The following is a 70496-nucleotide window of genomic DNA, read 5'->3' as shown; positions in this document are numbered from 1 at the left end:
CCAATGTACTTCTGCTTGTCTTTCGGCCAGTCCTACAGCCCTTCTGTGGTGGGGGAAATGCTTGTAGGTCCATATATTTTGTGCGGTAGGAGCAGAAACGAAATTGCACAGAAGTCTGGAACATCCAATATCGTCTTTCCATTTTTGCCATTTAGATGTGCCTTTGCTCCAACTGCAAGTGCTTGGGATGTGTTGGCGACTCCCAGTTCTTTTGATCTTTAGCAATTTGACAGCTGTCTGCACTCTGTACCAAATGCCTCTGCAGGTCCCCTGTCAGGGAATAAATGCCACCAAATCTTTCACTTCACCTCACTACTTAATCCTTTTAACTGGAGATGCTGGGGATTGAACCTGGGACCTCCTGCATGCCAAGCAGAGGCTCCACCACTGAGCCATGGCACCTCCCCATATCCTTCAGGGTCTCAGGCCAAGCAAGGTCTTTCCCATCACCTCTTGCCTGGTCCTTTTAACTGGAGAGGCCAGGGATTGAACCTGAGACCTTCTGCATGCCAAGCAGGTGCTCTTCCACTGAGCCACGGCCCCTCTTGACAGCTCTCCAGGGTCTCAGGGTGAGGTCTTTCACATCCCCTCCTGCCTGGTCTTTTTTAACTGGAGATGCCAGGGATTGAACCTGAGACCTTCTGCATGCCAAGCAGGTGCTCTTCCAGGGTCTCAGGCGGAGGTCTTTCCCATCACCTCCTGCCTGGTCCTTTTAACTGGGATCCTGGGGACTGAACCTGGGACCTTCTGCATGCCAAGCAGATGCTCCACCAATGAGCTTATGGCCACCCTTAGATTTGCTTTTTCACATCTGTTATTTTTAATGTTTTGTCAAATGGTTTTTTCTACGGTCCTGAGATGCTCCAGAAAAAAGTGGGCATGTTAAATTTTTTGAATAAATCAACCACGAGAGCTAGAAGGATGGATTTTTAAAATGAGAAGTTCGGTCAGGCGACCAAACAGGCACTTGCTCCTTCCCCCAAAAAATAGTACCCAACTGTGCAAACTGGAACAGCAAGTTTGACTCCTCCCTGGAACAATCTTCACGCAGGAGGAAGGAAAGGGAGTGGGATTAATCATCCATAAGGACAAAAAGGGATGATAAGATACGAGTTCCCTGTTGCTTCTGTTATCGTAGAGGTAATCATGTGCCTGGTACCACCTGCCACCAGTCTGCGATGTGGGGGGCACCAGAGAAAAACCTCAAATGGATGGAAAAGAGCAAGCAGAGGCGTTTGGGTCCCTTGTAAATCAATCACTGGCGATGAGAAAGAGAGCTGGTAGTTTGATGGAGCGGTTAAGAGCGGCAGACTCTAATCTGGAGAACTGGGTTTGATTCCCCACTGCTCCACATGCAGCTGCTGGCATGACCTTGGGTCAGTCACAAGTTCTCTCAGAGCTGTTCTCTCAAGGGCAGTCCTCGAGAGAGCTCTCTCAGCCCCACCCTACCTCACAGGGTGTCTGTTGTGGGGACGGGAAGGGAAAGGAGATTGAAACAGGGTTGCCAGGTATGGGTTGGAAAATACCTGGAGATTTGGGGGTGGATCCAGGAAAGGGCAGGGTTTGTGGAGGGCCATAGAGTTTTCCAGCAGTTGGCAAGTTTGGTGTAGTGGTTAGGAGCGTGGACTCTAATCTGGGAGAACCGGGTTTGATTCCCCACTGCTCCACATGCAGCTGCTGGCATGACCTTGGGTCAGTTACAAGTTCTGTCAGAGCTGTTCTCTCAAGGGCAGTCCTCGAGAGAGCTCTCTCAGCCCCGCCTACCTCACAGGGTGCCTGTTGTGGGGAGGGGAGGGGAAAGGAGAGTGTAAGCTGCTCTGAAACTCCAAGTGATAGGCGGGGTAGAAATACAATCTTTTAGATCTGTTTGATTTGTGCTATTTTTGTGGCCAAGTATTTATAAGGTTTAACATATTGTAATCTCTGATCAAGCTATATGTTACTGTCGTTTGTTATCTGTTAACCTCTAGTCTTATATTTTAATAAAGTATATAATTTTTTTAAAAAATCCAATCCTCCTTCTTCAAAAGGAAGTCCTTCTCCCCCCGGACTGGCAGGATGGAAGTTGAAAGGAAGCAAAACAACCGTGATGTTATTATGCCAGAAAAAAAGTTCTTCACAGACTTGTAAGTTCTTTTCCAATATCCAATTTACTAGGAGCAATTCAAAGGCCATCAACACCACAACGAACCACGCATATCACGTCTCGTTTCATATACAAACTTTATCTGAGTGGGGAGCGTTGAAATTCCTATATAATGTTCTGCATCAGACTAATGGATTTGATGAATGTTACTATGAGATGAGATATGGCTATAGTGTTTGCCAAATGGATTTAAATTATATAGGAATTTCAACACTGCCCGCTCTGATAAAGTTTGTGGACAAAACGAGACGGGAAATGCATGGGTCATTGTGGTGTTGACGGTGTTTTAATTGCTCCTAGTAAATTGGATATTGGAAAATAACTTATAAGTCTGTGAAGAACTTTTTTCCTGGCATAATACATCACGGTTGTTTGGCTTCTTTTCAATCCACCTGGAGTCTTGCATCCCTACAGAATAGGAACGCAATGGGGTGCAATGCCATAGAGCCCACCAACGCTCCCTCTAAGCTGTGGAGTCATGTGAGCAAAAATTCTACATTGTGAGGTACTGGCATTAAAGTGGTGAGCAAGTGATTTGGCTACTGGGTACATTAGCTTGCCCTGGAGCCCTCCCTCCTGAGCTAAGACAAAAATGTGTGAGCTGGAGGCGAAAAAAATGTGAGCTAGCTCGCACTAACTCAGCTTACAGGGAACATTGGCACCCACCCTTCGAAGCATCCCCTTTCTCCAGGGGAACTACTCTCTGTGGCCTGGAGACATAGCTGCAATCCCAGGGGATCCCCAGGCCCCACCTGGAGGCTGGCATCCCTGCAGGACAGGGACCTCAATGGGGCGCAATGCCAATGGGGCGCAATCCCCTTCGAAGCATCCCTTCTCTCCAGGGGAGACAAAGCTGCAATCCCGGGGGATCCCCAGGCCCCACCTGGAGAATTGGCATCTTCTTCAGGGCCGCCCTCCCCAGCCTCAATCACTCGCTGCTAATTTTAGCCGGTCCCTCCCCACAGAGTGGCTGCTGGGAGCCCGGCCGGGCCCGGGCCTTCCCCCGCAGGTGCCGTTCCGCGCGCGCACACACCTGCGCCAGGTGCGGCCGGCCGGCGGGTGGGGGAACCGGTTCGGGGGCGTTTTCGGGCCATCTCCAGGGCGACCGGGCAACAAAAGCAGGAGGCGGCCGCCCGCCGGAGCTGGGCCGTCTGGAGGAGGAGGAGGAGGAGGAGTCTCTGGGGAAGGCGGCCAGGTGGTGCTCGGGCCGAGGGAGGGCTCTCTCGGGGCGGCTGGGAAAGGAGGCGGCGGCGGGCGGCGCCAGGCCCAGCGTTGCGCGTCCGAGGAGGTGCGCTCGCCGTGCGCCCCAGCCCCTGCGCGCCTCCGACGGCTCCAAAGCGGGGTAAGTTACTCCGGGATGACCCCGCGGGTGGGGCTGGGAGGGAAGGAGCCCTGGCGAAGTTCCTCCGGGGCGCCGCCTCCCGGGCTGGCGCTCCGGGGCCACTTGGGGGGAAGTTTGGCTACTTCCAATTGCTAAACTTGGGCGGGGGGGGAGAGTTTGGCAACTTCCAAATGAAAATCAAGATTTGTTTTTTTTTTCCACTGAGGGAGCAAGCCTGCCCCCTTTCGAGACTTGCCACGGCCCCGTAGCGGGCTCCCCGCCTCCCCATTTCTGTTCCTGGCACCCCCTTCTAACCCCTCGTGCGCCCCTTTGTTCGGTCTCCTGGCACAACCAGTTTCTGGACCGGCTCCATAGGATGGTTGCCAGGTGCCCCCTGGCAGCCGAGGGGAGACGGGGGTGGGGGAAGGGTGCCAACTCCGTTTGGGAAATTCCTGGATACTTGGGGGTGGAGCCTGGGGAGGACAGGGATAACCTCAGAGGAGTCCCGTGCAAGGCTCCCTCGAAGCTGTGGGGTCTTGTGAGCAAAAATTCCACTCTGTGCGCTATGGGCATTGAAGTTGTGAGCAAGCGATTTGGCTGCTGCATAAATTAGTTTGCTCTGGAGCCATCCCTTCCTGAGCTAAGACAAAAATGTGTGCGCCAGAGGCTAAAAAAACTCTGAGCTAGCTCACACTAACTCAGCTTAGAGGGAACACTGGCCCAGTGCCGTGGAGTCCACCCTCCAAAGCATCCATTTTTCTCCAGGGGAACTGATCTTTGGAGTCTGGAAATGAGCTCTAATTCCAGGGGATCCCCAGGTCCCCACTGGAGTCTGGCATCCCTGAACCTCAGTGGGGTACAATTCCATAAAGCCCACCCTTCAAAGCATCCATTTTTCTCCAGGGGAACAGATCTCTGGAGTCTGGGGATGAGCTGTAATTCCAGGAGATCCCCAGGCCCCACCTGGAGGCTGGCATCCCTGCTCTGTAACCCAGTCTTTACCAGTTGGATATACAGTGAGGGGACCGCATTCCAGAAAGAAATGCAGTTGGCTTCCCTGCTCCGGAATATTACCACCTCCATGTCCAGCTGGTTTTTAAAGGGTAGGAGCATTCTGGGCCAGTTGGCAACCCAAACGAAAGCCTTGAATTTTTGCACACTTGGGTTGCAGCGGCAGACAGCCGGATCGCTTTGTCCGCACTGGAAAATCCAGTTGCTAATGACAGCTGTGGTGACTGTACCGGATGCTGTGAAGATGCAATATTGCCCTCTCTGGCAGCAAAAGGGTTAACTTGGGGGGAGGGAGGGAGTTTGGGTGCCCCAAGAGCGAGACCCAGAGCTCTGCCTGGAAGCTCAAATGACTCAACTGAGGCTATCGTACTTTGGTCACATTACGAGAAGACAAGAGTCATTGGAAAAGACAATAGAGCTAGGAGAAGTTGAAGGCGGCAGGAAAAGAGGAAGAGCCCATGTGAGATGGATGGACTCCCATCCAGGAATATATGGCCTCCGGTTTGCAAGACCCGACCAAGGCTGTTAACAATGGGACATTTTGGAGGTCATTAATTCATAGGGGTGGATATACAGTTTGGTGTCATGGTTAAGTGCGTGGGCTCTAATCTGGGAGAACCGGGTTTGATTCCCCACTCCTCCACTTGCACCTGGCTGGATGACCTTGGGCAAGCCGTAGTTCTGACAAGAGTTGTTCTTGAAAAAGAGCAGTTTCTGTCAGAGCTCTCTCAGCCCCACCTGCCTCACGGGGTGTCTGTTGTGGGGAGGGAGAGGGAAAGGAGTTTGTCAGCCACTCTGAGATTCCTTTGGGTAGTGAAGGGCGGGGTATAAATCCAATCTCTTCTCTTCCTCCTCCTCCTTCCTCCTCCCTCTTATCTCCGTGTGGTCTTAGGCATTATTTTCCTGCTTAAAATTCTGAAACCCAGCTCTTCAGAGCAATGCGCTTTATAATTTTTGTCTTGGCTGTGGAGGTGGTGCACGTCTCTATGTGCATAACAACGTTAGCGAGCAGATGTTTTCTTGCATTAGAGATGTTGCAGCCAGGCAGTGCAGAAGGATATCATTTTTGCAATTTGAAATGCAAACTGAACTCAGGGCAACTTGAGAGATAGGCCTGGTATAACATCACAGGCGCTTCTCAATCTTCCCCCAATGTGTTTTGCTCTCTCTAGTAGTTCCAGAGGGAGGAAAACACATGTGGAAAAAGTGTGTGGGGAGGGGGACGACGACCCAAAGCAATAGGGACAAAGGAGTGACAAAAATGATGGTGTGGAAGAGATCTAAGTTCAGCATCCCCCCATTTCTGAGTTGGAAACCTATGGTGTCGTTCTGCAGGAGTTCCACAAAGTGCAAATATTTATTCCGTACTTCATATTTGACCTAACCATTCTTCCTAACTATTTGATTCCCCACTTCTCCACATGCAGCCACTGGTGTGACCTTGGGTCAGGTGCAAGTTCTTTCAGAGCTGTTCTTTCAAGGGCAGTTCTCTCAGAACTCTCTCAGCCCCGCCTACCTGACAGGGTGTCCATTGTCGGGAGAGGAAGGGAAGGGGACAGTAAGCAGCTCTGGGGTGCCTTCGGGTACTGAAGGGTGGGGTATAAATCCAGTCTCTTCTTCATCTTCCCCAAAGGAGTATGCATTGTGGGTTATACTGTTTTCCTGTCCTTTGTTTTTATCCTCCCAACAGCCTTGTGAGGTAGGCTAGGCTGGCCCACGTTTTCCGAACTTGCTTCAAACTGGGGTCTCCCAGAGCCTAGCTTGATGCTCTAAGGCTTACTCCCAGGTAAAAGTGCACAGGAGTTGGGCAGGTGGAATTCCAGGGTTCTGTGCTCAACGCTTGCAGGGAGGGAGGGAGGGAAGGAGTCACTCTCTTGCAGAAAGCACTATGGCTAGAAAGGCGGGTGATGCTTAATGGTGCTTGGTACACACAGGAGACACATTAAGTTGCCTTCTACTGAATCAGACTCTTGGTCTATCCAGGTCAGTGTTGTCTGCTCAGACCGGCAGCAGCTCTCCAGGGTCTCAGGCGGACGTCTTTCCCATCACCTCCTGCCTGGTCCTTTTTAATTGGAGATGCCGGGGATTGAACCTGGGACCTCCTGCATGCCGAGCAGAGGCTCTTCCACTGAGTCACAGCCCCTCTTTACAGCTCTCCAGGGTCTCAGGCAGCGGTCTTTCCCATCCCCTATTACCTGGTCCTTTTTAACTGGAGATGCTGGGGATTGAACCTGGGACCTTCTGCATGCCAAGCAGAGGCTCTTCCACTGAGCCACGGCCCCTACCTGTATCTTTCAGGGTCTCAGGCGGAGGTCTTTCCCATCTCCTACAGCCTGGTCCTTTTTAACTGACAATTCCGGGGATTGAACCTGGGACCTTCTGCATGCCAAGCAGAGGCTCTACCACAGACCCTCTCCAAACATATGAAGCTGCCTTATACTGAATCTGACCTTTGGTCTATCATGGTCAGTATTGTCTACTCAGACTGGCAGCAGCTCTCCAGGGTCTGAGGCAGAAGAGGGTCTTTCACATCACCTCCTGCCTGGTTCTTTTAACTGGAGACACCGGGGATTGAACCGGGGACTTTATGCGTGCCATGCAGATGATCCACCACTGAACTGTGACACACACCCACCCACCGTGGAATTGTGCTGTGGGTAATTAACGTTACATGGTCAGAGGTGCTGGTTGTATTCCTTCCCTATGGCCGGACCCCACTGACAGTGAAGGGCCAGCCAATTAGGTGGCCTTTGAGCTGCAAACTCATCAGCAGCTGAACGCAGGCAGCCATATTGAATGGCTGCTTTGGAAGGGGGACCTTATGGCACAGTTCCCTGCTGACGTCCCTACTTGCCCAGACCCTTCCCTCCCCAGACTCCACCCCCCAAAAAAAACCCTCCCACAGTTTCCCAACCCAGGAACTGGCAGCTGTACCTTGAGCCCATTGGTGCTCGCTGCCATTTGATCGTGGCGCTTCACAGGTGTGTGGGGGTGGGGCAGTGGCTGAGATGCATAAGAGGAGGCCTTTGGCCAAGGCCTCCGTTGCTGTTCTTACTGGAGAGGAGGCTGTTAAAGAGCCCTTTGCTGGCACGGAGGCTCGGAACAAAGCGGGGGAGGTGCGGGGGAGGAGCCTGTGACCAGTGATTTCCCTCTAAGCTGAGTTAGTGTGAGCCAGCTCACAGTTTCTTAGCCTCCAGCTCACAGATTTTTTGTCTCGGCACAGGAAGGAGGGCTCCAGAGCCGACTAATTGATGCAGCAGCCAAATCGCTCGCTCCCGACTTTAAAGCCAGTTGCTCACAAAGGAGAATTTTTGCTCACAAGACTCCACAGCTTAGCGGGAGCATTGTGTAGCCAGTGTTTCCTCTAAGCTGAGTTAGTGTGAGCTAGCTCACAGCTTTTTAGCCTCTGGCTCACACATTTTTGTCTTGGCTTAGGAAGGATGGCGTACGGCTCAAAAAATGATGGTCACAGTCACAGAAGAGACCAAAAAAAGAAGAAATTGTGAAATAACTGCACTAGAAAATAGGCATTATACAAGCACTTCGCCCTAGGAACGTTCTTTCAGAGAATCTCTTGCAACCATGTTATGATACATCGGTGAAAATTAATGAAATTGTTGATGCGTACCAGTTGAAATAATAGACTAAGAGTTGCTGCTTTCATCCATATTCGGAAGAAGAATAGTATCGAAACAGTAGAACATTCCAGAGGTCATCGTCATTTCACCATTTTCAGCTATCTTTGTGCATTTATATATGCAGATTTTTTGCACACTTTTTTGTATAAGAAAATTGTGATTCTTATTTAAATATTTTCTAGCGCAGTTATTTCACAGTTTCTTCTTTTTTTCTGTCAGGAAGGATGGCTCCAGAGCCGACTAACCGATGCAGCAGCCAAATCACTCGCTCCCGACTTTAACACCAGTCGCCCACAAAGGATAATTTTTGCTCACAAGACTCCGCAGCTTAGAGGGAGCGTTGCCTGTGACATCAGAGCTGGACGAGGAGGCGGGATGGGAAGCGGGGGGGGGACGACCGATGGGACTCTCCCAGCCCCACCTTTTCCCTCCCTCGGTTACCCACCTTGCCCCACCTTAGCACATGATGCGCTATGACAACTTAGATTCATTGCCTGATTCATCAAGGAATGTTTACCACCCATGACTGGCAATTGGCTCCCACTTGGGATTGGGGACTGAAAGATGCATATAGCGCATGGCTGGCTAACCTGTCTAGCTGGTGATGGGACAAGCTGGTATGCCTGGAGCACATGTTTAGCCCGGGGCAAACAAAGGCCTTCCGGGTGCGGCCCGCGGAAACATGTGCTTGTGCTTATTTACTGGAGTTCTGGGAAGCTGTGGACTCAATGGGACCGGCTTCCTTTGGAAGTATGTCGTGGAACCGAGTGAGAAGGACCTAGGCGGAATGCTGTCTTGTTTTAAACATTGTGCGTTCTTGCTGGATCCACTTGTTTGCTCCCCAAAACCAGTTTTCTAATTACAGTTTGACGGGGGAGAGCGTGCCAGTGATGGAGCTCTGCGGCTGTTTTGTGTTAGGGCGGAAACAAACCAGGAAAGCTTGCTTGGAACTCGTGCAGAACGTTGAGTCCTTGACTCTGAATTCTAGTGACTGGAACATTGATTGTTCTCACAAATGCAAAATGTCTTTTGTTGCTTTAGTGATATCCTCCTTTTCGACCTAGAGTAGCTTATAACTTCCTAAGAACATCAGAAGAGACCTGCTGGTTCAGACCAGTGAGGGTCCTTCTAGTCCAGCATCCTGTCTCACACAGTGGCCAACCAGTTCCTCTGGGGGTCCAGCAACAGGGCAGAGAGGCCGAGGCCTTCCCCTGATAAGAACATCAGAAGAGCCCTGCTGGGTCAGACCAGTGAGGGCCCATCTAGTCCAGCTACCTGTCTAACCAGTGGCCAACCAGTTCCTCTGTAGGGCCGACAACAGGGCATAAAGGGTAAGGCCTTCCCCAGATAAGATCAGGAGAGCCCTGCTGGATCAGACCAGTGAGGGTCCTTCTAGTTCAGCATCCCATCTTACACGGTGGCCAACCAGTTCCTCTGTAGGGCCGACAACAGGGCATAAAGGGTAAGGCCTTCCCCAGATAAGATCAGGAGAGCCCTGCTGGATCAGACCAGTGAGGGTCCTTCTAGTTCAGCATCCCATCTTACACGGTGGCCAACCAGTTCCTCTGGAGGTCCAGCAACAGGGCATAGAGGTCCAAGCCTTACCAAATACCAAAGTTCTGTACTGATGCAGTCCTTTGGGAAAGGGGCAATTTGTTTGCAGTAACTCCCTTAATTCAAGCCAGGTATTCCCCGTTAAAGATCTTGGGTAGCTAGTGGTTGTTTTTTTTTGGGGGGGGGGGGGGACACTTTTCTCTGCTTCAGGTCCTGGAGTCGTGTCTGCCGTTCAGAGTTGGTAATGCTGATCCAGCTCCACTCCCTATATGGCAACCTCCTGTGTTCACAACATAGAATAATTTGTTCACAATTAGAATAATTTGCACTTGCCAGTTGGGAAACTGAGGCTCAATCTTCCTGGCGCCTCCCTGTGCATCCATATCCTGCTTTAACTTGGAGTCTCTCATACTCGGGTGGATCGTTGTTGATCTCCTTTATTCCAAAGCAGGAGGTTTTATAGATTTGGGGAATTTATGCTTCCAAATAAGAACTATCTCTATCAGGGTTTCCAGCCTCCAGCTGGGGCCTGGAGATCTCCTGGAATTACAATTCATCTCCTAATGACAGAGATTAGTTCCTCTGGAAATAGGTATATAGCAGTGTTGGTTCTGCGGTAGAGGAGTTGGATTTGATTCTGGTAGAACCTTGGAGACCCAGTTTGCTGTTGTGGTTAAGAGCGTGGAGTCTAATCTGGGAGAACTGGGGTTGATTCCCCACTTCTCCACATGCAGCTGCTGGGGTGACTTTGGGTCAGTCACGTTCCCTCAGAGCTGTTCTCTCAAGAGCAGTTTTCTGAGAGCTCTCTCAGCCCCACCTGCCTCACAGGGTGTCTGTTGTGGGGAGGGGGAGGCCGCTCCGAGACTCCTTCGGATAGTGAAGGGTGGGGTATAAATCCAATCTCGTCTTCTCCTTAGAGATCAACAAGATTTACAGGTATGAGCTTTCAAGAGTCAAAGCTCCCTTCGTTGGATACCTGGAGAAAATGGCTCCTTTGGAGGGGTGTAGCGGATTAGGATCCGGGAGACCCAGGTTCGAATCCCCGCTCTGTCATGGAAGCTCGGGCCAGTCACATACTCTGAGCCTAACCTACCTTACAGTGTCGTTGTGCAGATAAAATGGAGGAGAGGCGGAAAGACACAAGCCGCTTTGGGTCCCCATTGGGGAGAAAGGTGGGGGCGTAAATGACGTCGATAAACCCAAGAATCTCTTACGGAGTCGCATCCCTGTGGAACTCCGTCCCCTTCCCAAACCCTGCCTTCCACAGGCTCAGCCCACAACTTTTCAGTAATTCCCCGAACCGGAAGGGGCCACCGTGCTCTCAGTCCGCGTTCCAAGGGTCGGCCGCAAAGTCAACAAGGGAAGCAGATAAGGTGCGAAAATTCTTCTCCGTGGTGTTGTCTCTGCGGCCTGGTTAATGTTTACCCGGTAGGCTGTGCCATGGTGTGCCGGGTTGGCTCGGACACCTGTTTCCACGGCCAGCTCCCCTGTGGCCACGAACGAGTGCCTGTTGTTGACTTCAGCAGCGCATCGGGTCCTCTGGAGACCCTGGTGGTCAGCTGATGTCTTGGTAATCTTAGCCTCTCTTCCTTGCCGCAACGCGGGTGCCCGTGGGGCGAACCCAGAGCCCTTTTTGACAGGAACACCCAACCCCCTAGCAGCTGAGTCTGTTCATCTCTCTCTCCCCAACGCTTTCCCTTTACGTCTGGAGCAGGGAGTGGAGTATTTTTAGCCACTACCGTGTATTTTTTTGCCGCTCGAACACGTCGAAAGGGCTTCTCTTGCGAATGGTAAAGCTTTTTTGGGGGGGTAAGTAGCTACGCCAAGGGTCTTGTAGGGGGACGCATGCGCGTGTGTTAAGTGCCATTAAGCCATTTCCAACTTAGGGTGATGCTGTGAATTTAACAGCCTTCAAAATGTCTTATCCTTAACAGCCTTGCATGGGCCTTGCAGACGGAGGGCCATTCGATTGAGTCAGTCCATCTTCTGTTGGGTCCCTTGCTCAGGTCTGGCAAACTGAGGTCCGCGGCTTCCCTGATGGAGCCCATCCATCTCCTGTTGGTTCTTCCTCTTTTCCTGCTGTCTTTAACTTTTCCTAGCATTATTGTCTTTTCCGGCGACTTTTTGTCTTATAATGTGACCAATTTAGCTTCTAGGGAGTCAGTTTAGCATTATTGTCTTTAGCATTATTGTCTTTTCCGGTGACTTTTGTCTTCTCATAATGTGACCAATTTAGCTTCTAGGGAGTCAGTTTAGCATTATTGTCTTTAGCATTATTGTCTTTTCCGGTGACTTTTGTCTTCTCATAATGTGACCAATTTAGCTTCTAGGGAGTCAATTTAGCTTCTAGGGAGAGTTCAGGCTTAACTTGACCTACCCACTGATTGGATGTGTCTTTTGGGTGGCCCACGGTAGCCATAAAACTCTCCTCCAACCCTGCGTTTCAAATGAATCTGCTTTCTTCGTTGCCCCACTTTCACACCCATACATGGTAACGGGGGAATACCGTGACATGAATTAACTTGATCACAGTCACCAGCGACACATCCCTACCCTCTCGCTTCTTCATGGCCACCCTTCCCAATCTCAGTCTCCTTCTGATTTCTTGGTTGCCGTCTCCCTTTTGGTTGACAACGGCGGCAAAGGATAGAAATCGTTAACCCGAAAGCTGTGTAATTCCCCCAGTGGTCATGCTTTTTGTCGTCTTGATGTTCAGCTGCAATCCTGCTCTGGCGATTTCTGCTTTAACCTTCCGCAGTCGTCTTTTCAAGTCTTCACTGTCTTGTGCCAGGAACTGGTTGGAGGGGATGTGTGTGGAAACGGTGGGTAACTGGGGGCAATGCTCCCTCTAAGCTGTGGAGTCTTGTGAGCAAAAATTCTAGTTTGTGAGCTACCGGCATTACACTTGTGAGTGAGCAATTTGCCTACTGCATAAATTAGTTTGTACTGGAGCCCTCCTTCCTGAGCTAAGGCAAAAATGTGTGATCCGGAGGCTAAGAAACTGTGAGCTAGCTCACACTAACTCAGCTTACAGGGAACACTGACTGGGTGGTGGTGATGTTGATGGTAAAGCTGGGTTTGAGTCCAGTAGCAGCTTGGAGGCCAACAAGATTTGAGGTATGAGCTTCCAAGACTCAAAGCTCCCCTCATCAGTCGGTGATCTCGAATGTTCGGCTCAACCCGCAGAAGAAAATTTCGTCTCTTGGACAATCAGGAGAATGAGAAAAGGTTTATCCTCTGGGTGTTTGGCAAGGGACGGGTTACCTAACAAAGTCTTATTACACGGGTTGTGAGCTCTGATCGGTTTAATTGCTAGCTTAGCCCGCGTGAAATCTTTTATTGATCGGAGAGAACAATGTTTAACCAAGGGGGTCAGCAAAACGCACGCTCGGTTGGGTGCTTTAAAAAAATTGGTCTGGTTGCGGCTTGTTAACTGTAGCAGAAAAATGAGAGGGGATATTTATTTAGATTGGGCCTCGACAAATTTCCTTTGGCGTGCGGAGACTGCGCTACCATTTAGGAACTCAACTCATTTTTAGCCGTCAGGCGTCTTATATTTTAATGACGTATTTTTTAAAATAGTTGCTGCCCCAACATAGAATTCTAATCCCTTTATCAGTTTTCCCCGTCACTTTATTAAAGTTATGGCAAAGCATTTAGAGATTTATACTTCCCTTTTCTCCCCAATCAGGATCCAAACAGCCTTCTGTTTTTATCTCCTCTCTTCTGTTTTATCCTGACAGCAACAACCCTGTGAGGTAGGCTAGGCTGAGACAAAGTGGTTGGCCCAAAATCACCCTGTGAGCTTCCATGGCAACATGGGGAGTTGACCTTGAGTTTCCCAGACGCCACTCATCTGATAGGGTGCTTCCACACATGCTAAATAATCCAGTTTCAATCCACTTCAGTGATCATTTAGAAGTGGGTTTTGCTGTTTCACACAATAAAATCCAGTTGCAAAGTCCATTATTTGGTGTATGTGAAACCATTATACCATTCTGTCTCTTGCTGTATAAACATAGGAGTAGCCCTGTTAAGTGAAGTGGTTAAGACGCTGAACTGCAGACAGGAAGGTCGGTAGTTCAGCAGTTCGCGACCTGAGTGCTGTATGACAGAGTGGGCTCCCGTCTCTGGTCCCAGCTCTTGCCAACCTAGCCGTTCGAAAGCAAGAAATAGCAGGTAGATAAATAGGTACCACTTCAGTGGGAAGGTAACAGCGTCCGTTCAGTGATGCCGGCCACATGACCACAAAAAGATCTTCGGACAGCGCTGGATCTTCGGCTTGGGAATAGAGATGAGCACCGCATCCTAGAGTCGAATCTGACTGGCTTTCAAGCAAGGGCAACCTTTACCTTTAACCCTGTAAATATCTCATGACCGATACAAAATGCTTCCTTTTTGAAGAACCGTTAAAAAAAAATTAAATTAGACCTGAAGGGTGAATTTAGAAATAAGCCCTAGGAGATTTTACAATCTCAGTAGATAAAATCTTCAGGTTCTAGATTCCATTACTTAGCCTGCATTGTGTTGACAGGAGTGCTCAATTTTGGCTTTCCAAGACATGAATATCTGCCCCCTCCCAAATAGGGTGGGGCGGACCCAGGGGTCATTTCCTGCAGGAGCGCACAGGAGCGGAGATCCGGCAGTAAAGAGCCCAGGGGGCGGGCACATGCAACAAGCCCCACCCCCTGCTCCCAGCAGCCCTCAGTCAGAGCAAGAAGCAGCCAGGTAAGTTGCAGAGCTCCCCCTGGCCCACCAGTCGAAAACAGTCCAGTGGCACCTTTAAGACCAAGTTTTATTCAGGTACAAGCTCTCCCTCCTCTGCGAGGACAGATCTGCATGCCCCCCCCTGCCCATAGCTAGCAATCCAAAACAGTCCAGTGGAGCCTGAGTGGTGGGTGTTGCCTTCTGACACGCTTCCGGTGATGTCAGGGGGTGTGGCATATGCTAATGAGTTATGCTAATGGGCTCCTGCACCTCTTTTTCTACGAAATGACCCCTGGGCGGACCTATCTAAAGGTAACAGAGTCCCCCTTCTGACTGAAGCGTGGAGGGGGGACTGGGTAAAAGCTATTGGAAGCAGAAGCAACCAAGCTAAGAGACGAAGGGCACAATCTTAATGCCATGGTCAAATTTCTTGGTGCCATGAAGACCTTGCGCCTGGGATTTGTCGATCTGTATGTGAAACGGCCTATCCTGCTCGAAACAAAGGGTAGCATTAGGCTTTTAAATTGTTATTGGGTCTTAAGAGGCTCTTTTTCTTGTGGCTTCAGTCATATGCAAGTTCAGTTTGGGAAGATGAACAGCTGAAACCGGTCACTAGCCCTGGGCCCAGGCCTTGCACGTAGAGTGTGTACGCTCTCTCCAGGGGCCCATCGGGAGGTCCACCAGTGGGACCAGAGCTCCAGAAGCCCTCCCACTGTTACCCCCCCCAAGCACCAAGAATACAGAGCATCACCTGCCCCAGACAGAGTGTTCCATCTGGACCTTGTTGACAGTGGCCACTGATGCTCCTTTGCTTGATATGTTTATTCTTGACTCCAGGGGGGTGGGGGGAGAACGAGCATTGCAAATGGCATGAATTCAGTTTTTGTTCTCCCAAACCCTTTCCCCATGAAGACTGCAGCATGGAGAAGTCCAAGTAGTTATGTGCTATGCGCTGGTCGCAGAACACTTCTTTGGGTGGGTCTGGTGCTCTTATGCATAGCTTTGTAAGACCATCAGAAGAGCCCTGCCGGATCAGACAAATAGGGTTTCCAGCTCTGGGTTAGGAAATTCTTGACGATCTAGGGATGGAGCCCAGAGAGGGCAGGATTTGGGGTGGGGAGGGACCTCTGTGGGGTACAATGCCACAGAATCCATTCTCCAAAGCAGCCATTTTCTCAGAGGGAACTCATCTCTGTTGTCTGGAGATCGGTTGCTATTCTAGGTGATCTCCAGTCCTCATCTGCAGGCTGGCAACCCTAGGCCACTGGTCCATCTAGTCCAGCATCCTGTTTCCCACAGCAGCCAACCGGGGGGGGGGGGCAGAGAGGCCCAGGCTAACCAGGCTGCCTCCCAGCGCTTCATGCTTGGTTTGGTGTAGTGGTTAAGTGCGCGGACTCTAATCTGGGAGAACCGGGTTTGATTCCCTACTCCTTCACTTGCACCTGGCTGGGTGACCTTGGGCAAGCCGTAGTTCTGATAAGAGCTATTCTTGAAAAAAGAGCACTTTCTGTCAGAGCTCTCTCAGCCCCACCCACCTCACAGGGTGTCTGTTGTGGGGAGGGGAAGGAGTTTGTAAGCTGCTCTGAGACTCCTTTGGGTAGTGAAGGGCGGGGTATAAATCCAATCTCTTCTCAGCTTCTTCTTCTTTGGCCTTTGCCTCCAGCATTTCCCATGCATCGAGGTCTTCCTCGGCTCCCTCTAAGCTGTGGAGTCTTGAGAGCAGAAATTCTCCTTTGTGAGCCACTGGCATTAAAAGTTGTGAGCGAGCGATTTGGCTGCTGGATCAATTGGTCTGATCTGGAGCCCTCCTTCCTGAGCGAAGGCAAAAATGTGTGAGCCGGAGGCTAAAAACTGTGAGCTGGCTCGCACCAACTCAGCTTAGAGGGAACACTCATGTGTACGAGTACCATGCTAAACCTGCTCACCCCCTTCTCATTACACTTGGGGCCTCTGATGGCTTTAGGGGATGTGACGCCTGCAGAAATTTCAGCCTCGGTGGACCCTGTCCGCTTTCCGTGTCACTCCACTGTCCGACAGATGGACAGGCTGCTTCCCCTTGGATAAACAGGGTGGCTCCCAGCTGCCTGCGGGGGGGGGGGGGACACCACCCGTTCCACCCAAGTGTGAAAGGTTTCTTAAGAGTACCTTGCAGTTTTGCAAGACAGAGTTACGCCCTCCTAAAGCCCTGGATTTAGAAGGGCGTCACTCACGGTTGTGCCACGAATCAACCGACCTTGTCACAACAGGCTGGTTCCGTGCAGCATTGATATTTGGGGGGGGGGGTTCCTTCCTTTTCCCGTCCCACCAATATTTTACTTATCAGTTCAGTTTAGTTTATTGCAATTAGCCATTGGCCATTACAAAAGTACCAAACACAAATTGTGAACAAGCTATAGGTTAGAGTCGGAATATACGAAAATACCAAAGATCAGTAACAAAATACGACTAATTTAATGCAGTAGCCTAAATAAGGCCCCTTCCTGATGCCACCTTGGAATGTCCGTTCTTTGCAGCAAGGGCAAATAATGACACTTTATAAGAGACACAAAAATGATTTTTTTTTCCTCAACTGGGTAAGCACTAAGAATATCTTATCTGTTTATCTCAAACTTATTATTATTTTTAACTCCTCTTTCTGGCCTACGGAGCGAAAGGAGAGCCCGTTTGGTGTAGTGGTGAAGGGTGGCGGACTCTGATCTGGAGAATCGGGTTTGATTCCCCCACTCCTTCTACACATGCAGCAGGCTGGGTCAGTCACAGTTATCTCAGAGCTGTTCTCTCAAGAGCAGTTCTCTCAGAGCTCTCTCAGCCCCGCCTACCTCACAGAGTGTCTGTTGTGGGGAGGGGAAGGGAGAGGAGATTGTAAGCCGCTTTGAGTCACATGAGGGCTGCTGGGTGACCTTGGCTCAGTCACAGTTCTCTCAGAGCTGTTCTCTCAAGAGCAGTTCTCTCAGAGCTCTCTCAGCCCCACCGACCTCACAGGGTGTCTGCTGTGGGAAGGGGAAGGGAGAGGATATTGTAAGCCGCTTTGAGTCACACGAGGGCTGCTGGGTGACCTTGGGTCAGTCATAAGTTCTCTCAGAGCTGTATTGCTGGTCGCTGGCTTTTGCATTTCTCAGAGTCCGATCAGACAGCTCTTTAGATCCGTGCAAGGCACGATTGCCTCACGGATCTAAAGGTAATGTCCAGACACAAACATCTGGGAAATGTCCCTCTTCCGTGGGCATCCCGGTTTGCCGCGCTTCGGAGCCATACTTTACATCTGGGGTTTTCGGTTACCTGCAGGACAACTGCGGACTTTCACCAATCTGATCGTTCCACCAGCATGCAATCCTCCTGTCAGGGTGGTCTGACGTCAGACCATCCCAAGCGGTCGCCATTTTAAAAAATCTCTACACATGCGCGGATCAACAAGGACATGCTGTCACATCTATGCGCATGTGCAAAAAGTTTTTTTAAAACACCACCGTGCGCCTCCTTCAAGGACGCGCTGTGACACCTATGCGCATGCGCAAAAAGTTTTTTTTTTAAAAAAAAACCACCGCGCACGCCTCCTTCAGTGGACGCCATCTAGACAATCCACAACGGAGGCAGCGCGCGGTAAGGCGATTCACCAGGGGGATTGTCTGGTCGTGCTACGATGGATTAAAAAGATCGGGATAAAATTCAAGGTGGCATAAGGACTGGATTAGCTGCCCGTCTGAACGCACCCTTAATCGAACTGTACTGCTGGTCGCTGATTGTTGTAATAAAGTGATTGATTGATGGGACAACCAGGATGGCCTCTCCATGTGATCTTAGTTCCTGGGCAGGAACATATGGGAGAAGACGATTCTTCAGTATGTCATGTTAGCCGAACTGCTTTATCTACAGCAGCTGGCAGACTAAATTTAAATTTGCATTCTTGTCTGTGTATACTGAAGTCCAATCCACCCCAAGGGTTTTGCCAGTGAGAGAATTGAGACTGGTGTGTTCCAAAACAATTTGTCTTTTACTTAAGACTATATATAAAATCACATACACACAAAATCAGATTCACACATACAATCAATCAAGTTCCTCAGAAATACAGAATTACAATAGTCACTATAGAAATCACAGGTTGGGCAACTGGGAGCAATACTTATCTGTCCTGATGCCTGTCCGTCTCAATGAAGAATAGAGGGGTCAGAAAATATACTAGGGAGATTTGACATGCAGCTAGAAACCAGCCAGCATGTGTGGACCTCGTGGCTGCAGACCAAGAGATCAAGTAGGAACAAATGATTTTTGGATAGGAAGCTGGGCATGAGAGGGGTGTAAAAGCAGACAGGGGGCGTAGGTGGGGGTAGGCGGCTAGCAAAAGCTAGGCAGCTGGACCTCACCTTTTATAGGTGTATCTTCGGGTGGGTGGCAACCATGCCAGTCTGTGAACCTACCTACCTGCTAGTCTGTCCAAAAACTAACCTCATTGGTGCGTGTAGAGCGGGGTGGCTACCTAAAGGGCTTGGCCAATATTGTAATACTAGATCTAACTCAAGGGATGGCATCTGGTGAGGTGTGAAAGTTTGGTGTCAAGGAACATCTTTGATGTGTAGATGGAACTCGGCTTTCCCCAGGTAATCAGAGAGGCATCTGGCAGGAAGCTGTCCATTCAGATGTAAAGCAGAGATGTGTATAGTGTCTTTTCAACAGTTCATCAGTGGAGGCTGTTTTCAAACAGTTGTACAGTGTTCTGTGAGCCTATGGGTGTATGTATGCACAGTCCATGTGGTGTTGGCAGCAAAGATAAATCCATAAAGCAAATATTAGCCTCAATTAAGGCTGCCAAGTGGGGGCGGGGGGCAGGTAACCCCCCACTTTGGAGGCCCGATTTCCGCCGCCGCGGAATCAGGCCCCGGGGGGAACTCCGCCCCCTGAAGTGCAGTGTGGCTGGGTCACCAGAAGTGACGCAACATTGATCATGTTGGGGGCGTGGCCCCGATCATCGGAAGGAAAACTCTATGGTTTTCCCTCCGGCGATCGGGGCCATGCCCTCAACATGAGCGACGTCTCGCGCACGACGAGGAATGGCTCCCGGAGCGCGTGGAGGCTCCCCCGCCGGTAAGTAAAAATAATTTGGCAACCCTAGCCTCAATTCTCAACAGTCATCAGTAAATAAAGAAAGAAGAGATAGCGTTGGTGTATGTCTGAAGAGGCAGATGTACAGTACACTATGAAACTTCTACATCGCCAGTTGCTATTGTGTTTAGAGTGTCAGACTAGACCTGAGTTCGAATCTCCACTCTGCCGTAGAAGCTCGCTGGATGACCTTGGGCCCGTCAAGCACACTCAGCCTTATCTACCTTGCAGGGGTGTCGTAAGGAAAAAATGGAGACGAGGAGAATGATGTAAGCGGCTTTGGTGCCCTGCAGGGAAGGAAGGTGGGGCAATAAATGAAGTTAATACGTTTTAATATGGAATCTACATGGAGACGGTGATTAAAACTTTATGTGCCTCAATTGAAATCTGGGCAGGGAGCGGAACGAAACTGATCCTAGGATTACTTCGGCTCGCAGACCAGCGACTGCTCTTTCCCGCTGTAGAAGGAAGTCCGCTCTTTGCAAAAATTTGCCTTTCTTGGACACAAAAAGTCTCCGGTTTGGAGGCCGCCTCCATGACCGAGAACAGATAAAAACTCAGGAATGAACCTCTAAAGATGGAAACTCCGTCGCCAGACCTTTGGTTGAGAGATCAGCCTAAAAATAAAAGGGTATTATTAGGTTGATGCTGGGAGTGAGATGTCTGGAATACGTCGGGCGGGCGTTTCTGTTGCTGTTTTTAATGGCAAAACAGATTGGGAGCTTTGAGGGGGGGGGAAGCATTGCACATTGTTCCGCATTTTCCCTTCTCCCTAACAGTTAGCAAGAGGAGCTCTTAGAGAAATCCCCAAAGTGTCTGGAAGCCACTGACCTGTGTCTTTAATTTGTGGTGTTTGCACTGCAGGGCCTTGGAGACAGGAAAACACACACCTCACAAGCTCAGAAGCACTCTTTTCCTTTTGTGTTCTGGGGTCGAATTTAGGGATTCCGGGGAGGCGGGGTTTTAAGCCAGGAGTCTCCAACCTGGTGCCCGTGGGCACTTTCCCCAGCACTGCAAGTGTTTTTAGAAAGTGAGTTAGGGCCGGGTGGGGCTCCTTTCCATAAGTAGGGCTCCTGATTGGCCACTGGGGATCTTATTGTATCAAAAGGGCCATTGCATCGAAATCGCAGGAGGTCATAGCCCCTCTGTATACTGCCTTGGTCAGGCCACACCTGGAGTCCTATGGGCAGTTCTGGAGGCCTCAGTTCAAAAAGGATGTGGGCAAAATCGAGAGTGACGAGGATGATCAGCGGTCTGGAGACTGAGCCCTACAAGAAAAGGCTGAGGGCATTGGGAATGTTTAGTCTGGAGAAGAGAAGAAAAAGAAGAGGAGATTGGATTTATACCCCGCCCTTCACAACCCAAAGGTGTCTCAGAGCAGCTTATAAACTCCTTTCCCTCCCCCTCCCCACAACAGACACCCTGTGAGCTCTTGACAGAAACTGCTCTTTTTCAAGAACAGCTCTTATCAGAACTACGGCTTGCCCAAGGTCGTCCAGCCAGGTGCAAGTGGAGGAGTGGGGAATCAAACCCGGTTCTCCCAGATTAGAGTCCGTGCACTTAACCACTACACCAAACTGGCTCTCTGAGGAGACTGAGGGGGGACATGATCTTTAAATATTTGAAAGGCTGTCATTGGGAGGAGGGCAAGGAGCTGTTCCAGTTGGCAGCAGAGGAGAAGACCCGAAGCAACGGGTTTAAGGTACATGCAGAAAGGTACCGGCTGGATATTAGGGAAAACTTTTTCATGGTCAGAGTGGCTCAAAGATGGAATCAGCTGCCTAGGGGGGCGGTGAGCTCCCCTTCACTGACAGCTTTCAAGAAGAGGCTGGACGAATATTTGTCAGAGATGCTTTAGGCTGGTCCTGCATTGGGCAGGGGGTTGGACTCGGTGGTCTGGTATGGCACCTCCCAACTCTAAGATTGGGTGTGCAGATTAAAAGGATGTCGTTTTGGTGGCGGTAGCCAGCAAGCACAGTGTTGGTTCAGTTCTGTCTCTCCCTCCTCTTTCCAAAAAAAAATAATAATTACTCTTCATGATCCCTGGTGAGATCAGGGCCCCGCGGGACTTCTCACAGTTCCGCAGGGCCATGAAAACGGAGCTTTCCCGGCAGGCCTTCCGATAACCTCTGGGCCGACCTAGAGCTGAAGCTTCCAGAGCAGTAGTACAGTCGGCAGCACGTGAACGCCCTTTACTCAGAGAACCGCCATCGATAATAATGGTTTTAAATTGTATTAGGCAGTGTTTTAGATAGTTTTGTATTGAGTATATATTGTTTTAGTGGTTTTATGTGAGCCGCCCTGAGCCTGCTTTGGCGGGGAGGGCGGGGGTAAAAGTCGAAATAATAAATAAATAATAAATGATAATACTTGGCCTTCCTCTGTGTGTATTTGGGATGTCAGCCTCCAGGTGGGACCTGGGGGGTCCCTCCGAACCACAGGTCATCTCCAGACTACAGAGAGCCATTCCCCTGGAGAAAGTGAATGTTTTGGAGGGTGGGCTCTGTGGCATTGCACACACCCCTTCCCCACTGTCACTTTGGCTGCCTTTGCTAGGCAAATCCGACTTCTTTCAAGCACCATCTTCACAGTCTTAAGGACAAGAAGAAGAGATTGCATTTATACCCCGCCCTTCACTCGGAGTCTCAGAGCGGCTTACAATCTCTTCTCCCTTCCCCTCCCTACCACAGACACCCTGTGAGGTAGGCGGGGCTGAGAGAGCTCTGAGAGAACTGCTCGTGAGAGAACAGCTCTGAGAGAACTTGTGACTGACCCAGAGTCACCCAGCAGCTGCACATGGAGGAGGAGGAGATTGGATTTATACCCCGCCCTTCACTACCAGAAAAAGAAGAAGAGAAGAGATTGGGTTTATACCCCGGCCTTCACTACCTGAAGGAGTCTCAGAGTGGCTTACCATCTCCTTCCCATTCCCCTCCCCACAACAAACACCCTGTGAGGTAGGTGGGGCTGAGAGAGCTCTCTTGAGAACTGCTTGTGAGAGAACAACTCTGAGAGAACTTGTGACTGACCCAAGGTCACCCAGCTGGCTGCACGTGGAGGGATGGGGAATCAAGCCCGGTTCTCCCTGATTAGAGGCCGCGCTCCTAACCACTACACCGAACTGAGTCTCTAGGACTCCCCCCCCCCCGCCTCCTTAGACCATTCTCGCAGGGCTGTGTACAGGTGCCTGGCCTGTGACTTGCCTGCTCTTTAACCACCAGGGCTGAGGGTATTTTCAGTGGCTGACCCCTTCTCTCTGGAAGCAGTTCCCCAGAGAAGTTTGTGCCTTGTGGGATCTTCCAGCCTCCCTAGGGCAGGGCAGGCTGCTTTGTTTCATGAGGTGTCTGGCCCGTGTTACAAACTGGGGAACCGGTCAGCTGATTCAACCCTTCAAAGTGCTTTGTTGTTAAACTGATGTTTTAACTGGTTTTATTGTTCTGTACTCATGGCGTTTCTTTGTGTTTGTATTGTACCTGTATTTATTGTGACAGCCAGTTTAGTGTAGTATTTAAGAGCGCGGACTCTAATCTGGGAGAACAGGGTTTGATTCCCTACTTCTCTGCATTCAGCCAGCTGGGTGACCTGGGGTCAGTCACAAGTTTTCTCAGAGATGTTCTCTCAGTCACAGTTCTCTCAGAGCTCTCTCAGCCCCACCTACCTCACCGGGTGTCTGTTTGGGGGAGGGGAAGGGAAAGGGATTGGGAGCGGCTCTAACTCCTTCAGGTAGTGAAGGGCGGGATATAACTCCAGTCTCTTCTCTTCTCTTCTTTCTAAATGTTGTAAGCCACCTCAAGCTCCCTGTAAGCAGAGGATGTGGGGTAGAAACTGACTAAATAAATAGGATCTTTCAAAAATTATATTTTTCTTTTTTTAAGAAAGGCAAGTTGAGATTATTGGTAGGTTAAACTTCATGGAGAATAAGTCTCTCAATGGTTACTAGCCATGGTGACTATGGGGAACCTCCACATTCAGAGGCACTAATCCTCTGAATCCCAAAGTCAGGAGGCAACATCAGGGGAAGGTCTTGACCTCTATGCCTTGTTGGCCATCCAGAGGAACTAGTTGGCCACTGGGTGAGACCCGACGCTGGACTAGATGGACTATTGGTCTGATCCAGCAGGGCTCTTCTGACTCTATGCCCTGTTGTTGGCCCTCCAGAGGAACTGGTTGGCCACTGTGTGAGATAAGATGCTGGACTAGATGAACCACTGGTTGGATCCAGAAGGCTCTCCTGATGTTCTTATTAGGGGAAGGCCTTGACCTCTATGCCCTGTTGTTGGACCTCCAGAGTAACTGGTTGGCCGCTGTGTGAGATGGGATGGTGTTCGTCATTATACACTCCCTTTGTTAGAGGTTATTGAATTATTCCCCCCCCCTATAATTTTTTGTTTTGTTTAAATAGGTTATTATATCTTAAGTTATGTGTATGGATGACACCAATAAAATTGTACTGGCAATTCATTAATGTATGTCTAGTTATTTATAACAGTGAACAATATTTCTATAACTAGAGGTACATTAATTGCCAGTACAATTTTATTGGTGTCACACAGTTGTTTGTTCTTGTTGGTTAAGGTCTGAGAACAGGTTTGTGGGGTTATTTTACTAGATGAACCACTGGTCTGATCCAGCAGGACTCTTCTTATGTTCTTATGACTCAGTCTTTCTTTGTGCATTTATCTCAGGTTTCTGGATCCCCGTATCTTGACTGTTGTTGCAAGCGATATTCTCTCTCTCTCAGTTTGTTGTAGTGGTTAAGAGAGCAGACTCTAATCTGGGAGAACCGGGTTTGATTCCCCACTCCTCCACTTGCAGTTGATGGTGTGACCTTGGGTCAGTCAAAAGTTCTCTCAGAGCTGTTCTCTCAGGAGCAGTTCTCAAAAGAGCTCTCTCAGCCCCACCTACCCCACAGGGTGTCTGTTGTGGGGAGGGGAGGGGAAAGAAGATCATAGGCTGCTCTGAGACTCGTTCGGGTAGTGAAGGGCGGGGTATCACTCCAATCTCCCCCCCCCCGAATATCTCTTGCCACCTCTGGCCTGGAAAATTCCTGGAGATTGGGGGGCGGAGATGAAGGAAGGCGTGTTTTTGGGAGGGGAGGGACCCCAGTGGGGGGTAATGCCATAGAGAGCCCATCCTCCAAAGCAGTCACTTTCTCCGGGGAAACTGATCTCTGTCGTCTGGAGTTCAGTTGGATTTCCAGCCCCCACCTGGAGGTTGGCACCCACAGGCACCTCCCTTGTTTTATAGACTGCTCTCCATTTTCTTGCTGTTTGCTTCTCCGACACTCCGCCCCCTGAGCCGCTTCACCTTTGCTCCATCAGATGAATAACGCCACAGACGCTCTTGAGTCCTCCCCCACTGCGACGGGGAGAGAGGCCACCAGCCTGGTGCCGACCACGATGGGGCTGGGCATCTTCCCTTTGGACCCCAGTCGTTTGGTGGTGGGCGACGGCTCCCAGCTGAGGGCCGACCAGAACCACTCCCACGACGGCCAGGACCTCTTCTTGACCACTTCAGCAGCCCGGGTGATCTCGAGTCTCTTTGTCTGGTCCGCTCTGCTGATCACTTCCCACCAGGTAAGAGGACGCCAGCGGCGACTGGAGTGAGCCCGTACGTTGACGGGGGTGGGGGGGACAGAAGCATGGTGCTTGAATTCCACCTTGAGCTTCTTGAAGGATAAAAATGTACCCAGTAGAGCAGTGGTGTCAAACATGGGGGCCGGATGAGGCCCCTGGAGGGCTTCTGTCAGGCCCACAGTGGAACTGGCTGTCTTCTGCTTCTTCTTCCAGTTCTGCTGCTGCTGCTGCGTCATCGTAGGTTTGCAGCTTACAGATATACACCTGAACAGCATACCCAAGTTTGCAACAGCACAGACATTTTGATGCAGTAATTCAGAGCAGGAGGTGTCAGTTATCAGACACTGTTCAATTAACAAAATATTGCAAGAGTGCTAATGTTTTAAGCATGTTTTTATTTTAAGTTTTAAAAAAGCCTTTGTGTTTGTGTCCTTTATGAAGTTTATATCTCCACTACCTGGCATTACCTTTTATGACACACATGGCCCGGCCCACCAGGGTCTCCTTTATGTCAGATCCGGCCCCCATAACAAATGAGTTCGACACCCCGGCAGTAGAGTCTACAGAGCCAGTTTGGTGTAGTGGTTAGGAGTGCAGACTCTAATCTGGGAGAACCAGGGTTGAGTCCCCACTCCTCCACATGCAGCTACTGGTGTGACCTTGAGTCGGTCGCAAGTTCTCTCAGAGCTGTTCTCTCATGGGCAGTTCTCAAGAGAGCTCTCTCAGCCCCACCTACCTCACAGGGTGTCTGTTTTGGGGAGGGGAGGGGAAAGGAGACTGTAAGTGGGTCTGAGTGAAGGGTATAAATCCAATCTCTTCTTCTTTTGCTAGTTGCCCTGACCTGGATGGCCAAGGCTAGCCTAATCTCATCAGATCTTGGAAGCTAAGCAGGGTCAGCCTCGGTTAGTCTTTGGATGGGAGACCTCTGGGGAAGTCCGAGGCTGCTACGCAGAGGCAGGCAATGGCAAATCACCTCTGTTTCTCTCTTGCTCTGACTTGGATGGCTCAGTCTCATCAGATCTCAGATGCTAAGCAGGGTCGGCCCTTGTTAGTACTTGGATGGGCGACCACCAAGGAAGTCCAGGGTTGCCACGCAGAGGCAGGAAGTGGCAAAGCACCTGTGTTTATCTCTCCATCGCCCAGGCTAGCCTGATCTCATCAGAAAGCTAAGCAGGGTTAGTTCTACAGATGGCTGCCTGTGCACATGCCCAAACTGAGAGAGAGAGAAACAACAGCAAAGCACGCTCCTGCGTGTGGACAGTGGGCAGGGATGTGGCTGCGCAGCGATCCGGAGCAAGGAGGTGAGTGTGATCGCGATTCTCCAGGTTAAAAAAGACTGCATCAGGGCCGGAGCAATTTAAACCGCTCCCAGCACGCCGTCTGACCGCACCCTAATTTTCTCAAAAGTACCCAGAGGCTTTGTGAGGTCGGGGACCCCTAGGCCGTGCTGGCACAAACACAACTTGTACAAAAAGTATGTCACTGTCGGCTAGAGGGCAGCCAGTAAGCCCCGTCGGGGGTTCCCGAGAAACTCTGGACAGATTTTAATGGGATATGGTGATAAGTCTGCCTGCTAATTTGTTGCTTGGGAAGCAGAAAGCTTTTTAGATCAGAACGGGTAGCTGCGTCAGTCTGTGTTAGTCCGCTCACTTCTTCAGTGCAGAAGTGAGCAGTGACTCGTGAAAGTCCCGACACCCTGCTACAAATTTTATGTATCTATTTATTTTTCGGATTTTTGTTCCGCCCTCCCCAAAGCGGGCTTAGGGCAGATCAGAACAAAACCGAGTCAGAGACTTGTTACAATAAATTAGTAAAGGTTTTCCCTTGCTCGAAAGCCAGTCGAATCCGACTCTAGGGTTGCGGTGCTCATCTCCATTTCCAAGCCGAAGAGCCAGCGCTGTCCGAAGATGTTTCCATGGTCATGTGGCTGGCATGACTAGATGCCGAGGTGCATGGAACGCTGTTACCGTCCCACCGAAGCAGTACCTATTTATCTATTTGCAGTTTCTTGCTTTCAAACAGCTAGGTTGGCAGGAGCTGGGGCCAGAGACACTCCGTCATGCAGCACTCAGGTCTCGAACTGCTGAACTACCGACCTTCCGGTCTGCAGTTCAGTGTCTTAACCACCTGAGCCACCGCTGCCCAATAAAATTACATTACATTAAAATCATTAAATTTTGTTAGCCTTTAAGGTGCCACTGGGCCTGCTCTTTTCTACTGCTACAGACAGACTTAACATGGCTACCCATCTTTTTTGTGTGTGGGGGGGTGTTTTTCGTGTGTGCGTGCGTGCGCACACACCTGGAAGTCATGGCGACCTCTGGTAACTGACCCCTACTGGGAGCCTGGAGGATATTCAGAGAAGTGGCTGAATAAAGCCTGCCCCCACCTCCCAATGGCTGGTATTCCTTGGAGGTCTCCCTTCCATGTATTTGCCAGAGTCAACTCTGCTTAGCTTCTGAGATCTGATGAGACTGGGCTTGCCTGGGCTATCCAGGTCAGGGCATGGCTAAGCATCTTGGATCTGTCTCCATGGAAGGCATCACATTTAACTGTACAGAATGGAAATCTATCAACCTTTGTGAACTGGAGAGTGAGCAGTGACTCACGGAAGCTCCTCCCCTGCCACAATTTTTGTGAGTCTTTAAGGTGCTCCTGGGCTCTTGCTCTTCTCTGCTGCTAGAAATCTTTTTGAATGAGCAGGAAAAGAGATTCCACATTTTAGCGGCTAGAGCAGGGGTGTCAGACGTGCGGCCCGGGGGCCAGATCAGGCCCCTGGAGGGCTTCTGTCAGGCCCGCAGTGGAACTGGCTGTCTTCTGCTTCTTCTTTCAGTTCTGCTGCTGCTGCTGCGTCATCATAGGTTTGCGGCTTACAGATACACACCTGAACAGCATACTCAAGATTGCAACAGCACAGACAGTATGATGCAATAATTCAGAGCAAGAGGTGTCAGTTATTAGACACTGTTCAATTAACAAAATATGGCAAGAGTGCTAATGTTTTAAGCATGTTTTAATTTAAGTTAAAAAAAATCCCTTTGTGTTCGTGTCCTTTACAAAGTTTATATCTCCGCTACCTGCTGTTACCTTTTATGACACACCTGGCCCATCCCGACAAGGTCTCATTTATGTCAGATCCGACCCTTATAACAAATGAGTTCGAAACTCCTGGGCTAGAGGGTCTTGGATGGAAGCCAGTTCTGTATGTTTGCACGCAAGGCCGTTCCATGCCGCGTGGTGGGATGACTCCTGAGTAAGAGGGCAGAAGGCAGCCAGCTCAGTGCTTTCTGATCCTGGCTTTCCACAAAATGGCGTCGGCGTGAGCTGACTGGCAGGCGTTTATCAGGATGGACCCTGCCCTCTTGCTGTGTGCATCTACAGGATAATTTCTCTCCTTCCTAGGGAAAATATGACATCCTTTGGGAGATCGTGAGCAATGTGCATCTTGTTGCTTGTGCAGTCGTACATTGCGTGTAGATACTTCGACGTGATTGGTCCGGGAAAGACCTCGCCGTGAGGGCCCATATTTGTGCCACCAATCTGGGTTGACCACAGTGGACTCTTCTGACGGCTTTGGCATCCCATCAGCCTGGTGTTCTTTGCTGTCATGAGCAATAAACGCATGTGATTAAAAAGAAAAAAACAACTTAAAAGTTGGCCTTTGCAGGAATCCGCTCCATTAGATTCCTGCAAAGGCCCACTTTTCGGTGTGTTCGTTTGTTTTTTAAAATAACATGCTTTTAGCGCTCGCGGCAGCAAAGAAAATATTAAACACAGAAGCCAAAAAAAGAGAGAGGAAGAATTTGAAATGAAGATGAGCGACAGGGAAATACAAGGAATGCCTTTATAATGCACTTTTCATATGCACTTCAGTGAACCTTTGCAAGTGGGTTTTGCAGTTTCACACACTAAAATCCAGTTGCAAAGTGCATTGGAGGTGAATTGAAAGTGCATTGTTCGGTGTGTGAGAAAGCTGATTCACAATTGTGTGTGAAATCCAGCTCTGTCTTAGACGACTGTGTCTTTTCAGGGGTCTGCTGATCTCTTGCCAGTCTGGTGTAGTGGTTAGGAGCGCGGACTCTAATCTGGGAGAACCGGGTTTGATTCCCCACTCCTCCTCCACATGCAGCCAACTGGGTGACCATGGGTCAGTCCCAAGTTCTCTCAGAGCTGTTCTCTCAAGAGCAGCTCTCGAAAGAGCTCTCTCAGCCCCACCTACCTTACAGGGTGTCTGCTGTGGGGAGAGGAAGGGAAAGGAGATTGTAAGCTGCTCTGAGACTCTTTCGGGTAGTCAAGGGCGGGGTATACATCCGATCTCTTCTTTCTTCTTGCCCTGACTTGCATAGCCCAGGTGAGTCTGATCTCATCAGATCTTAGAAAAGCTAAGCAGGGTCGGCCCTGGTTAGTATTTGGGTGGGAGACCTCCAAGGATTACCAGGGTCATGACGCAGAGGCAGGCAATGGCAAACTGGCTCTGAGCGTCTCTTGCCATGAAAACCCCACGAGGTCACTATGAATCAGCTCTGACTTGACGGCACGTTCTGCCACTGCTGATCTCTTGGCAACAAAACCTCAAGAACGAGGCACTTCCTTATCACACATCAGTAACTGTTCCTGGCCCTGAGGTGCTGTAAGAATATAATATGTGTCTTGCCAGATCAGAGTAACAAGGGTCCATCTAAATTTCAGCAGCTTCTTTCTACTGGCGGCTGGCCAAATACCTCTAGGAAGCAAGACAGTACAACTTGAAGGCCGTAGCCCTCCCAATTAGCCTCTGGTTTTTAAGAGGCATATTGCCTCTGAACACGGAGGTTCCATTTAGATACGATAGCTACAGCCATGTTGGTTTAAAAGTAGAGTCCAGAAATCCAAGAACACAAGCCTTTACTAAGACTGACCCAATGACATATAAGAGTGCACAAGCTTTTGGGTTCCACACCACTCATCATCAGGCCGGAAGTTACCAAAAAATGTAAAAAGAGGGGGGAAGCTGATTCTCCCCTCCCCCCCGTCATCATAATCTTAAGACCCTCTTCATGTCAGGATATGGTGAAGAGCCAGTTTGGTGTCGTGGTTCAGTGCGCGGACTCTAATCTGGGAGAACCGGGTTTGGTTTCCTCCTCCTCCACTCGCAGCTGCTGGATAATCTTGGGCAAGCCATAGTTCTGGCAAGAGCTGTCCCTGATAGGGCAGTTCTGGCAAGAGCTCTCTCAGGCCCACCGACCTCACAGGGTGTCTGTTGTGGGGAGGGGAAGGGAAAGGAGTTTGTAAGCCGCTCTGAGACTCCGAGTGAAGGGCGGGGTATAAATCTAATCTCTTCTTCTTCTTCTTCTTCTTCTTCTTCTTCTTCTTCTTCTTCTTCTTCTTCTTCTTCTTCTTCTTCTTCTTCTTCTTCTTCTTCTTCTTCTTCTTCTTCTTCTTCCTCTTCCTCTTCCTCTTCCTCTTCCTCTTCCTCTTCCTCTTCCTCTTCCTCTTCCTCTTCTTCCTCTTCCTCTTCCTCTTCCTCCTCTTCTTCCTGCAGGTTGTTGGCCCTCTCCAGAGGGACGGGTTGGCCACTGGGTGAGACGGGATGCTGGACTAGATGGATCCTCACTGGTCTGATCCAGCAGGGCTCTTCTGAGGTTCTTATGTTTTTGTGAGATTCAGGTTTCAGGTTGCTGCTGGCTGGGGGCCATACAAGGAAGGGCCGTTCTGCCTGTTGCCTAATGGTCACGGAAGGTGCCCTGAAGTCACAGCTGACTCATGGTGACCCTGTCGGTTTTTCAAGGCAAGAGACGGACAAAGGTGGTTTTGCCATCACCTGCCTTTCTGTAGCAACCCTGGACTTCCTTGGTGGTCTGCCATCCAAGCCCTAGTCCGGGCCAGCCCCACTTAGCTTCCGAGACCTGATGCCCTCAGGCTAGCCTGGGCCATCCCTCATTGCAGTGGTCTAACCCAGGGGTGTCGGACTCATTTGTCATGAGGGCCAGATCTGACATAAATGAGACCTTGTTGGGCCGGGGCCACGTGTGTCATAAAGTGTAATGCCAGGTAGCGGAGATATAAACTTTATAAAGGACACAAACACAAAGGGTTTTCTTTTAACTTAAAATAAAAAAACATGCTCAAAACATCAGCACTCTTGCTATATTATGTTTATTTAACAGTGTCTGATAACTGACACTTCTTGCTCTGAATTACTGCATCAAAATGTCTGTGCTTTTGCAATCTTGAGTATGTTGTTCGGTATGTGTGGATCTGTAAGCTGCAAGCCTACAATGATGCAGCAGCAGCAGCAGAACTGGAAGAAGAAGCAGAAGACAGTCAGTTCCACTGCGCGCCTGATAGAAGCCCCCCGGGGGCCTGATCTGGCCCCCGGGCCGCATGTTTGACACCCCTGGTCTGACCCTTTTATCACATCCCCAGAAAACTGGCTCATCATCACAGTCTTCTCTCGTCCTCTCCCTCCTAGATCTTCTTGCACCTGAAGAACTACACCATTCCCAACGAGCAGCGGTACATCATTCGGATCCTCTTCATTGTCCCCATCTACGCCTTTGATTCCTGGCTCAGCCTCTTGCTGATCGGCAGCCACCAATATTACGTTTACTTCGACTCCGTGCGCGACTGCTATGAAGGTGAGATGGGGTCTTGTTCTCTGGATCCCTCAGTAGGCAGAAGGGTGTTCTTCTGCCTAAATGCTCAGGATTTAAGATCCCATCAATCAAAGAAGTTCTATTGGTGAGTACACAAGTCAGGGACTTTTCAGTGCCAGCCCCATGGTTACGGAACAATCTCCAGAGGTAGGTGTGCCTCGGGAAGGCAGTTGAAGATGGTTTAATTTGGGACCGCATTTGGCCAAGCAGCCCTGAATTGTCATTTTAAATTCTGCTTTTTTAAATTGAGTTTTTAAGGTATTTTCTTCTATGTGTTTCATAAATATGTATGCTAACTGCCTATTTTGCTCCTGACTTGGATACTTACAGTCAAGCAAATCACAGTGTTGCAGACAGTGGGGGCTGAACAGGAAGCAGTTGTGGTGCATTCTGCATGTAACTTTTCCTTGTCCAATTGTGCAGGGGAAAGCCATTCAGGAAGCTTGCTGCAAAAAAGTTAGCTGTGCATAGCACTGACTGGTTAGCGCTTGTATCATCACCAGGGGCCTTGAGTTCCTGAAGCAGTCTTGCAACTGATTTCTGCAAGGAGAAACTATCTTGTTCTTGGTTTGACCAAAGTAGAGGGTGTGGTCACACACACCAAATAATCCACTTTCAGTCCTCTTTCAATCCACTTTTCAACTGGATTTTGCCAGTTCACACAGTAAAATCTACTTGGAAAGTGCATTGAAAGTGGATTGTTTAGTGTGTGTGATCGCAGCCAGAGACCATTTCCACAGTAGTGAAATTCCCCCCACATTGACGTTTTTAAAACTGTGTGTTATGTGAAATTTTCCGCAATAGATTTTTCCTCACCAGGTGCAAACTCTTAGGTTTTCTCCTTCTTACTCTGTGTTTTTGGAACTTGTTAAAAAATGGGGATTCTGAAAATGTGGTGTAAGGTAAGGGAAATGCCCGGTGAGGAAAAACCTACTGTGGAAAATGTCATATAATGCACAGTTTTAAAAAACATCAGTGCGGGGAATGTCACTACTGCAGAAATGGGTGGAGAATGTGAAATATGTCCTGGTTTGGCATTTTTAAATAAAGAGAGAAGCAGGCGATCGGCCTGCAGTGTAGGATGAGGGCGCAAGACCAAGAGACGACTGAAGATTTCACTGGACGGAATATGCATGCCTGTCATGCCAGCTGAAGCCAGAAGAAATCCTTGTGACTCTTCTCTTTGGAGAAAATATATATATATATATATATAATGTCTGTCTTCACCCTTTGGCTAAGCCAGACCTCTGCAGTGCTTGTTATCTGTAACAAACAAAAAAATATCTGTGGGTTTGAAGTCGGCAGCAGGGGAACAGAAGTGGAGCCCATATTCCCTTGATCGTGTTATCTCATCCTTCGGGTTACACATTTAGGTAGCTCGTACTTCTGTGTGAATGCCTCTTCCCTTTCTCCCCGGCAGCATTTGTGATCTACAGTTTCCTGAGCCTTTGCTTTGAGTACCTCGGGGGAGAGAGCACCATCATGGCCGAGATCCGAGGGAAGCCCGTTGTGTGAGTTAGCCGATCTGGGATCCCCCACCCAACACCTTTCCCGGTGCCCACCAAACTTTTTTAGAAATCGAGTGGGGGCCAGGCGGAGCTCTTGCCCAGCAGGGTTTCTGATTGGCCGCTGGAGATCCAATCAACTGTGCTGATTAAAATAAAGGTCCGGCGGCAGCTCCCACCACAGCACTGGTTTTATTCTCTTTCCCAGTGTATTTTTTTTTAATTGCCCCTCTTCTCCTCAGCAGTTGGGCTTTCTCCTTGTGGCTAGCTCCACCTCCTGCAGCAGCCATTTTGTGGTTGCGTCTGTCGCCCTGTGTGTCAGAATGCCGAAGGTGCCCACTGCTCAAAAAGGTTGGGGACCCCTGCTCTGTGAGCCAGTGTGGCACAGTGGTTAAGAGCGGCAGTCTGTAATCTGGAGAGCCGGGTTTGATTCCCCACTCCTCCTCCTCCACGTGCAGCCAGCCGGGTGATCTTGGGTCAGTCACGGTTCTCTCACTCAGCCCCACCTACCTCACAGGATGCCTGTTGTGGGGAGAGGAAGGCGATTGTAAGCTGCTTTGAGGCTCTATAAGGTAGAGAAAAGCGGGGTATAAAAACCAACTCTTCTTCTTCTCCATGTGGAAATCTCCAGGCTAGTATTTCTCCAGCTGTCTCAGCTCCTGCTCGATTTGATTGTGTTTCTGAGAGAGAGAGAATATGCTCGTGGTTGCAGGGCCCAGTTCCCTCCAATTTGTGGCTGGCAACGTGCTTTGCAAAAAGACTGAAACTTTGGTATCTGCATGAATGCATGCAAAAGATCCCGAGAAGATATCTGGACCTTGAAAAGGTGCTGAGAAGGGCAACCCGTCAGAACAGAAGAACCATGCTGGATCGGACCAGTGGTTCCTCTGGTCCAGTATCCTGTTTCGTGCACTAGCCATCCCTGGAAGTTGCAAAGGGGTAGCTGAGTACTGAGACTGATGCAGTGATTTCAGCTCATACTTTTATTTTAAGTGAAGGACAAGACAAGTCTACCGGCTCGCAGGCCGGCTTATATTCCCAGTAAGCCCCATACCTAAAAAACACCCCACACCAGTGATAAGTTATTTACACTGTCAGGCATTCCATAGGTCTTCACTAGGATCCTAGCTCTCCGATAGGTGCGGGCTAAGATCCGCTCGGGCCATTGTTCTCGGGAGCGAAGCTCGACTGCTTCGCATGACTGCGTGGAGGCCCAGCCTCGCACGCAGTCGAACTTCGATACATAACAGTGGCCATGTTAGTCTGTTATAATCTTAAAGACCACCTGCAACTGGAGATGCCAGGGATCGAACCTGGAACCTTCGGCATGCATAGCGGTGGCCGGCCCACTGAGCTGCAACCTCCCCCTCGGGAGCTTCCGTTGCAGAGTATACCGGGGTAGAAACATTTTAATATCCTCCCTGTGGCTGAAGTTTGACTCTGCGCTGTTCTGTCTTCTCCCAGGTCTAGCTGCATCTATGGGACGTGCTGTCTACAAGGGATGTCCTATTCGATTGGGTTCCTTCGGTTCTGCAAGCAGGTGAACATCCATCGGAGCAGAACACCCTTTGGGGATGTGGGTAGGGGAGAGATGGGTACAAACCTGGGTCCGGTTTTGCCCATGCTGTGACCATTGGAGGTGGGGAGATGAGTACTGTGATGAAGGGGACTGCCCTCTGTACAAGGGCCCCTAAAATTCTGTAGCCACCTTGACGGGAGATTGTCAGAGCTGGCGCATGGGGGGGGGGGGGGCGGGCCATGGTAATGCAGAGCCCACCACTTAAAACCTTTAACCCCGTTTTTGTTCCGTTCATCCAGGCGACGCTGCAGTTCTGCATCGTAAAGCCCCTGATGGCCGTTCTCACCATCATCCTGCAAGCTTTCGGGAAATACCACGACGGCGACTTCAAGTGAGGATTTTGAAAAGTTCGGGGTGGTGGTGGTTAAGGGCTAGGCACGGGCTCTTGCATCTGGGCCGAGAGGACCTTCGTTGGGTACGAAGAAGAAGAAGAGATTGGATTTATACCCAATATTTTTATACCCAATGTATTTATAGTCAGAGTCTCAGAGCGGCTTACAGACTCCCTTCCCTTCCCCTCCCCACAACAGACACCCTGTGAGGTCGGTGGGGCTGGGAGAACACTGACAGAAACTGCTCTTTCAAGGACAGCTCTGACAGAACTATGGCTTGCCCAAGGTCATCCAGCAGCTGCGAGAGGAGGAGTGGGGAATCAAACCCTATTCTCCCAGATTAGAGTCCACGCACTTAACCAGTACACCGAACTGAGCTGTAAAACAGTGTATTGGTCAAACAAACAAAGGTCTTTCCTTTATAAACCTACTTCTTAAGTCTTGAACTCTGATCCACTTCAAAACCCAATACAACTGCCAGAAACCGAACTTTCGGTGAATGGACCGAAAACGAAATGGCACCAATGTGCCATGTGGCCTTGGCTCATGCCTCTCTGTTTGGGCTAACACTGCGCTGGCCGGGTCTAATTCAATCCCAGGCAACGTGAGCCAGGACGTGATGGGGGGGGGGGGCGTCCCTTGCTTGGGGCAAAACGGTAACTGGAATGGGCCCTGCTGGTAAACACTTGGGACAGGTTCCCAAAAGGGAGTGCTAAAAATTGGGCGTTGTGGCTGCAGTTCCCAAAGCAGCGTGTTTCTCTTCACTGGTTTGCCAGCTTGAAGCCATTCCCAGCTTTCCATCTCCAACAGAACACTGCCAACTCCCACCTTTGGTGTAGTGCTTACAAGTGTGGACTCTAATCTAGGAGAACCGGGTTTGATTCCTCACTCTTTCACTTGCAGCTGCTGGATGACCTTGGGCAAGCCATAGTTCTCTCAGAGCTATTCTCTCGAGGACAGTTCTGGAAAGAGCTCTCTCAGCCCCACCCACCCGACAGGGTGTCTGTTGTGGGGAGGGGAAGGGAAAGGAGTTTGTAAGCCGCTCTGAGACTCCGAGTGAAGGGTGGGGTACAAATCCAATCTCTTCTCTTCTTCTTCAATGTGCCTTTAAAAAAAAATTACTTGTATTCTGCTTTTCACCCCAGTTGGGTATGCAAAAGCAGCTTAGAACAGCGGTCTCCCCTCCTCTGTTTTCTCAGAACAACCGCCCTGTGAAGTAGGCCAGGCGGAGAGGTTGTGACGGGCCCAAGGTCACCCCACGAGCTTCCATGCTAGAAGTGGGGGATCTGAACCCGTGTCGCCCAGAGTTCTAGTCCACCACTCTGTCCGCAGCACCACACTGGCTGTCAGTGTGGGGCAGTTGTTGGGGGTTCTTTCAGCGATGTCTGGGGCTGAACTGTGACCCCCTTCCCTTCTCTCCTCGTCTCTCCCAGCATCCATAGCGGGTACCTCTACATCACCATCATCTACAACTTCTCGGTTAGCCTGGCCCTCTATGCGCTTTTCCTCTTCTACTTCGCCACCACAGAGCTGCTGCGCCCCTTCGAGCCGGTCCTCAAGTTCCTCACCATCAAGGCGGTCATCTTCCTCTCTTTTTGGCAAGGTGGGTGTGCCGGCTGAAGTGGGGGGAGATCTCGAAGTAGCCGAGCAGGATGCTCGCGTTTAAGAATGGCTACCCTGGGGGAAAAGAAATATGGGACAGAGAAGAATCCTGTCTTAGCGACTCCTCAATATGCTACTGTTCTGTCGGGGGAATGCTGGCCCATGCCTCAACGGGTCCCGAGTTCGAGTCTGTCATGATCCCAGAAGGTGGGAGGAGGAGGAGGAGGAGAAAATTGGATTTATACCTTTCCCTTCCCTCCCCACAACAGACACCCTGCGAGGTAGGCGGGGCTGAGAGAGCTCTGACAGAAACTGCTGTTTTTCAAGAACAGCTTTGCCAGAACTATGGCTTGCCCAAGGTCATCCAGCAGGTGCGAGTGGAGGAGTGGGGAATCAAACCCGGTTCTCCCAGATTAGAGTCCACACACTTAACCACTACACCAAACTGGCTCTGCACTGTATCTGAACCCAGGTCATCTTGACACCCTCCTAATGCATTAACCCTCTGGGACCTACGTATCTTCGAGACTGCCTCTCCTGGTGTAAACCCCAGGAGAGGACTGTGCCCAGAGCCAGTTGGGTGTAGTGGTTAAGAGCACGGACTCTAATCTAGGAGAACTGGGTTTGAGTCGCCGCTCCTCCGCGTGCAGTTGCTGGTGTGACCTTGGGTCAGTCACAAGTTCTCTCAGATCTGTTCTGGAAAGAGTAGTTTTCCAAAGAGCTCCCTCAGCCCTGCCTACCTCACAGGGTGTCTGTTGTGGGGAGGGGAAGGGAAAGGAGATTGTAAGCCGCTCTGAGACTCCCTTGGGTAGTGAAGGGCGGGGTATTAATCCAATCTCTTCTCTCTTCTTCTTCTCTCAGTAGATCAAAACCTGTTAGGCTTCCCAAGCCCCCGCTGGGGACGGGTAAATTCTCGCCCGGGAGGCCCATTACCCGGCGGCGGCAGATCGGGCCCCAGGGGGAACTCCACCCCCTGCCAGAGGGCGTCCCCAGCGTGATGATGTCACCCGGAGGTGACATCATCACGCTGGCCACGTTGTGGAGGGGACACTCTGTGAATCGAAGGAAAACTCTATGGTTTTCCCTTGAGTCACAGTGCCCCGCCCCCAACGTGGGTGACGTGATGACGTCATTTCCAGTGACATCATCGTGGCGTACGCACGCTTTGCACGTGCGCGGGGAGACTCCCGACGGAGCCGGGAATCCCCCTGCTTTGCAGGTCAGTCGACTTGGCAACCCTAAAACCTGTTGGTGGTCCTTCGCCTGAGAGATATCCAGCTGTTCTCAACCAGAGCCAGGGCGTTTTCCGTCCTGGCTCCCACCTCCGTCCCCTGTGGGATGTGATGCAATTCCGCAAGGCCAGTAAGGCAGAGGTGTTCTGCCAGTCATTTGGTTGGGGACAGTGACGGACAATGTTCACTCTAAGCTGAGTCAGTGTGGGCTAGCTCACAGTTTTTTAGCCTCCGGCTCACAGATCTTTATCTCAGCTCAGGAAGGAGGGCTCCAGAGCAAACTAATTTATGCAGCAGCCAGATCGCTCGCTCACAACTTTCATGCCAGTAGCTCACAAAGTGGAATTTTTGCTCACAAGACTCCACAGCTTAGAGGGAGCATTGGCAACGGCTACCATCTTCTCGTCACTCTAACCCCCTGCCTCCCCGCGAGGCAGCGGCACCATTAGAATTTTTAGTGCCATCTTTTAGGCTACTTGCTGTGTTGTGTTGGTTTTAATTGGCTTCTAATGGTGTATTTATACTCCAAACTGCATTTTGGACCTCTTTAAGATTTACAAATCCTTTCAATGCATCGAGGCCCCAATTAGTCGATGGTTTTATAAATTATTTCTCTGAGATTCACAGTGAAGAAATAATTCGAGATGGATCCGACTGCAGGTGCCAGTTGGTGGGATACAGCCCCGTTAGGTCCTGTGTTGAATTTCTTCCCCCTCGTCTCTCGGTTTGTTCAGCTTATTTTTTGTTATGGCTTTTATATTGCACTGTGGTGAGGTGAATTAATAAAGATTTTTTTCAATGATGTATTGTACAATACTGTTGTACTCCGCCCTGAGCCCTGTCCTTCGGGGAGGGGGCAGTTTAATATCGGATTTAATAAATAAATATATAAACAGATGAACCCCTTCCCCAGCAAGCTGAACTAGTGGCATCCCTGAAAGATTTCCCTGTGTGGTCTCTTTTTTAAAAAACATCTTGTCACCAGCTGCAGTGCTGGCAAGCGCCTAGATCTGTGTGCATTCCGTACTTAAAAGAAATCCAGATAAGCCAAGCCGATTACGTGCGTGCAGTTGTTCTTCGGTTAGCTCTTCCACCCTCCCTGTGACTATGTAGGCCACTGAAACCATAGCCCTTGGTCAACTTGTGGCCCCTTTTGTCACAAGAGTTGGCAGTGTGGGTGGGCGGAAGTCTCCTTTGCCCGCTTCTGTGCTTATGTGGGGCAACTGGCCCTCTCTGTTCATCTTTGGGGACCCCATTTCGGGTGCCCCCACCATCTGACACTAGATGCCATCAATGTTCCCTCTAAGCTGTGGAGTCGTGTGAGCAAAAATTCTACTTTGTGAGCTACTGGCATTAAAATTGCGAGGGAGCGATTTGACTCCTGCATGAATTAGTTTGCTCTGGAGCCCTCCTTCCTGAGCTTAGACAAAAATGTGTGAGCTGGAGGCTAACAGACTGTGAGCTAGCTCACTCTAACTCAGCTTAGAGGGAACACTGGTTGCAAGCAATGCTCCCTCTAAGCTGTGGAGTCGTGTGAGCAAAAATTCTACTTTGTGAGCTACTGGTATTAAAATTGCTCCTGCATGAATTAGTTTGCTCTGGAGCCCTCCTTCCTGAGCTAAGACAAAAATGTGTGAGCTGGAGGCTAACAGACTGTGAGCTAGCTCACACTAACTCAGCTTAGAGGGAACACTGGTAGTGGCCACCCAAGAAAGTGTTAAATACTGGGTTCTGGACGCATTGCAGTGAATCAGCTCTAGTTTATTATGTGATTTCAAGAACACTACAAGACACCCAGCAAGGTTTGAGCCCTGCATATAAAGCACGCAAACATCACGCCCCAAACACACCCACTCCCAAGTATAGGCTATTTACTACTTATATATTGGCCAATTCCAGGATCCTGGCAAGCTATTGTTCTTGGCGAGCAAGCTCCCCCAGTTCAAGATCCACCTTCAGGGATGGCTCAGGCTCAATACATGACAGAAAGGGTCTTCTCGGTTGTGGCACACAAACTATAGAACCCCCTCCCCAGAGAGATTCACCCGTCTCCCTCTATTGTCGTCTTCCGCCACCGGATAAAGACTTTTATGTTTTGTTTGGCGTTCCTTCACTAACTCTTTTGAGCCCTCCTCCCTGTTTGTATGTTTGTACGTCCGTATGTTTCATTAGTTAAAAAAAAAATTAAATATATATTTGTACTTTAAACACTTGTTTTAATTACATAGAGTCAGAGTTGGAAGGGACCTCCGGGGTCATGTAGTCCAACCCCTTGCACAATGGAGGAAACTCACAACCAATGTTCCCTCTTGTGAGCAAAAATTCTACTTTGTGAGCTACCAGCATTAAAGTTGTGAGTGAGCGATTTGGCTGCTGCATCAATCAGTTTGCTCTGGAGCCATCCTTCTTGAGCTCAGACAAAAATGTGCGAGCCGGAGGCTAAAAAACTGTGAGCTGGCTCACACTAACTCAGCTTAGAAGGAACAATGTTCACAACCCTCCCCCCACACCCCTAGCGACCACTGCTCCATGCCCAGAGGAGGGCAATAAAACCTCCAGGATCCCCCAGCCAAACTGGCCTGGAGAAAAATGGCTTCCCAACCCCAAAGTGGCGATCGGCATTTCCCTGGGCGTGTATGAAAGGGCCACGAGAATTAAGCACTGAGGCAACCCTTCCTGCCCTCCCTCTCAGGATCTGCCTACGTTCACAGGATCAGTACTGCTGTCAGATGGCCGTCCAGTCTCTGTTTGAAAACCTCCATATTTTAGTGTTCACCGTCCCAAGAAACCTTGAATAGGTTTGAAAGGCAGCCCCCCCAAAAAAAGGTTTTAAATACATAAGTAAAATTTAGTCCAACAGAGGCAACCTGACAAAGCCGTGCAGTATAGAAATAGCCCTTCCCTTATTCCTGGCACTCCAGCATCTGTTCATCAGAGGTAGACTGCCTCTGAATACGCAGGCTCCATGTTAAACTTTCACAGTGAATCAGTTCATCCCTCCGTTTCTTTTTAAAGCCTTCTGCCTGCTGTTGCCTTCTGCCTGCTGTGGACGAAATCCCTTAAGTCAATTAGGTGTGCAAAGAGGTACTTCTTTTGGTCTGTCCTGAGGCTGTTTGTCAATCGGCTTAACCAGTTGATGCCCAGTTCTCATCAGAAGGAGAAAATTTCCCTCCTTCCTGGTTTTATAGCCCTCTAGTGGCTCAAGTGGTTAAGACACTGAACTGCAGGCTGTGGAAGGTCGGTAGTTCAGCAGTTCGAGACCAGAGTGTGCCGCATGATGGAGTGAGCTCCCGTCTCTAGTTCCAGCTCCTGCCAACCTAGCAGTTCGAAAGCAAGAAATTGCAAGTAGATAAATAGGTACCGCTTCAGTGGGAAGGTAAAAGTGTTCCGTGCGCCTTGGCGTTTAGTCATGCCGGCCACATGACCACGGAAATGTCTTTGGACAGCGCTGGCTCTTCGGCTCTGAAACGGAGATGAGCACCGCAACCCTCGAGTCGGATTTGACTGGCATTCGAGCAAGGGAACCTTTACCTTTACAGTGTTCCTTTAATCCAAAAAATCTAGGGGAAAAGACTAGTGTCACAGAGGTCCCAAATATACAAATTCCACTAGTAGAAAACACCAGCAAAGGTTGCCAAACAATATATTAAATAGTTATAAAGTTGGTGGTGTCACAACCACCACATTAGTGCATACTGTAACTATAATAAGGCATAAGATACAATATTTCCTCCTTTGGAGATAAGACATAAAGTCCATGTACTCAGTGTAACTTCATAGGAGGGGTCTGCATAGTCATAATATTGTCCAAACAGCCTTTGTTCGGTGTAGTGGTTAAGTGCACAGACTCTAATCTGGGAGAACCGGGTTTGATTCCCCACTCCTCCACGTGCACCTGCTTGGATGAGCTTGGGCAAGTCGTAGTTCTGGCAGAGCTGTTCTTGAAAAAGAGCCGTTTCTGTCAAGAGCTCTCTCAGCCCCACCTACCTCAAAGGCAATGTTCCCTCTAAGTTGTGGAGTCTTGTGAGCAAAAATTCTACTTTGTGAGCTTACTGGCCTTAAAGTTGTGAGCGAGCGATTTGGCTCCTGCATAACTTAGGTTGCTCTGGAGCCATCCTTCCTGAGCAGAGACAAAACTGTGTGAGCCAGAGGCTAAAAAACTGTGACCTAGCTCACACTCACTCAGCTTAGAGGGAACACTGCTCACAGGGTGTCTGTCGTGGGGAGGGGGAGGGAAAGGAGTTTGTAAGCCGCTCTGAGACACCTTTGGGTAGTGAAGGGCGGGGTATAAATCCAATCTCCTCCTCCTCTTCTTGACACCGCCAAGTTTATAATTGTTTAATATATTGTTTTGCAATCTTTGATGGTGTTTTCTACTAGTGGAATTTGTATGTTTGGGACCTCTAGTGTTCCTTGGCTGTGTGGGTCTCCCCACCCCCATCTTCTCTAAGGAAGATACTGGTGCCAAAGAAACTTGGGTTGCCGACGGAAGATGAAGAAGGGGACAAAATTCCAGGGGCATGGAGACTTGTGGTCCTCCGAGGTTTGGACTGGATAGTTTTAAGGGAGGCCCAGAAGGAATCTTTGTCCAGTGGTCCGTGGTAGCTCTTGGTGGTGGAAGTTGCTGTCGAGTCGTAGCCGACTATGGAGACCCCCATCGGGTTTTCAAGGCGGGAGACCTTCAGAGGTGGTTTTTCCATTGCCTGCCTCTGTGTTGCGACCATGGGCTTCCTTGGTGGTCTCTCCTCCGAGCACTAACCGGGGTTGACCCTGCTCAGCTTCCGAGACTTGACAAGATCAGGCTAGCCTGGGCCATCCGGGTCACGGCAAGCTCTTGCTAGCCATTCCTGAATGTTCGGGACTGACTCTCCCCGTATGTCCCTTGCAGAGCGTTGCGCTCAAGTGATCAACATCTCCTGGTTGTCCCCGGCCCCAAGGATGTCCGACTCGCCTCAACTAGGGCCAGGGCTTTTTCTGCCTTAGCCCCTGCCTGGTGGAACAAGCTCTCTCTTGAGATCAGGGTCCTGAGGGATTTGTTACAATTCCGCAGGGCCTGCAAATCTGTCGTGGCCTCCCCTGGTGATAATGCTGGCCAAACAGATCCAGCTCAAACTGAGCATCGCTGTTGAGGCGAATCCACCATGTTGTTGTTATTATTATTATTACAACACTTGGATCAAAAACCTCCCCAGGACTCAACAGGGATATTGGGTTTTTTAATCTCATTACATATGCTAACTCATTCAGTCCTCACATGTGCATTCTCAAGAAGAAGGGACTATAAATCCTTTGTATTTTAATGTATTTCCTTTCAGATTAGTATATTAGAATACTGAATTTTTGCGAGGGATATTAGGATGGCTGCTGACATAACAGCAATTTTTGGAGGGGGAGGTAGTGTTAAGTGCCCTCCCCGCCTGACAGGAGAGAATGAAGATTCCCAGTCACTTCCCACAATTAGAAAAGACACCTTTAGACATTTATCTGCTATTTTGACATATTTATTGCTTTACACCTGTTGGCCCCATAACCTTAACTTGTTGTTTAGTGTCACTTTGCATATCTTGATCATCATGATGTTGCATGTTAATTTGGTGTTCATTCTCTGGCTATAAGTTTGAACCTTGATTGCCATTCTGACGCATTTGATAAAAGTTTGCGTGCATGTGAAAACGCATACCTTGAGTAAACCTCTGTTGGTCTTAAAGGTGTTTTGTATTTGATGGTTTTAACTATTTGATTGTATTGTTACTCTGTGACTTGTAACCTGCCCCGAGTCCGCTTGCGGGGAGGGCGGGATGAAAACTGAATTACATAAGTAAATAAATAAAATGTTCTGGTGCTGCCTGGTAGCCAAGACAACGGGACAAAATGGTACTTGAATGGGAATGATGTGGATTTTCTGCAGTGCAAACAACTTATTCCGCTGCCTCGTTCAGGTATGTAGGTCTGAAAAGCGCTGGATCCTGAGCAGTGCACCAGAATATTCATGACACTTCAGGAACATTATTATTTTTTTAACAGGGATGTTGCTGGCTATCCTGGAGAAGTGCGGGGTGATCCCAGAGGTCCAGATCATCGACGGGAAGCCGGTGGGGGCCGGGACGGTCTCCGCCGGCTACCAGAACTTCATCATCTGCATCGAGATGTTGTTTGCCTCCATCGCCCTCCGGTACGCGTTCACCTGCCAGGTGTACAGGGAGAAGAAGGAGAACTCGACAGGTAATTTGCCAGCACTTCCATCAGTCTTGCGTTCCTTCCAGGCAAGGTAGAGTTCGGAGGAGCAGGTAGAAATTCATGGCGAGGATTCTGGAAACCGGATGCTTCCGGTTCGACACCCAACCTAGCTTTTTGTACATTAAAAAGGTAAAGGTTCCCTTGCTCGAAAGCCAGTCGAGTCTGACTCTAGGGTTGCGGCGCTCATCTCCGTTTCAAAGCCGAAGAGCCAGCGCTGTCCGAAGAAGTCTCCGTGGTCATGTGGCCGGCCTGACTAAACACCGAGGCGCACGGAACGCTGTTAGCTTCCCACCGAAGTGGTACCTATTTATCTACTTGCAATTTCTTGCTTTCGAACGGCTAGGTTGGCAAGAGCTGGAACTAGAGACGTGAGCTCACTCCGTCATGCGGCACCCGGGTCTCGAACTGCTGAACTACCGACCTTCCACAGCCTGCAGTTCAGTGTCTTTAAAGGAGGGTAATTCCGGAGGCTGTTCTGCTCTTCGCCATAATTTTTTAAGGATGGGAAAGGGCAGAGGGAAGAACTTGGAGCTGTGGCTGAAGTGCTGAATTCCTTAGTTCAGGGGGTTCCCCCACCTTTTTGAGACTGTGGGCACCTTTTGGAACTCTGATGCAGGTTAGAACCACAGAGTCACAGAGTTGGAAGGGACCTCCAGGGCCATCTAGTCCAACCCCCTGCACAAGGCAGGGAATTCACAACTGCCTCCCCCTCCACAAAATGGCTGCCACAGGAGGTGGAGCCAACCAACAAATGTTAGGGGGTGTGGTTATGTATAACCGTAATAGCAACTATTCAACACTCCAGCTAGAAGCTCTGTTTTCCTAGGTACCTTTTAAAACAAATGTATTATTTAACAATATTTCCTTACACATAGAATTATAGAGTTGGGAGGGACCTCCAAGGTCATCTAGTCCGACCCCCTGCACAATGCAGGAAATTCACAAATACCTCTCCCCCACACACACACCCAGCGACCAGAAGATAATAGAAAACCTCCAGGATCCCTGGCCAAACGGGCCTGGAGAACAATTGCTTCCTGACTCCAAAGTGGTGATCAGTATTTCTGTGGGCGTGTAAGAAAGGGCCACGAGAATTAAGCACTGAGGCAACCCTTCCTTCCCTCCCTCTCAGGAACTGCCTAAGTTCACAGAATCAGCATTGCTGTCCGATGGCCATTGAGCCTCTGGTTGAAGACCTCCATATTTTAGTGTTCACCGTCCCGGGATACCTTGAATAGATTTGAAATGCAGTGGGGGGAAAAGGTTTTAAATATATAAATAAAATTTAGTCCAACAGAGGCAACCTGACAAAGCTGTGCAGTACAGAAAATAGCCCTCTGCTATTCCTTGCCCTCCAGCATCTGATCATCAGAGGTAGACTGCCTCTGAATATGCAGGCTCCATTTTAAACTTTCACAGTGAATCAGTTGGTATTTTTTGGGTTTGGGTAAACCAAACCATGAAAATATTGGTAAAGGCCGATATTCCTGAATCCCAGCATCGGTATTATACTGGGATTCGGGAAGGACTCGGGATTGCCGAAATATCCCGCTGGCCACTGGAGAGTGTCAGTTTCACTCCCCCTCCACTTCCAAGGGGAAGGGGAGTGAAACTGACCCACTCTCCCTCCAGCAGGCCAACTGGGGAAGCGAAGACAAATCGGGGGGGGGGGCGTCTTTAAATGCCTCCCCTTTGCTTCCCCTCCCCAGCCGGCCTGCCATGCTTTCCTTCAGTCACACAGTGAAGATCCCTGTGCTATAGTGGCAGCTGCTGCGAAAGCAATTTAGAAACAAATCTCTACAGTCAATCAGATCTCCAGTGGCCAATCAAAAGCCCTGCTGGGCAAAAGGCCCACTGGCCACGCCCACTTCTAAAAGCACTTGGTGGACACCGGGAAAGGTTTTGGTCGGGGGGGGGGACCCTGGTGCCCTTGGGCACCGTTTTGGGGGGCCCTTCTCTAGTCTCTTGAGCATGGAAACTTTTTTCCAGCCTACATAGATCATTCAGCCTCTTGTGATGTTATCTACCAGTTTTAGGGTTGCCTATCCCCAGTTGGGGGGCAGGGGATCCCCTGGTTTGGAGCCCCTCCCCCTGCTTCAGGCCTATCAGAAAGCAGGGGGGGGAGAAACAGCTGCTGGGTGCTCCGGTATACCCTATGGAGACCCGTCCCCGTAGGGTATAATGGAGAATCGATCAGTGGGTTTCTGGGGCAGAGGCACCAAATTTTTGAGGGAGACGCACCAAAATTTCAGCATAGTTGCTGGTGCCTGTCCTAAAAATCCCCCCAAATCCCAAGTTTCAAAAAGACTGGACCAAGGGGTCCAATTCTATGAGCCCAAAAGGTTCCCCCATCCTCCATTATTTCCAATGGAGGGAAGGCATTTAAAAGGAATGCGGTCCCGTTAAATGTGACGGCAGCTCACCCGGAACTCACTTTGGAGCTCCCTCTCCCCGGAGGCTCCTGGTAAGCCCCCCGCCTCACCTGAGAACCCGAACCAGTTTCCAAGTTTCTACTTCTCAGAATGTTGAGGAAGAAAATCTTTATATTTTTTAAAAAACTAAATTGGGACTGTAAACTCATGGAAGTATAACCCTGGTTGAAAAGGGTCAATAGAAATTATCTCCAAACTTCCTGGCATTTGGGTAACTCTATGAAGCTGAATTTCTTCAGCCATTGTGCGTTTATGAAACACAGTTCTATAGGATTTTTACTGAGATATTTATACCCTGCTTTTCTCCAATCGGGACTCAAAGTGGCTTACAATATCATTCTCCCTGTCTCCACTTATCCGTACAACCACCACTGTCTGAAAGGGAATGACTGGCCCAAGGTCACCCAGCGAGCTTCCATAACACAGTAAGAATTCGAATCTGGGTCTCCCAGATCCTAGTGTTGGACTAGCCACTCTACCATGCTGCCTGTCTGCTATGCTTTGTATGTCCCCGGGAGAGTGTTGCACTCTGCTGAGAGCAATATACTGGTGATCCCTGGCCTCAAAGATATCTGGCTGTCCTTGACCAGAGCCAGGAATTTTTCAGTGCTGGCTCCGACCTGGCGGAACTCTCTGCCAACTTCCATCAGGGCCCTGCGGGACTTAATGCAATTCCGCAGGGCCTGTAAGGCACAGATGTTCCGCCAGGCTTTTTGGTTTTCCATCATGGCACCCTCATTTCTTCCATTCCGCCCACTTTGGCCTCCTTAACCTGCCCACAAGATAGAACAACAGCCCAGAGTAGGTTTTTGATTAAAATTAAGGATGTCCTCTGGAGACTATTAAATTAAAGATAATTGATTTGTTGATTTTAATCTGAAATTTTGTATTGTTTTTAACCTGTTGTAAATCACCCAGAACCTTGTATATTCAGGGACTGGGCAATCCAGAAGTAGTAGTAGTAGTAGTAAGTAGTAGTAGTAGTAGTAGTAGTAGTAGAGCTAGATTTTAGTTCAGTAGCACCTTAGGTATCAAGAAGATTTACGGGCCACAAGCCTTCCAGAATCAAAGCTCCCTTCATCAGATACAAGCGAGAATGGAGATCTCTTAGCCCTCATATCCCTTTGGGGCAGAAAAAGCATTTTCCCTCTGCTCTAATCAATTTGATCGCATTTTGCACTGTACCTTTGCATCCTGGCTGCTTTCTTCGTAACACCCCTCTTGCCTTCTGCCTTGGGATATAAGGGCTCAGGGATCTCGATTCCCATTTGTGTCTGATGAAGGGAGCATGGACTCTTGGAAGCTCGCTCCTCGAAAACCTCGTTGTCTCTAAGGGGCTACTGGACTTGGATCTCCCTCTTCTGCTGAAGACCGACACGGCTACTCCCCTGAAACTATTTAAGTTATTCTATATTTTATTTTATGCCTCTGTAAAGTTATCTTGAGGTCCCCACGGGGAGAAACGGAGGGTAAAAATGTCTTAAATAAGATGAAAAGGGGTTTTCTGTGTGTATCTGTGGTCTTTACTTAGTGCCTTTTTATAGAACAGATATTGGATTGAGTTCACACGGCTGTGATCCCTTTCTTCTTCCCAGCTAACCTGGCTCCGATGCAGAGCATCTCCAGCGGCCTGAAGGAGACCATGAGCCCCCAAGATATTGTCCAAGACGCCATCCACAACTTCTCCCCGGCCTACCAGCATTACACCCAGCAATCCATGAAGGAAACGGAGACCGGGGAGGCCGCGCAGAACGGGAGCGCGGAGCCCAAAGCGGAAGGACCGCCCAGCAAGAAGAGCAAAAACATTGAGAAGAGGATGCTGATATTCTCAGATGACGAACTGTAAGATAGCCCCCCCCCCCAAGGGAAGTGGTTCCGGGTGAGCCCCCACCCGTCTCCCTCCATAATTGGACCTCCTCAAATGAACCGGCAGTTAGAGAAGCTTGAGGGGGGGTGTCTCTAATTCACTCTTAATTCATCAAATGCTCAGGAAAAATCGGGTACTTGAAAGTCTGGTTAGTCTCTGGTCCTAGTCTAAGCCTAGAGCCCTTCTCTCCTGCTCGCCGGACACAAAGTAGTACTGGGAGAGGAGGGAAACGGCCTCCGGGTTCCAGAAGTACTAAGACAACTTTGTCTACCTCTGGCCTTTTACTCTGAGGGGGCGAAAACTGGGAGTTGGACTCTCTTGGCCGCCTCTGGGGCGAAAACAGAAAAACGGTCATCCTGGTGGCACAGAAGAAGAACAAGAGCAAGTGAACGGGCCCGATCTTAACCTCCTTTTTCTAAAAGAAATATATCGGATGGACAACGGTGGCCCCAACCTAAGAACTGTGACATCGCTTTCGACGGAAGAGAGACCCAGTCACAGAATGTGGCCCATCGTCTCAGGATGGAGTTGGGGGAGGCGGGAACACAAGGGTGCGATGAGGGGCTGTTTCTTTCCAAAAGGCTCGAGAGGGGGCACAGCCCCCCCCAAATCAACCGGAGGCTATTGGATGAAGTGTCAACGTTGCAGTTCTGTTTTGGATGCCAAAGGAAAGACTTCGAACTTTTTTTCTTAAGGTGTCTCTGAAAGAGAGGCATCCGGTTCCAGGAAACTGGCCAACAGAATCTATTCCAGGTTGGGAAACTGGGCACTGTTTCTTTGAGCGACTGGACATGGCACTTATTCTTGCGTTTTGTCTGCGTGCAGGGAAGAAAAGGCTTTTGAGTAACGTAGGCAGCAAAACCGGTGTTTGTTTTATATGTCTCTGCGGGGATTAGTTCCATACCTGGGTCGCTGCAAATTCTGTACCTAACCGGGGGGCTGCGTCTCCTTGGAGGCTGAAAACTGACCCGTGTTCGGATGTGGGTGCTGTGAACACAGTCGCGTTGGGCATGCATCCTGTTCCACCCGTCCGGTTGTGGAGACTGGGCATCCGTTTGTACAGCTGTATACCCCACACCAGTATGTATTGCACATATGGGGAGGTGGGGCACATTCCCCACTGGTGGGGTTGTCCTACGCAGGGGCACACCCATCTCAGTCCGTTGAAGCGGATGTGTGACGAGTAGTGTAACTGCTTAGGGTGGCTAGATCCGAGTCCTGCAGCACTTAAAGCGACCAACAAGACGTTCTGGGAAGAAGATTTTGAGAGTCGACGCTTGGAAGTGCATACCCTGAACATCTTGTTGGTCTCTGTCTGCTTAAGGGGGTGATGGTAGATGTACAGATTTCCTGTGCTAGAAGCTATACGATGTGATCCTTTCTTTCCCCCCCATTGGATCTAAGACCACTTTTCTGATCCTATTGAAAGCACCCTGTGGCACAGGGGGGGAGTCCAGTATTCAATTTGTGTCTACTCCACCCTTCCCAACTCCCTTGAGTGGGGACCTACAATGACTGGGGACCTCAAGACCAAAGATAACTAGTTCACCAAATGGAAGATGGCCCCATTCTCTAATCTGAGCATTGCTAGAGAGCCAGAAGGCGGAGGGGTGATTTCTCATTTGTTAAAAACATGAGAGGTGTTTTTTGGTGTTCTGCTGGGAATGATCTAGGGGGTGCTTTTCTTCCTTACCACCCCCTCCCCCGGATCATCTGAGATGTTTGGTGTGTGCCCTACCAGAGATTGAAGTTTGCTGAAATGAGTTATCCCACTTTGGAACGGTGTGGATTTCCCCCCCCCCCCCCATGGTATGATACGTGAAGGCAGAACTACCATGGTGGCAATGGCCAGGAAGTATAAAAAGTGTAAAATTTGTACATTTTGCAGAATCTTATTTATTAAAGTTTGTCTTTTTCTAATGAAACATTTCCAAGGCTGTTTTACACATTGCCAGGCTCCTCGACAAATTTACTCTGAACCACACTCTCTGGCAGTGATTTGTTTATTGATGAATAAAGATGTTCCAGGCTGAGACCAGTATTGTGTCAGAACTGAGGTTCAGGCGGGGAAATCCCCAATTATAGACAGTTCAAACCAGGCCCCCCTTTGGGTCCCACCCAATCATACCCCATAATCGTCCCGCCTAGCTTTCATGCACTCTACACCCCCCGCCAGTGAATATACCATTATTTTATCTAAGATAGGAAAGCAAGCACAGTCGTCTCCAAGGTCAGCCCTGCATAGGGAGGTATCTTAAGGAGAGTTACATTGCCACTACAACAGGGCTGTTCACACACTCACTCACACCCCTCCCTCTGCAGGCCCCAAGTCCCCAAAGCAGGGCAAACAAGAGTCCGAGTTTGCCACACATCTGTGTATTCTACCCACTTTGCACTTTGACTATAAGAACATCAGAAGAGCCCTGCTGGATCAGACCAGTGGTCCACCTTGTCCAGCATTCTGTCACACACAGTGGCCAACCAGTTCCTCTGGAGGTTCAACAACAGGGCATGTAGGCTGAGACCTTCCCTTGATAAGAACATCAGAAGAGCCCTGCTGGATCAGACCAGTGAGGGTCCATCTAGTCCAGCATCTTACCTCACACAGTGGCCAAGCAGTTCCTCTGGAGGGCCAACAATGCAGTAGAACAGTGGCGGCAGCAGAGGATCGGAGGCGGAGGCAGCATGGCGCTGAAGACAGCAAGCGGCACCAGCAGAGCCGGAGGGGGACGTCGCCTGTGGACCATCCGCCTGTCTGCCTAAGCGCCAGAAACATCTCGCACCCGGGAAAAAAAGGAGCCGAGCCGAAGAAAGACATCAGCCTCCACCCGGGTGCCGGTAGGCAGCCCCTTCCATGGAATTGATGTGGCCCTAGTTAGGACTTAATATGTGATTAGCACCCAAAAATGTAAACCGCCCAGAGACCTCTACGGGGGTTAGGGCGGTATATTAAGTTGAAGAAATAAATAAATAAATATAATAAATAATAAATAAATAAACAACAGGGCATAGAAGCAAAGGTCTTCCCCCCATAAGAACTTCAGAAGAGCCCTGCTGGATCAGACCAGTGCAGGTCCATCTAATCCAACATCCTATCTCATACAAAAGCCAACCAGTTCTTCTGTAAGATACATTCTTCCAAAGAGCTGAGGGTGCCATATCTGTATTGTCAGAATACTTAGCAGCCTCGAGATTTGACCTTTACACTTAAATGGCTTGAATGGAAAACTTACCAGGTTGGTCATTCTCTGGTGGAGGGTACCATTACCTTAACACGGTGTTTACCAATAAGATAAGAAGAAGAAGAGATTGGATTTATACCCCACCCTTCACTCAGAGTCTCAGAGTGGCTCACAATCTCCTTTCCCTTCCCGTCCTCACAACAGACACCCTGGGAGGTAGGTGGGACCGAGAGAGCGTATTCCAGTACTGTCCTTGAGGGAACAGCTCTGACCAGAACCATGGCTTGCCCAAGGTCATCCAGCAGCTGCAAGTGGAGGAGGGGGGAATCAAACCCGGTTCTCCCAGATTAGAGTCCGTGCACTTAACCACTGCACCAAACTGGCTGATCAGACTCGAGAGTCACAAAATCAAGTCCTTCATATTGAACGGTGCCTACCCAAGATGTTCACCCAGCTCTGGAGGTGATGCTACTTGATCCCGACATCTGGCTTTCTGCAGGATGCTATTGATGAGCCTACGCAGAACCGTTTTAGCTATGGCAGGTTTACAGCCACAGAGTCAGCGGCTGTTCCTCTTACAATGCAGATATTAGAGATTCAGCTGCGTAGCCATGTTGGTCTGAAGCAACGGAACAAAGTTTGTGTCCAGGGGCGCTTTTAAGGCCAACAGAGTTTAATTCTGGGTATTCGCTTCAGTGGGCATTAAATTTTGTTGGTCTTAAAGGTTGGTCCTTAAAGGGTTAGGGACTGGACTCAAACTTTGTTCTAATGCGTATATTATGCGAGTGCTACAGCCCAGGGGTTCAAAGCACTGTTGGGCTTGAGAGATCACAGTCCCTTTGAAACTGAGACTGGAACTGTAGGCTTCCCACATCGCAGTTTCTCTTGGTGGGAAGGCCGGTTCCAACCCCCTTCTGAATTAAAAGCTAGGCCATCCCTGCATGTTGCAGCATAGCAGCTGACCCTCAGAAAGCTGCGTTCTACTGAATCAGAACATTGGTCTCAGTATTGTCTACTCAGACTGGCAGCTGCTCTCCAGGGTCTCAGGCGGAGGTCTTTCCCATCACCTTCTGCCTGGTCCTTTTAGCTGGAGATGCCAGGGATTGAACCTGGGACCTTCTGCATGCCAAGCAGATGCTCTGCCACTGAGCCACAGCCCCTCTTGACAGCTCTCCAGGGTCTCAGGCAGAGGTCTTTCCCATCACCTACTGCCTGGTCCTCTTAACTGGAGATGCCAGAGATTGAACCTGGGACCTTCTGCATGTCAAGCAAATGCTCTTCCACTGAGCCACAGCCCCCCTTTATAGCTCTCCAGGGTCTCAGGTGGAGGTCTTTCCCATCACCTCCTGTCTGGTCCTTTTTAAGCTGGAGATGCTGCTGGGGATTGAACCTGGGACCTTCTGCATGCCAAGCAGGTGCTCTACCACTGAGCCACAGCCCCTCGCCTTCAAAGACTGGTGATTGAACTTGGGACTTTCTGCATGCGAGACAGTAGCTCTACCACATAGCTGAGGCCTCCTCGAATCCCCATTCTTGCATGGAAGTTTGACTTTGAACCGGGCAGGCACACACAGACTAACCTACCTCATAGGGGTGTTGTGTTGGAGGGAGGACTTTGAGAGTCTCTGGAGGAAAATACTGCTTGCGGCCTGTGAATGGCTCAGAATCCTCCGAGTCTTGACCAATGCTCCCTCTAAGCTGTGTAGTCATGTGAGCAAAAATGCTACTTTGTGAGCTACTGGCATTAAAGTTGAGAGCGAGCCATTTGGCTACTGCATAAATTAGTTTGCTCTGGAGCCATCCTTCCTGAGCGAAGGCAAAAATCTGTGAGCCGGAGGCTAAAAAAACTGAGCTAGCTCGCACTAACTTAGCTTAGAAGGAATACTGGTCTTGACCCAGCATCTGTGAGAGCTGGCCGAGATGGCGAAGGAGGTGAAGCAGAAGGTTCCAGGTTCAATCCCCGGAATCTCGGAAACTTGTGAGCCGGAGGCTAAAAAACTGTGAGCTAGCTCACACTAACTCATCTTAGAGGAAACACTGCCTGTGAGGCAGGTGGGACCAAGAGAGCGTATTCCAGTACTGTCCTTGAGAGAACAGCTCTGACAGAACTATGGCTTGCCCGAAGTCATCCAGCAGCTGCAAGTGGAGGAGCGGGAAATCAAACCCGGCTCTCCCAGATTAGAGTCCGCACACTTAACCACTGCACCAAACTGGCTGATCAGACTCGAGAGTCACACAATGTGTGAGCCGGAGGCTAAAAAACTGAGCGCTAGCTCACACTGAATTAGCTTAGAGGGAACAGTGGTGGACCCTAATCTGGAAAACCAGGTTTGATTCCCCACTCCTCCACATGCAGACAGCTGGGTGACCTTGGGACAGTCACAAATTTTTCTCAGAGCTCTCTCAGCCCCGCCTACCTCACAGGGTGCCTGTTGTGGGGAGAGGAAGGGAAAGGAGATTGTCAGCCGCTCTGAGACTCTGAGGGAAGGATGGGGTATAGATCCAACTCGTCTTCTTCCTCAGCCCTTCCTCCTCCCTTACCAGGCCTCTGCCCCCCTCTTCCTAGGTCGTGGGGTGAAGCGAATACCCCCTGCATGTTCATGGAGCCCTTGGCTGCTGATCCCCGTCACAGAGGATGCGGGCAAATGTTCTAGGTTGACAATAACCCCAAGAAGGGAACGGCGTTCAGACACGCTTATGATCCAGTGTTTGACCAGCAGAGGGAGCTATGAGCCTCTCTTGCTTCTCTGTTACCTCGCTGGTCTTTTCTGCAAGAGATGCTTAAAGGTTTGGAGAGATTTCCTTGCAGCCGTCTGAAACTGGAGAAGTGTGGAAAGGGAAGAAATTGGTCGTTTCCACCTTTGCCTGCCTCTCCAGATTTTCTCAGTGGGCGATTCTGCATTGGCTTTTCCCTCTGTCGTTTTGGCAAGCCCACGCTGGGACGGAAATTTCCCTCTGCGTCGCATGTCGCTCTCGCTTTCTTTGATCATCGGGTTTTATGGTACCTTCTGCACAGGTTTATGGCCGCTCCGGGGTCACTTTGCAACCACAGTATGGCACTGGCCCCGAGTATTTGAATGTGGTTTTGAGCTGCACCTTTCCCCTCAACGTTGAGCAAATGTGGAGTGAATGCCAGATGCACAACCAGTCAGTGTTTTAGTCGAGGCAATTTACGGCCACGGCAAAACAGCATCCAAATAATCCAGAGCAACGGCAGACTGAAACCGGGCTGACCACTGAAGGGAGGGAACGTAATGCAGGATGAGCGGGAAAAACCAGAATAAAAAGCTTAAACTCGATTTTAATGCAGAATGGGGAAAAAACCCTGGATTAAAAAGGTTGAATTCCATTTTAGTGCAGAATTGCTTGGAGGACACCACAGTGAACATGGATTAAAGGGAGAGTGCGTAGAAAGAGCCTTTGTGTCGGTCGGGTGAGTCAAGAGGATGAATCACTTCTAACGAAACACCCTTGGGTGCGCACTGAAATTTTACGCCCCAAACGATCTCTCCTTTACGGAGAGCTGTATGTGCCTTGGGTGTGCATGGCGTGCTTTTTTGGCCTTTCGTTTTAACCTGCTACACTTAGCAGGTGGCAGAAATATTACAAAATAAGGTCTTCCAAAAGAAGTCTAGCTTGCAGTGAGTGAGGGAACCTTGGTAAAGGGAAGAGAGACACCATCTTTTTTCTTTAGCTATAGCCCACCTTTCTCACTTGGACTCAAGGAGGATTACACAAAGCAAGTCAGTACAATTCATAGAATCATAGAATGTTAAGAGTTGGAAGGGACCTTGCAGGTCATCTAGTCCAACCCCCTCCACTCTGCAGGAGCATAGCTGAAAGATAGCCCTACATACCTACAACATACCCGAAAGATGGTCGTCCAGCCTCCGCTTGAAAACGTCCAACGAAGGAGCATCCACCACCTCCCGAGGCAGACTGTTCCACTGCTCAACCACTCTTACAGTTAGGAAGTTTCTCCTGATATTTAGCCTGCATCGACTCCCTTGTAATTTCCACCCATTAGATCTAGTCTTTCAATTCGGAGCAAGAGAGAATAGATCTGCTCCATCTTCTACATGACAGCCCTTCAAATACTTGAAGACTGCAATCATGTCTCCTCTAAGCCTTCTATTTCCCAGGCCAATTGATGGATGAGACATTCAATAGGCAACGCAATAGGATTATGGTTTGTTGAACCAACCAGAAGTCTAAAAGTAGAACTGAAGCAAAGCATACGTGTTAGTTAACATGGCACATTCCATGATGCCAACAATATAGAGTCCTAGTTCAGCAAACTATACCCAGTATGACCAGGCCCATAGCTACAGTGGGGGCATTTCGGCGCCCTGCCCCCTTAATTAAAAACCTTGCCCCACAAATAGCCATGGCAGAAATCTTATTTTTGCATGTTTCCCAAAGGCTTATGGGAATGCTTTTGAAAGACTCACCATGACCTAGGTGGTCTACAGCCGGACTGGACTAGCAGAAAGGGAGGATGGTGGAGATGTATTGAAGGTACCACTCTTGAGTGCCCTTCTAAGCTTTCTTGCCCTGTGGAGGGGAACTCAAAAGGCAGTTAAATGCCTTCTTAAGGCTATTCAATGTTCTCTGAGCTGTTTTTTCCCTAAGAACTGATGCGCTTGCTGCCCTGTCCCTTGAAAGGGAAAGCTAGAAACAGGCTCGGAGCCTCCCCCTTTAAAGACAGGCATTCAGATTAATTCAATTAAACATAATTTAACTGCCCCCTTAAAAAATTAACTCCCCCCCCAACAAAAAAAAAAACTTGGCTACAAGTTTGGCTGAGTAGGCCAGACCGCCACAGAGTCCCTGATAATTTATCCAAGTAAAATGTTAAGTCCTTTAATACAGTGCAACTCTATCACCTGAGGGCCCTCTGGAATAATTCAATTTTGCATAGTTTGCGGAAAGCAAAGGGAGCGGGCGTCCTTCTGACTTCCTCAGGCAGGCCGTTCCATAAGAAGAAGAGGAGATTGGATGTATACCCCGCCCTTCACTACCCAAAGGAGTCTCAGAACGGCTGACAAACTCCTTTCCCTCCCCCTCCCCACAACAGAAAACCTTTTAAGTTGGTGGGGCTGAGAGAGCTCTGACAGAAACTGCTCTTTTTCAAGGACAGCTTTTATCAGAACTATGGCTTGCCCAAGGTCATCCAGCCAAGTGCAAGTGGAGGAGTGGGGAATCAAACCCGGTTCTCCCAGATTAGAGTCCGTGCACTTAACTACCACACCAAATGGGCCCACATCAAACCACACACCAAACTCTTGCCTGCATGTGATGCTCAGTTGTGGTTGCATCTCACTCTTTAAAACTTTATTACTGTTAAGAGAAAGATAATAGCCCTGTGTGCTGGCTAATTTGACAAATGGTTAACAGGTGACGTTGGTCAAGGATGAAGCCTTTGCATGTTGGCTGGAAAAGGTCATGTTTATTAAATTGTTAGCTCGTTAGTGGGGAGATAGTGAATAAAATTGGTAGGTAGAATGCTGGGGTCTTTATCTCGATCTCTCTCGACAACAGAGGATTCACCCGCAGCTGAACCAGACTATGGTGTGTGTGTGTGTATCGAAGCGTGGCCAGCAAGATCGAAAGTTTTCCTTCCCTCCTGTCTGAGATTTCCTCTGGAACAAGATCCTGCTTTTAAAGACAGAGAGAGTTCAAATAGTTGGGTTCTTTTTAAAAAGTTTTCTGTTTTGGACGCTTGCAAGTGCTGATGTTTGTTCTTTTGTAAAACAAATTGTCTTTCTTTTGAAAGAGCGTGGTTAATTGATGTGCATTTGGGATCTGTTTTTTTTGGAAATTAGTATCAACACATATAAGCACCATAACTGGCTACACACTACTAGAGAGTCCCCAACTAGCCCTACTAAACCTTTGGCAGGAATTACACATTCCCAAAATACGATGTGAGCTCACTTCAATACTAATACTGGCCGCAAAGAATTTTATAGCCACAAATTGGAAGATGCCGAACTCCCCTTCAATAGAAGCCGGGTATTCTAAAATCTGGGATTATGTCATTATGGACAAAATAACAGAAGACATTAGATCAGACAACCCCTTGGCTACTTCAGATTACCTGGAGAAATTGTATCCTTTTTTGGAAAAATGCTGTTTTGATCGAGAAAACCTGAATTCTTTTGAAAATAACAGTAGTAAATTTATAGCCCTGTGGTAATAAAAGAGATAATGTTACAGAGAACTATATATTGACAAAACTCAGGGTTATGCAGTGAAAGCTAGTTGTTTATTTTTGTTCTACTATCATTGCATCATTATTGCGGTTTTTGTTGAAATGATTAATAAAAAACTTTTTTTAAAAAAAAGATGGGCTCCTCGGAACTTTGGTACACCTGTGCCTTGATTATTCTATCCATCTTAATGGCTGTTTTTAAAATTCATTTTTTTGAGTGTATAGGGCAGAGGGTCCCCAACAGTGTTCTCTCTAAGCTGAGTTAGTGTGAGCCAGCTCACAGTTTTTTAGCCTCTGGCTCACACATTTTTGTCTTAGCTCAGGAAGGAGGGCTCCAGAGCAAACTAATTTATGCAGGAGCCAAATCACTTGCTCACAACTTTAATGCCAGCAGCTCACCAAGTAGGATTTTTGCTCACAAGACTCCACATCTTAGAGGGAACATTGGTCCCCAACCTTTTTGAGCCTGTGGGCACCTTTGGAATTCTGAACAGGGGTGGGGGGCGCCACCACAAAATGGCTGCCACAGGAGGTGGAGCCAACCACACACTGAGAAAGCCCAAGTGCAGGGGAGAAGGGAAATTTTTAAAATACCGTGGGGAAAAAGACCGAGAGAGAGAAGAAAACTAACACTGTGAGGGCAGCTTGCTGCTGAGGCCGTGTTATTTCCACCTGCACAGTCGATCAGGTTTCCAACGGCCAATCAAAAGCGGTGCTGGGCAAGAGCCCTGCCCACTTTCTGAAAACACTTGGTGGGCGCTAGGTATGGCGATGGGTGGGCATCATGGTGCCCATGCTACCCTGCAGGCAGCCAAATCCTCCTGCTGCTGATCCGCATGCTTAGTGTTCCATCTCCACCCACATACATAATAATAAGTATTATTGCATGGCATTGTGGGTAGAACAGCCAGCTCCTAAGATTGTCTGGCAGCCCAAAGTTCTAGCTCTAGTGTTACATACCACTCAATGGCGAGCTGGAGAGCCAGTTTGGTGTAGTGGTTAAATGCGCAGACTCTAATCTGGGAGAACCGGGTTTGATTCCCCACTCTTCCACTTGCAGCTGCTGGATGACCTTGGGCAAGCCATAGTTCTATCAGAGCTGTTCTTGAAAGAGCAGTTCTCTCAGAGCTCTCTCAGCCCCACCTACCTCTGTAAGCCCCTCTGAGACTCCGAGTGAAGGGCGGGGTATAAATCCAATCTCTTCTTCTTAGGCAAGATATGTTTCAGAGGTGGTTTGCCATTGCCTGCCTCTGCACCATGACCCTGGTATTCCTTCTAAATACTAGCCAAGGCTGACCCTGCTTAGCCTCTGAGATCTGATGGGATTGGGCTAGTCTGGGCTTATCCAGGTCAAGGTCACCCAAGCACAGCATAGCGTCGACACAAGCGCAAAACACACAGATTCACAGACCAGGGCGAATCTGAAACCAGAAAATGCTTTATTGGAAAGGTACAAAATAAGAAGTCTTCGCAGCATACCATTTACAGCAATAAATTAACATTGTGGTTTTTGTCCAAAGAGCAAAAGTAGGTGGGACACACGCACGCACACGCGCACCAAGTGTATACGCCTTACAAAACAGGCACCCCACATTACTTGATATACCAATAATTTATCTCATAATAAAAAAGCAGCACGAAATAAATATTACAATGAAATTAATCTGAGTAAACCACAGAAGACAGAATGAATAGGCAATTTAAAAAAAAACCCACAACAGGTTTGCATCATTGGTTCGGTTTGGAGGAAAAAGGGAGAAAAGAGGTCGGATTTGCCATCAGAAGGAGACGCATTCCAGCAAGACTGGATTTGGGAGGGGGAGAAAGAAATCCACATTATTGCCATGATTTTTTTTAGCTTCAAATAAAAAAAGAGAGGAAAACTTAAAAGTGTAATAGAAAAGAGCAAGAGTCCAGTACCACTTTAAAGACCCGCCAAATTTGTGGCAGGAGATGAGCCCGCCAAATTTGTGGCAGGAGATGAGCTTTCATACCAAGTATCTGAAGAAGTGAGCAGTGACTCGCGAAAGTTCACACCCTGCCACGAATTTTGTGTCTTTAAGGTGCTACAGTACTCTTGCTCTTTTCTACTGCTAAAGACAGACTAACACGGCTATCTATCTTAAAAGCGTAAGTGATTTGATAGGGGAAAATGTTTATTACCTCTTTAGCCTTTGAACATACCAGAAGCCTAAATTCCCTTCGTCTTTCCCGAGTCACAAGACCCACCAGAGTTACCTCTGTGGCTATTCATTTTCCAGTGTCATTCCATCTCTTTCTCTCACACACGTTCTCCTCTTTCGATGCAAGCCTAGACGCTCAAACATGAGAGCCTGACAAAATTCAAGAGTGATACCGAGTGGGGTGAGATGGTACCATTTCTGGGAAAGTCAAACATTTTCTTTTACAGTGTTCTTCCTTGTAAAAGAGCTGGATCCCGGTCCAGCAGCACTTTAGAGACCCACGAGGTTTTCGGGGTAGGAGCTTTCTTTGTCAGATACCAAGGGACCTTTGACCCTCGGAACCGGAAGTCCTGGAACTCTTGTGAGTGTTTTAAGGTGCGACTGGATTTGAATCTAGCTCTTTCACTGCAGACCAACACAGCTATCCCTCTGAAACCATTGTCCCGGGAAAACAAAAACACTCCAGGATGTACTAAAACAACACACAAGTGAGAATGAAGTATAGTCCTCTGGCATACAAACAATGCAACGAGTTAAAAATAAATAAATCAGGATGACCACATGCCCCGCCCCGCTGTCTGAAAGTGGTAAGATCTACCATCTTACGTTGAGTAATGAGTGAAACTGATCTATCCTTAAGCTTGTTAGCTGAGGGCGGATAGTCTTGGCCAAGCCACTACAAAGATGGGGAGGTCCGACTCGCAGTCAATGCCCTGGACCTGATTGACGGGGACTTTCCCCAATCAAACGTGGTCGCCTGTCTCCTTCAAACACACTGAGACTGAAGGTGTGAAAGTCCAGTGGGCGAAAAAGAAAGTCATCCTCAGGACCCCAGAAGGAATGGTGTGCACAAGGGCATAACACCCAATGGGTCAAAGTGTGCATGTGCCCTTCTGAGGCACTCATATATCACTTTCTGGAGCCAGGAAGTGTGAAACAAAACTGGGCCATTACGTTTGGGTCCAGGATGCAAGGGCAATTTCCATCAAGTCCTCTTTTTTACTGAAGACCCCCTCAATGTTGTTCTTCACGGACCCCTATCCTGCAGGAGCAACATTTCCCGGATCGGTGAAAAGGGGGAAGCGGGTGAGCTCTGTCCTCAATTTAGCCTCAACTCAGCCATTCATCTCCTGCAACAGTGGGTCTTACATGGGAGTGTGATGGCCAACTTGGGTACTGAATCTGGGACTTTCCAGAGAGTCTAATGGAACGGTCAAATTGGACCCCTTACCCACAATGCTCCAGGTGCAGGGCGGGTAGGGTCTATTGGAAATCCCTTTACAACGAAGAGGAACTAGAGCTGTACTGCACCTTGGAAACAAACAATCCCAAACCAATACTGAAGGTGGAAAAAATGAACCCAAGAAAACAACAGAGTTAAGACGAAAGGCCGAATGCAAGAAGCGACATTTCGGGAGCCAGTTAAAAGTTTGCCGATGCAATCCGCAGTCAAGTGCCAATCAAGTTTCAACTGCGCATTTGGGTTGTTTTTTAACCACATGAACACACATTCCCCCAAAACCCGAATATTCGGGCATAGTTCATGGGGTGGTGTGTCACACGAGAACTTTTGCCAAAGAGGGAAAGATCCCTAAAGGATTGGTACAATTGCACGGAAGGAAGGCCTTAAGGATGGGAAGCCTTCCTCAGAAACCTCTGCCCTTCTGTGACTAAGAATGCAACCTGCTTTTCAGAAGCCTCCCTTCTTTGGGAAAGTGGGGTCGGATAAGGGTTGCCAGGCCCTTGGGAGGAGATGCTTCAGCCAGATGACGTTGGCAAAGGTGCCATGAGAAAGTGGAGGCAGGGAAAAAGGAAAAATAAAATAGCTTTCAGACTCCTTCCTCCAACCACCCACGTGACATCCCGACCCCCCTCGCGATTGTTCCGAGAAAATCGTAAAACCATTCTCCCTTCCTCGTCCCACCCAAAGCCTGTATGATTTTTATTAACATGAAAACTTATTATCACACTTAACCTTTCACACACAAAACATCTGTATGATAAAGTATATATAATTATGTATTAATTATATCTATATATATTATATATATATTCATTTATTTATGTGTGTGTCTCTCATAGTTTTTATGTGGTCCTTAAACTGATATCCAATATGGATTACCTACCACGGTTATGGTATTGACAATTTTAAATATTTTTTGCTCTTGCTCCGTAATGAACTGCGAAGGTAGTTTCTTTTTTCTTTTTTTACTGTTTACCCCACGGAAGCTGCCCAAGATGGACTATAACTGCCTCTGTTAGAGATTACTTCCTCGTCTACAAAGAATTTTCCCCTAGCTTGGTCAAGCTGCAGGGCAGCACCATCTTAACCTTTCCAAAATTCGTGGTTTTCTTACGATGTACACATGTGAACATTCAGGCGTGCTTGGTATACTTTGGGGGACACGGGACATGGAGACGGGGAGGAAGGCAGCCACGGAGAAGAAAGTGCAAAGAAAAGCCCAGGGCCATGGCAATGGGGTCGGCTTTGGAAGAGGAGGCCTGGGGGCACCCCGAGAAGAGAGCTTCAAGGTTGGCTTCCGGCAACTGACAGAGTTTGCAACGACTATCGAGCAATCGCTCCGCCACAATATGGCTGCAGAAAGGGTAAAATGCTATGATAACGCTCATGAGGATTTCAGTGGAATCACAGTTTGTCATCCAAGTGTCTTCTAACTTAAAAAAGAAATCACGTTATGACTGGCTTATGCTGCAGGCCCCGTTTCCTATCCAACTCTGATCGAAAGGAAACCCAGTGAAATACTGATATAAGTAAAGCAGAGTGCACATCAATGGAACTCCAGCACTGAAGACTGGGCACCAACTTGGAAGAGGGTACTAGTTCCAGGCAGAGGACACCAGAGGGGTAGGTGGGTAAAGCAGCTAATTTTGGAAACCCACTCCCGCCCTGCGTGTAGCAGCTTTCACCCTACAGCTGGAAGCTCTACTCTACTCCACTCTAGCCCTTGATCATCTCTGCGATAAAACCATGGTTAACTCCATCCTCTCTCGCTCAGGGCTGCAGCTATGAGATAGTCATGGATCGAGGTGGAGCTGTGGTTTCATGTTCAAGAGTTTTTATTTCAAAGGGAGAGGTAGTTTGGGGGGGGGGGGGAGAAGAAAATGGAAGCATTCAAGCATCCCCAGTGGCCATATCTGTCTGTCTTTCAAAGTTTGCAACAGTGCAAGGAATCGAATCCCCTTCCCCCTCTCCCTCCACTTCAAAGAAAATCACAGAGATCTGGGAATTTTCCAAAATACATTAAAGATGAAATAGCAGTAACACACACATATGTATAGACAATATCTTTTTTTTCTTCCTCAACATTTGCCGAGGGAGTCAAAAATGGCGCGGGGGGCGGGGATGCAAGAAATCAACTTGCCTTCTAGAGGGTTACACAAAGGCTGGAGAGAAAATGAGGTAATCCTAAAACGTTGGCCATGTTTGGCACGCACGCGTCTCGATGACGTTTGGGGTATTCCGCAAGTGCTGTTAACTCTTCCTGGGAATTAATGCATGATCTGATGTTGACAACGGTTTGCCAGCAGTAACCGACACTACCGGAACACGTGGAATGGTATTTCTATGACAGGATGGGGTACTCGTACTAATGGTGGTAAAGGAACTCTCCGAGACACACACACAACTTTCACCTGTGCTACCCCATCCGTGTTACTAACTCCGATATAGCAGGTCCTGGGCTTCCACTTATCCCCCTCAGTAATAATCTGAGATGGAGCATCAAACAGAGTTTTAGACAACGTGTACCACTCCCAACTGACTTCCTTAGCAGCCTGTGACCCAACTGGGCAGAGGGAAGGAGGAAGTTACCCGGGAGCACGTATGGGGCTCTAAACTGCTGCCGGTCAGGTATCGACAGTGGCATCTTCTGTTCAAGTTCAAGACTCAAGTTGGCATTACACACATATAAGGGTTGGATAGCTTGTGAAACAAGAGCATGAAAACGGGCAAAAACAGAAGCCCGGTTGGCTGTATTTGTTATTGGGCTGTGCTGTGCATACTGCAGATGAGGAATCAAATGTCTGAATGCACCCGGGAGTTGAAAATAAAACTATCTCCATTGCCCTACATCAAAGCAGCAGGCTGGGGAAAAGTTACAAGGTACCCTTCCCCCCACCCCCATGTGCAAGTCCACACCATGTGGAGGGAACATTCAAACATTCTCGCCCCCCGCTTCCATTATGAAGCACAGCAACAGGTACAACTGTGCGGGGAATCTTCTCATCTGTTTTAGGGCTCGCCAAATCGGGGGTCCTCAGGGAGAATCCCTTGGGATTTGAAAATACCCCCAAATACCCCCAAAGCAACAGATGATTTGTCTTTCAGACATAACACAAATCGACTTGCAGTTCCATTTAATCTTAAACCCCCATTGGCCATCCTGTTTAACCCGCTATCCTGCCCTTGACATGAAAATTCATCCACAAACTAGCTTTGGCCCTCGGCCGTGTCTCTCCTTTCTCTAAGTGCACAAAACTCAGCTTTCTTCACATTAAAGACCCTCAGACACTGCAATCCTAAGCAAAGTTAGACCCCTCTTAGTCCATTGAAGACAATGGGGGTAGAAAAGTGTCACTCTGCACAGGATTATAATGTTAACAATTTAACTCAGCCCGGGCTGACTCAAAACATAGCCGTTTTCAACTCTGCTTCCCACCGACTGCTCTGTCCTCTGACACTGAGACATCTCCTGTTATTCCTGTCTCTGTCGCAGAATCACGACCCACCTCTGACACTCGGACTTTGCAACTATTTGAGAAATGTTGCTTGAACCACGGACTGCACGTTCTTGAGATGTTTTCACACACCTTAAGTTTTTAAGAGGGGACCTTCCTCAGCCATTTTCCCTGATCTCTGCTACTCTGAGGCCAACTGGTTGAAAAGGGTTGTTTTCTGTTTTTACCACTTTTCACCGTGAATCATCTCTCGCAGTTAAAGAGCACCATAAGGTGATCTTGCAAAGTCCTAGCAATGCGTCAGACACATTTTTTCTGCGGCATCCTTACTACTTTCCAGCTTCTTTCACATCTAAACTTCCCACAGCCCTTAACACATGCTGTGTCCAAACTCATCTTCCTACCATGCTGATTTCCCACGTAACGGTTCCCTTTTCTCGAATATCGATCTTGGCTCAACACACCCGCCCTCACCCCACATCCTACTCTTCTTGGGCGCTTCCCATTTCCTCTTCTTTGCAGCACTGCAGAGATTTTTTTTCCTAAAAAAATCTGTTCTTAGGGGGAGCAGGTATTGTTTTGGAAGCAGTTAAGACACATAAAAGACACCACTTCACAGGCACGTTAACGGGGAAGGAGCAGACGGCAGGCTCTGCGTTAGAGATGCCCTCCCATTGTTGCTAGACCGCACAAGAATACATAACAGCACTTGGGAACCAGGGTAGACATTAACCCGTGAAGGGTTTCTGTAATTTGACAGACAAAGCCAGGCCTATCCTACGACACTCTGATAAACTCTGCAGCGTGAGCTGCTCCAGAGCTGAGCATCCTCACTCAGAGATGGAAATAAAGGTGACTGCTATGGGACGAACTGATTGTTATATTTTCCCAAGGGAGGCAGATGCCGTTTTCGTTCATTGATGTTGTCCGGTGAGTCTGCCAGGACATCCATTTCTTGGTGGTTTAGTTTCATTCAACAATGCTCTACAGGATGCTCTAGGTTCACCTCCCAGTTGGGGAGCCACCCAGGGACCTGAATAACTCGCATGGAAGAGTTGAGCAAGACCTCCTGATAGCAAAAAAACGGGAATTCCAATCTTGGCCACAAAGGGTTCACAGACTTTTACGTCCACAGGAGAGCAGCCGGTTCGTTTTCTTTTTCCCTTTGCAGATATTCCACTCTGTGGTTTTGGAAAAGCTGGATTCCAGGACACCAATCCTCGAAGAAGGTAGGCTCTTCAGCGGCGAACAGCATCCCAACCTCCCGTCCCCGAAAGGCGGCTAATTCGCCCACCCCGAACATTAAGAAGCTGCCGAAAATGGCACCGAGCTGGATGAGATTTCTGCCGATTTCACAATAGTGATGACGCTGGTGGTGGCGACTTTGGCTGAGGTGATGGGGCCCCTGGCAACCGTGCGGGCAAAGGTCTGCAGCGCCTCGTACTTGGAGCGGAGGGCGTCCAGCTCGACCTTCATGCTGCTATTCTCTCGCGCCAGCTTCTCCACTTCCTGCTGCAGCTCGACCCGCTGCCTCTCCAGCTCTTCCTTCTGGGTCACCCGCTTGATTCGGCAGCTGGCGGCGTAGCCCCGGTTCTTGAGCGTGCGCCGGCGCTGCTTCAGGCGGATCACCTCCTCTTTTGTGAGGCCCCTCAGGTGCTGGTTCAGCTCCCGCACTGACATCGACACGAGTTCATCGTCACTCAGCACCGGGCCGTTCTCTCCCGACTCCTCCTTAACCTGCAGATATCAATAGCACAGCACAGAGGTAAAAACGTAAGAATGTAAGAAGAGGCGTGCGGGATCAGACCTACAGTCTATTTAGTCCAGCATCCTGACTCACACAGTGGGCAACAAGTTCTTCCGGAGGGCCATCAACAGGGCATAGAGGCCGAGGCCTTCTCCTGATGTCGCCTCCTGGCTCTGGGATTCAGAGGGTTAGTGCCTCTGAATGTGGAGGTTCCCCTCAGCCACCATGGCCAGTAGCCACTGATAGACTTCTCCCCCATGAATCTCTCTCATCCCCTTTGAAAACTGTTTATTCCTGTGGCCATCACCCCATCCTCCGGCAGTGACTTCCACATTTTAATCACTCTCTGTGTAAAGCAGTATTTTCTTTTGTCTGCCCTGAACCTACTGCCCATCAGCTTCATTGGATACCCTCAAGTTCTAATCTTTTGGGAGAGGGAGAAAAATTTCGCTTTGTCAACTCTCTCCATCCCATGCGTAATTTCAGAAACCTCTGTCACATTCCCCCGGAGTTGTCTCTTGTCTAAACCGAAAAGTCCCAGGCTTTTCAGCCTTTCCTCACAGGGGAGGGGCTCCAACCCCCGAATCATCTTGGTCGTACTTTTTCCAGTTCCGCAATGTCCTTTTGGAGATATACGGTGACCAGAACTGTACACACAGTATTCCAAATGAGGCAATGGCAGAGGCCAGCTGTCATGTGTACACTTGCTGCCCTACTGGTAAATGCTGGACAGATCTGGATCGAGACATTCCATGGCCAGGTCCCACACGCTGGCCCACAGTGCACCACTCTTCAGCCTGGGTCGTTACTTTTTCTTTTTTTTAATTATCAACTGCCTTTCTACCTCATAGAAACTCAAGGTGGCTTACAATGTAAATAATATTGACTGTCCTCCATGAATCGATCTAACCCCCTTCCAAAGCTTTCTAGGCCCGTGGCCATCACTACATCCTCTGGCAGAGAATTCCACATTTTTAATGACTTGCCATGATTTTTCTAGCCCACCTGTCAATCCAAGAAAGTCCTTACGGTAAAACACTAAATTGACCAGACCCCTCTGAAACATCCAACAACGTCAGCGAGCTGGTAAATGTTTTTCTGTTGCCCAGTAAGATGCGTCAACTTCTTTGCAACACTCGCTTGAACGTAATTATCACTAGGGTTTGAATAAAGCTTTAAAGGTTTTCAAAGGCATTCTTTTATCTCAGATACCCTTACGACAACCGCGCAATACCGGGCCGTAATATTACCCCCATAGTGCAGACCAGGGTTCCCCAACCTCTGTTGAGCCTGTGGGCACCTTTGGAATTCTGGCATGGTGTGGCAGTCGCAGCTATAAAATGGCTGCCATGGGAGGCGGAGTCACCCTCAGAATACGAGGGAGTGAACTTATAAATAACTCTGATAGTAACCCTTCAGCATTTTAGACAGAAGATCCGTTGAACAGGAGACCTTTGAAAATTAATGTATTGTTAGTGGGTGCCATAGTGGCCACGGCACCACGTTGGGGACCCCTGGTGTAGAGGGAGCACAAAACCGCCCTGATAGGATCTGTAAGTAGTAGTAGACCCATGTTGAGTTGTAGTACGAATACTCATGAAGAGGATAGTTACAAGCAATGCTCCCTCTAAGCTGTGGAGTCTTGTGAGCAAAAATTCTACTTCGTGAGCTACTGGCATTAAAGCTGTGAGTGAGCCATTTGGCTCCTGCATAAATTTGTTTGGTCTGGAGCCATCTTTCCCGAGCGAAGACAAAAATGTGTGAGCTGGAGGCTAAGAACCTGTGCGTTAGCTCACACAAACTCAGCTTAGAGGGAACACTGGTTACAAGTATTTACAGGCTGTACGTACGCTGACTGCGCGTTTCTGTCCGCCTCAGCAGACCCTGCAAAAATTTCAGAGCTCTGAGGGTTTGGCTGCTCCACGCCCTGCAGAAGTTTTGAGATGCAAGGGTTTGCTGATGGTCAGGAACTGAAAGAGTAGCTCCTTCCTTCCTTCCTTCCTTCCTTCCTTCCTTCCTTCCTTCCTTCCTTCCTTCCTTCTCCCTCCCTCCCTCCCTCCCTCCCTCCGTATCAACTTCAGGATGCTGTTTGCAAGTAGCATCCCAAACCCCTCTTCCCCTAAGGATACAAAGGGAGGTTCAGAGAAATCCATGGCTGTTATCAGGTCATCAGGAAATCTGCCATTGGACTCAAAGGTTAGAAACCACCTTACGCTGAGTCGGGCCCTCAGTCCATCCAGCTGGGACTAAGGGGCCGAGAAGCATTTGCCAGCCTTGAGACCCCAAATCCTTCTCACTGGAGATGCCGGGGGATTCAATAAGGGCCCTTTACACTCAAGAGAATGCACTCTAAAGCAACTATACGCAATTTCCTGAAAATTCCCACGAATCATACAAAACTCCAGCTGAGCTACAGCCCTGACACTGAATGTTATTCAAATCCAGTTAAGGTTGTCTTTTTTTAAAAAAATATATATATATATGAATGCCTAATTGTTTTCTGGAAACATGGTATAGCTACATACGCCAGGGGAGATAATTCGGCGGCGGGCTGTGGAGCAGCTTCTGGAGGACATGATGAAGGTCTGGACCCGACATTAGTTATGTCGTGCCTTTGATAGCCCGTGAGTGAAAGTGGGCTTCCTTTTCGTTCTCTTTTTCTGCCAATGTGATATTTACCCGTTTTTAAATTTACATAAGCTACTTTGAGTCCCGTTAAGCGGGTGGAGGGGAACGCGGGATATATACTTTTTAAGAAAACAAGCTAGATTCGAGTGCTTATAGCACCTTAGAGACCAACAAGGTTTTCGGTATATGAGCTTCCGAGAGTCGACGCTCTCTTGGTATCAGACAAAGGGGGCGTTGACTCTCAAAAGCTTCTACCCTGAAAATTCAGTTGGTCTCCAAGGCACTATAAGCACTCGAATTGAGCCATTCTACTGCAGAACAACACGGCTAACCTCAGAAACTTCAGTAAATAAACAAATCTTAAGGAGAGCCAGAGAGAAGGCTAATTCGGGTGATTCGTCAGTGCGAAAATAACTGAAGGCAGAGCCCGAGACCCTCGTTCATCAAAGCCAGCTAACCAGAGGTCTCTGTAGCCTCTTCAGCAGAGCAACCCCCTTCTTTGGTCCTTGGCATCTGATTCTCAGAGGTGTACTGCCTCTGAACGTGGAGGTTTTGTTTAGCTATCCTGGCCTGCTCTCTGCAAATCCGCCTAGCCTTTTTGTGAAATTGGACCGAGCGCCTCTCCTCTTACCTTTAATGCTTTGTTCGGTTTGGGATTAGCCGTCATAACCTGGGCGCAGTCTCCTGGACAGAAGTGCTCAGAAATGGCAACTGGAAGGAGAGAGAAAGAAAAGGGGGATGTGTTAAAACATCCCACGGGTTTGGAAACCAAACTGCCACCCACCCCCCGAACCACCACAAGACAACACAGACCTAAGACACTCCAAACCAATAATTTTCTCTTGCATACACAGTGCTTAGAAGAAGAAGAGAGAAGAAGAGATTGGATTTATATCCCGCCCTTCACTACCCGAAGGAGTCTCAGAGTGGCTTACAATCTCCTTTCCCTTCCCCTCCCCACAACAGACACCCTGTGAGCAGTGTTCCCTCTAAGCTGAGTTAGTGTGAGCTAGCGCATAGTTCTTTAGCCTCCGGCTCACACATTGTTGTCTTAGCTCAGGAAGGATGGCTCCAGAGAAAACTAATGAATGCAGCAACCAAATCGCTGGCTCACAACTTTAATGCCAGGAGCTCACAAAGTAGAATTTTTGCTCACAAGACTCCACAGCTTAGAGGGAGCATTGCCTGTGAGGTAGATGGGGCTGAGAGAGCTCTTTCAAGAACTGCTCCTGAGAGAACAGATCTGAAAGAACTTGTGACTGACCCAAGGTCACACCAGCAGGTGCATGTGGAGGAGTAGGGAATCAAACCCGGTTCTCCCAGATTAGAGTCTGCGCTCCTAACCACTACACCAAACTCGCTCTCAAAGT

The 70496-nt window shown here is 49.1% G+C and overlaps 2 protein-coding genes and 1 non-coding gene across 4 annotated transcripts in view; 1 reads left to right on the top strand and 2 right to left on the bottom strand.

The window, feature by feature from the left end:
- The first annotated feature begins 24805 nt into the window (after positions 1 to 24805).
- TMEM184A (transmembrane protein 184A) lies at positions 24806 to 48532 on the top strand. Its single transcript, XM_015421118.1, has 8 exons — positions 24806 to 25053; positions 31505 to 31670; positions 33109 to 33199; positions 34658 to 34733; positions 35012 to 35103; positions 36538 to 36707; positions 43963 to 44160; positions 48203 to 48532. The coding sequence occupies exons 1-8, from the start codon at positions 24877 to 24879 to the stop codon at positions 48451 to 48453; spliced, it is 1221 nt and encodes a 406-aa protein (XP_015276604.1). The 5' UTR covers positions 24806 to 24876; the 3' UTR covers positions 48454 to 48532.
- Positions 48533 to 52882: 4350 nt separating this feature from the next.
- Positions 52883 to 52954, bottom strand: TRNAV-GAC. The gene has a single exon. It is a non-coding gene; the product is annotated as a tRNA-Val (tRNA).
- A 10207-nt stretch (positions 52955 to 63161) lies between these two features.
- The window catches only part of MAFK (v-maf avian musculoaponeurotic fibrosarcoma oncogene homolog K), a 54984-nt gene continuing 47649 nt past the window's right edge, over positions 63162 to 70496 (bottom strand). For both annotated transcript variants that reach the window (XM_015421143.1, XM_015421142.1), the window contains exons 2-3: positions 69758 to 69837; positions 63162 to 66488 (exon numbers count right to left, since the gene is read on the bottom strand). In XM_015421143.1, coding sequence (XP_015276629.1) covers positions 66054 to 66488; positions 69758 to 69793 — 471 coding nt within the window. In that variant the 5' untranslated portion in view covers positions 69794 to 69837 and the 3' untranslated portion in view covers positions 63162 to 66053. The remainder of the gene's footprint in view (positions 66489 to 69757; positions 69838 to 70496) is intronic.

This window comes from Gekko japonicus, unplaced genomic scaffold (genome assembly GCF_001447785.1).
Source record: "Gekko japonicus isolate JY-2015 unplaced genomic scaffold, Gekko_japonicus_V1.1 scaffold13, whole genome shotgun sequence".
Lineage (NCBI taxonomy): Eukaryota > Metazoa > Chordata > Lepidosauria > Squamata > Gekkonidae > Gekko > Gekko japonicus.
Note: the sequence above shows the minus strand (reverse complement) of the source record. Positions and strands in the feature narration are given on the sequence as shown.

What these genes read in the sequence shown, in the direction of transcription:
- TMEM184A (XM_015421118.1), top strand. Translation starts at nt 24,877, where the DNA reads ATGGGGCTGGGCATCTTCCCTTTGGACCCCAGTCGTTTGGTGGTGGGC. An exon ending in TACCACGACGGCGACTTCAA is followed by an intron (nt 35,104 to 36,537) that starts GTGAGGATTTTG and finishes CGTCTCTCCCAG; the next exon opens with CATCCATAGCGGGTACCTCT. An exon ending in CTTCCTCTCTTTTTGGCAAG is followed by an intron (nt 36,708 to 43,962) that starts GTGGGTGTGCCG and finishes TTTTTTTAACAG; the next exon opens with GGATGTTGCTGGCTATCCTG.